Source organism: Dipteris shenzhenensis, chromosome 18, assembly GCF_047967505.1.
Source record: "Dipteris shenzhenensis isolate YYH24624 ecotype China chromosome 18, Dip_SZ_1.0, whole genome shotgun sequence".
Taxonomy (NCBI): domain Eukaryota; kingdom Viridiplantae; phylum Streptophyta; class Polypodiopsida; order Gleicheniales; family Dipteridaceae; genus Dipteris; species Dipteris shenzhenensis.
Genome location: NC_141613.1, coordinates 30969694 through 31041782, shown reverse-complemented (window position 1 = coordinate 31041782; position 72089 = coordinate 30969694). Strand labels below are relative to the sequence as shown.

Below are 72089 nucleotides of genomic sequence, written 5' to 3'. Positions count from 1 at the left end.
AAACCCCCCCTCAAGGAGATGCCTCAGGCTATGTCAAGGATACATCTAGTCTCATAGTTTCTCATGCCATCTCATGGTGGTCAAGGATAAATCTATGGCTAGGTTCTCATGCTAGCAAGGGTTTCCTTGGGTGTAAGGTAAACAGAAAGGGATACAAACAGACCTTCCAATGGTTATCTCTCCTACATGTACATGCACACAATGTCTGTAGGAGGTACCATGGAACAAACATACACATGGCCTACATCATAAGGTGACCAGAGGTGTTCACAAAACACAACACACAATAATTTATTTTCATTCATTTTGGAGGACTATCCAGGCTGAGTACCTTGACATAAAAAGAGTGATCTGGAGCATACATAGAGATAATTTAAAATGCATAATCTTCAAAGGATGCCTCATCTTGTGGAGGCTCATTAACTGTAAGTAGATTTGCATTTTCTGTCTTTGCTTTGGCTCTGCAGAACTTCTCACTATGGTTGTTTTTGCCACAGTGCTTACATGGATTAACTTTGAAGCAGTGAAAGGTGATTTGTCTTTCCACAGTGATTGCAAGGAGAGTACTTGCCCTTCTGGAATTTCATAACATAAGCAGTGTCATTGCCTTTCCTTAACTCCATGTGTCTTTCTTCTTCTTGGAGAGCTGAGATAATGCCTTCAAGGTTTGGATTGGGAAGATTCTTCAAAGTGCTTACAATGTGATCAAAGCTTTCAGGCATACTCTTAAGTAGTACTGCCATAGCATCATCAGGGGTGATAGGAGAGTTGATAGAAGCTAACTGAGTCATAAGACTCCGCATATAGTTGACATGGGCACCTAAAGTAGTATCACTTGCCATCTTTAATTCAAAGAAAGAGATTTTAAGTGATAGTTTAGAAATATGAGAGCTTGCACCAAAAATCAAATCTAGCTTCTGCCATGCTTCCGATGGAGACTCCAAGTCAGATATATGATGTATGTAATCATCACCCAAAGCTAAAGCAATTATACCATATGCTTTTTCTTCTCTTGCTGGATCCCTTGCCGGTCGTGTCGGAGCTGAAGATTCCCCAGCATTTGAGGCCGTAGAAGAAGCGGTAGGAGTAGATTTGACAAGTCCCCATAAGTTCTCCCGCATTAATGCAAATTTTACCTTCATTTGCCATGTATGGAACCCCTTTCCATTGAACTTCTCAAGATTATATATGGTAGCCATGAGAGGGTCTAACCCAGATATTGGGCAGTGTCTATCTCTCTTACAAGGCAAAAATAACTGAAAGACTTCCAAAATATGAGCACTTAATGTAGCAAATAGTAGTGACTAGATTTCAAACAATGATGCTTCTTCTTACATGCTTCATAGAAGTGGATGAAATAAACATTTTCCAATCAAAACCAGGTCTAGCAAGTCAAAACAAAACTGAATCCACACTTGTACTGATTGAAAGCTTCAAAAAACCAGAAATGCTAGAGTAGCATTTTATGTAGCATCATCTTCAAAAACTTGTCCAAAACTGTCAAAACTGAAAAGCTGAACTTGGAGGGCTTGTAGCTCACTCTTCAAAGCAAGGAAAAGAGGGCTTTCTGAAGCAAAAGAAAGCTCATATACCAGAGAAGGTCCAGCACAGAGGTTGGATGAAATGGTGCGCACTTTTGCCCGGGAGAGTTGCTATAGGCTGAAACTGAGTTTTGACGATTTCTCCCTCGTTACTGAACCAAATGACCTGAAAAATGGCTCAAAATCTTCGTCTTGAGGTCGCCCATCTACTCCTAAGAGGGCTCAGGCAATGGCGGAGTATGCAGGGAGTATTGAGCCACAGAAGAAATTCGCTGTTTGGAGAATGGCAGCCACCACAGACGTTTTTTCTTCAATTGCTTGCAGGTGGAAGTTCGCCCATACTAGAGGAGTTTCCAGCTCAGAGGGTTTGGGCAATGGCTGTTTGTAGATGGAGAACCAAGCTCTCAAAGATTTTGGGAAGAAAGAGGAAAATGGAGAAGAAGAAGATGAAGAAGAAGATGATGATGTGGCAGAAATGGGCTCAAGGGGGATCAAAGGGCTCTGATACCATGTTGGAATACTGAAAAGAAAGAGTAGAGTGGACACAAACTCAGAATAATTGCTTATAGAATGAAGAAGAAAGAGGTCCTTAAGTAGGCACCTCATACAAGGTCACTGACATCACTGATGACCTCAAAGCTCCTCAATCATCTCCTCAATCTGCTCCTAGATTCACTCAATCATCCTATGTGGCTTTTCCACCACCTAACTGTGCTTGTGGGCACCTAACTGTGCCTCTAGCACTCACACATAGAAACATAATGTGTGCCTGAGGCTGAGGCATACACCTTGAGATATCCCAACATAGGTGATGCCATAATCAAGTGTGCCTTTGATGTATTTCAGCAACCGCATCCTTGCCCTCCAATGGTTCTTCCGAGGCTTATTGGAAAACCTGCTTAGTACACTAGGCGCAAAGTTGATGTCCGGCCGTGTGTTGCACAAGTAAATCAAACTATCCACAAGCTTTTTGTACTTCACTTCATCCACCAGTGGTGATGAATCCTCAATTGAGAGCTTCACGTCAACCTCCATAGGGGTGCCAACTATCTTGCACTCAGCCATGCCAAATGCCTTCAGTATCTCTCCTGCATACTTCAGCTATGAGATGAAGATTTGTTTTCGCTCTTACCAAACTTCAATCCCCAAACAAAAATGCATCAGTCTGAGGTCTGTCATTTCAAACTCTCTTCCTAGCAAATGCTTTGTCTACAAGATCTTTCTTCATGGTTCCCTATTATGACAAGGTCGTCCACATAAAGGACCACGATCATACACCTACCTTCTTCTCTGAAGATATACAAATTTACATCAAATGGGCTCCTCCTGAACATGTTTTGCAGAAAGTAGGCATCAATCCACTGGTACCATGCTCGTGGGGCCTGTTTCAGCTCGTAAAGTGCCTTCTTTAGGTTACAAACTTTACCTTCTGAACTGAGGATCTCAAAACCTGGTGGTTGTTCCAGGTATACCTCCTCCTTGAGATCTCCATTCAGAAAGGTGTATTTTACATCCATCTGAAACACAGGCCAACTTCCCTAGGCTGCTAAAGCCAAAACACTACAAATTGTGGTTAGTCGTGATCTGTGGGAGCAAAAGTATCCTGATAATCAAAACCATGTACTTGTGCAAATCCTTTTGCCACGAGCCGAGCCTTGTACTTATCCAATGTGCCATCAAACTTATACTTGGTCTTGTATACCCACTTGATGCCGATTACCTTGCGTTTTGGTAGTCGATCCACAAGGTCCCAAGTGTTGTTCTTCATTATGGAGCCATACTCTGACTGCTTAGTCTCCATCCACCTATCATCACCCTGTGCCTCTTCAAGACACTTGGGTTCATCAACATGGATCACCTCTGTCATCAAAGCATAGTTGACCAAGTGTTCCCGCGCCTTTCTTTGCTCCTCTAATCTCTTGGACCGGTCGTGTTTGGATGGTTCCTCCTCAATGGATAGAGGTTCTCTGCCATCCAAAAGCTGCTTTACCCACTTCGAGAATGGCCATTGCCATTGTGGTTCTACAAGCTCTTCTTCATCTTGAATCCTCCCAAGCACCATTGGGGGAGTTCGGTCTACTGTTGGTCATTGTACTGGATGGATATCCTGGTCCTGGTTGTCTGGGAAGGAAGCATCCTCCTCCAATTGATGCAGCTATTCTGAGAAGACCACATCGCGACTTACTATACCTTCTTGGTAACAGGATTATAGAGATGGTAACCCTTCGCCTCTTCACTGCAGCCCAAGAAAATACACTTTCGGCTCTTCGGTTACCATTTGGTCCTATTAGCATCAGGGACATGCACAAAACAATCACATCCAAAAACTCTGAAATGTGCAGCTAAAGGTTTCTTACCAAAAAAGGCCTATAGTGGAGTCATCCCATTCACAGCATTCGTGTAGCTACGATTCAGAATGTAAACTACCGTGTTACATGCTTCAGCCCAGAAAGTCTTTGGCAAATCTTTCCCTTTCATCATACTCCTACCCATTTTGCAGATGACGCGCATCTTGCATTCTACTACTCTATTTTTCCGTGATGTATGTGGTGGGGGTTTCTGCCTCTTGATCCCATGACTTTTGCAGTAACTTTCGAATTCACTTGATGTGAACTCTCCACCTCTGTCTGATCTCAACTTCTTCACCTTCCTCTCTGATTATTTCTCGATCATTACATGCCATTCTTTGAACTTACTAAAAGCCTCATCTTTAGTTTTAATGAAGTATATCCATATCCTTCTACTTTAGTCATCGATCATCGTCATGAAGTAGTAGGAACCACCCAAAGCTTCCATCTCCATCTTTCCACAGAGGTCCATGTGAACGAGCTTTAGAGGAGCCTTTGCCTTGCTGGCCTCTTTAGGAAAGGGTTGCCGATGCTACCTGCCCATCATGCAAACTTCACATACATCGAGCAGATCTGTAATTTTTGGTAGGTCTGCAATCATTCCACTTTTATGCATCTCCTTCAAAGAACTAAGGTTAAGATGACCAAACCTCTCATGCCACCTTAGTGTTCTTTCGCATCGGCTCAAGCACTGAAAGCTAAGAGTTTGTAAATGTTGTTGTGCCATGTACCTTTACCAACAACCTTCCCTTGAAGATCCAAAATCTGTGTGCCATTCTTATCGAACTTTGAGGTCCCGATCCGTGATCGCAGAAACGAAGAACAAGTTCCTCTTGATATTTGGCACATAAAGAACATCAAACAATTGTTTTACAACTCCATCTGACTTGAGAGCAATCGTACCTTTTCCTTTTGCTAGACATTTTGCATCATTACTGACTGCTACCAGGATGTCATTCCCTACCGGCTGTAGAGAGGTATACCAATCCTTCCAACTGGTCATGTGGCGTGATGCACCACTATCAATAATCCAAGGTTCATTTGTAGGTGCATGAACTACCTCCGTGCAAATCTCCTCAATTGCTACGAATAGCTCTACTGGTACTGCCTGTGCGTTGTTGCTGGACTCTTTCTTTACTCCGTTCTTCTCATCTGCAATCTTCTTTCAGCACTCATTCTGCTTGTTCCCTAACTTGTTGCAATAGAAGCACTTGATCTTCTTCTTTCTCTTTTTATCATCAGAAGAAGATGGGTTACCAGAGTCCCTACCATTACCTTTCTTTGATCCAGCATAGAAAGCCGAATCTTCTCCAGTCCTCATCTTTTGATGCATCTCCTCCTCCAAAAGCATTGCACTGAAATCCTCAAAGTTGAGGGGCAGATTTTTGTTCTACGTATTCAATGCTGTAACAAGACCGTCATACTTTGGTGGGAGAATCTGTATGCACCTTCGTGCTAGATTCTCGCTGGTGATGGTGATGCCAATCGCAGTCATCTGATCGCGCAGATTCTTCACCCTGGTGATGAACTTCTCTGCCGCTTCAGACTCCAACAATTTCTCATTCGCGAGTTGAGTCTCCAGATTCTGAATCCACATCTGATTCATGGTCTTGTACTAATTTTCAAGACCGTCCATGCCTCCTCCACTGTGGTGACATGTTGAATTAACACCATGATAGAATCCCTTACACTGCGGACAATAGAACATAGTGCATCTACATTTCTTCTTGTCCACACGAAAATCTCATCCGCAATTGGTACTATCTGTTGTGCTGCATTGGCCGAATTGGCCGAATTCGGTCTCGGAACCAGCTTCAGGTCCACCCCAGTAGCAGTATACCAAAGCTCATATGCGCTTAGGATGGTCTTCATCTTGAACTTCCAGAGTGGATAGTTAGTGCCGTCTAACTTTTCGCTTTCGCCGAACGATGGGATTCGTAGTCTTACGGGCTGGGCCATCTCTCACAATCTGCTCGCAAACAAAAACACACTACCAAATCTTCTTGCTAGAGCCCAAGCTCTAATACCATGTAAGAAAACAATACATCTGTGCTCAACAGATAACAGGATCTCGTATGCAAGAGAGAAAAGCAAATAGTATGGAGAATCAAAATTTTGATTACTATAAAACTGATACAATAGATGGCGCTGCCTCCCAACCGTGCACTCCTATGAGAGAAGCTTCGATGGCATGCTGGAAACAGTAGAGGATGGGGGCTGAAGGCTAAGGAATTAGGGTTGTTGTAGCCAGTGATGAAATGGGCTTCACGGGCTTGCTCTTATATAGCCACCACTCATAGTCGATTAGACCCAATTGGGTTACCAACCCAGTCTGCCCAAAGTAGCCGACTGGGGGTCGGTCCTGAAATAGGCCACCGACCACACGATAGAACCATGGTGCAAAATAGAACCGTTCAGCCCAGAGCCATCCGGGATCATTTGGGGCTCCAAACGAGCCCCACAACTCGAAGTGGGCTGCCCCAGGAAATGCTCCATCTACCCTCAGTACGGTCAGTAATGGGATGCCTTCCCACACTTGCATGTAGCCTAGTTGGCAGTGTGCCAACTCTATCTGAAGCCGTCCAGCCATTAGGCCACACATGGCCCCCATCTGGTGTCCAAACCAGGACCTACCGGATAAGCGAGCTACTCAAATGCCTTCTCCTCATATGGGGGGGCTTACAAGTAGAATTAGCTAGTTCCCACATAGTTACACGAGAGTGGAGCATTGATATCTAATAGTATCTACCCATAGTGCTGCCCTACGTGCACCCATGGTGCCAAGAGTCCATGGTGCCTCTCGTATTCCACCTGACATGCTCATTCACTTGCCTATGGCTACTCCACCTCCCACCTAGACACTTCTCCATGCCCCTAACATGGCATATCTTCCCCCAATGGTACCCTCAAATCCCCCCCATCTACAACTCCCACTGGTGCCCTCGCAGCCTCCTACGCCCTCCGTCGTCCTCTCTCCATACGCTCCCTCCCCCCTCACCACCCCCTCTCTACCCCTTTACCCCATAACCCCCTCACCACCCCCGCCCTAGACACTCCCCTTCCCCCCCATTGGTGGCGGCAATCGCCACTCCCCCAAACCCTAAACCCTTTTTTTTAAGACCTAACTCTAACCATAACCCCACCTACTAACTCTAATTATTTAGATTAGGTTAGGTTAGGGTAGTTGATTTAGGTTAGGGTAACTCTAGTTAGTGGTAAGTTAGATTAATCTAACCAACAATATGTTAGACTAACTAATAGTTAGTTAGACTAGGGTGGTTGCAAACTAACTAGGTAGTTAAGGTAACCAAGTAGGCTAGGTTAACTCAATAGTTAGCTCAATTAAGTTAACTGGACAAACAGTTAGTTAGATTAACTAAACTTGGTTTATTTTCTTAAAGTTGCACCCATCCTCAAGGCCCAAAGACCCCCCAAAAGGCTGAATTTTGGCAAGAATTTAACCCTCTGTGACTTGACCATTTTGGACCCAAATTGAACCCATTTTGAACACAAATTTCACACACAAAAACACCACGCTATGAGGTATCTTTCCAAAACATTACACACCATTTTGGCATCCCTAGCAGTCGTTAATTTGTGCCCCTGTGTGGAATAATTTTCACGGTAATTCGCCTATAACTTTCCTTTGTGGCCTCCGATTGACAATCTGTTTGCACCAACACATTCACTTGCAAGGGGAACAATCCTAGGCATATTTTGTAGCATGAAATTTCCCAAATTCCTAACATAACTCTAACCCCCATAATGCACACAATTCAACCTCTGGGGCTAAAGGAGGATGCACTCAATCAAAGACTCAGCAAGCATGCATGCAATTACAATCTGGTCAGCATCTATGATAGCCCTCCTCACTGAATCCACCTCCTCCACAACTATGAAAAACCCTCATCCTCATCATGGTAGATCGTCATCTTGATGAGGATGACCTTGACTTAGACAACGATGACAACAACTTCTTCAGCCACCCAATCTTCAACAACAATAAAAGGAGACCCTTGGGAAATCTTGAACTTCCTAGCACAATGGCTGGGGTGAACCAGAGTGGTTCCTTCAAATCTTTGATGCCACTTGTAGAGCAAACGGTGATCAATCTAACTATACCAAAGCCACATGGGACCCTATGGCGATGAAGAATTCAAATGGTACTTAGATCTTCTGATCAAGGAATGCACCACATGGGCCCTCCTTTCATGCCAAATTAAGTGGCAATTCCAAATGAAATGCCTTCAAGATGACCCAGCTCTCTAACTAGGCAAGATCGAACAAGGCTGTTGAGAAGAAGCATGCACATATCACGGCCAAATGAAGCACTTGATTGCCAAATGTGAACCATGCCCAAATGACAAGTACCTAACAGTCTGGTTCATTACAAGCCTTAAAAAAAGATTCATAAAGAAATGAAGAAGATAAGCACTTACAAGACATTGAGTGTTGCTCATGTGGCAGCGGTGAATATTCAAGATGGCATGATGGATTTTGACTTAGACAGTTGACGACGGTAAGGATAGATGATCCAAAAAAGGCAAATCTCAATAAACTATAGAAACGTATAATGAAGGTCACTTCTCGGCCATGACCATGAAGCTAAAAGATGAAATGATGCAAGCAATGGAGCAAAAGCTCCATGTATCTCAACCGCCACCTCCAACATATCCAAGGCACAAAAATGTATGGTGTCCGCATTGTATGGCAAACCATACGGCAATTGAATGCCCCATATTGAGGTCTAAAATCAATGCACAATCAAATTCACCTCTAAGTATATGCTATCATATTTATGCAGTCGATGTGGGCATGATGAGATTAAGTGCATGTTCAACATGCATAACAACCCACCTCAACTTCAACAATATCAACTGGCAACCATTCCAACATATATGCAACCCACATTTTCGCAAGCATTGCCAGCTAACTTCAAGTCAAGGATGTGGATCCACAATTTGAATATGAAGCTGAGCATCTAGTATACTATGTGGAAGGAGAAGAAGGACTAATACTAGTCTCTATCAATCAAGTTTGACCAAATACGTATCGAGTGCTACTATTGTGGAGAGAATCACTGAATTGCTGAGTGCCCCCATCATGGTAGCCCCACCACTCTACAGAGACTGTGGCACTAACCATGCTTGCATGGATTGTCCTCTCAAGTCCAAACCCCCACAATAAAATAAGGCTAAGCCTGATGTTCCAATAGGCATCATTGGGGTTGATCAACCAAGTGTAGGGACCAAAAGCACCTTGTCACTCACCACCAGTAAATATCATCATGTAGAGACAAAAAGATGCAACAAAGGAATTATCTCCTATTCAGTAAAAGGGCTACTCCAAAAGAAAGCACAAGTGCCATTTCCTTCACCAAATGAAGAGGCATCAAGTACTTCAGCCTCCAATTCAGCTCCACTTGTCAAACATGCTCCATACCCTAATGTTGAATTGCACATGGCGGGGGGTCAAGAACAATGGACTATATGATGGTCCCTAGCCTTTGCATCATGGATACATGACTTTATAGTCCCTCCTCCCCTCCTTGGCAGTGACAAATCTTCCTTGGCTTTAGCATCTCAACTATTACACCATCCATAAGGAGAGATCCTCCCACACGCACCTGTATCTAGATACATTTTGATCGTGCTCTCTTGATCCAATTTATGTGAGTCATTTGGCCAGTGAGCTTTTGATTTCAATTGGAGATGATGTACCTTGCCCATGCCTTAGATGCCTTTGTCTCAATGGGACAGAATGCTGCTACTAGATCTTTCCCAAGACTCGATTTGCACATGTCACTTGAGAAGATGCTCAAAACTCTTGGTTGGATGATGAGTGCAGAGAGATGAGATCTCACATCACACGTGAGCGAGCCTTGGGCCATCTAAAGGCATGGTGGCTGTGACACATCATAAAAGGCAGTTTTTCCTCACACACAAGATGGATGAGGTGATCCGATCTTTTTAAGGGGGAGATCCCACCATTGGATGGGGATTTTTATCTAAGGGAAAGCTTTCCATTCCCATCATAGATCCAAATGTCTAGCACATATGTGAGCTCACTGATGATGACATGATACAGGCACCATCTGATATGTCCTCTATGCCCATGCCCACTCCTTGTCACTTGCTCAATGCACAAAATTTATAGGCTGCAGGGAGCCTAGGATCACAAGGGGCTATGAACTAATCATTTATGAATGGATAGGAGGTCCTGGCTCCAATTTTGGTGAAAATGTTCAGCCACACTATATGCCAATGCTTCCCACCCACTTGGAGTACTACCACCATTGTGCCGATAAACAAAGTAGGGGATCCCACGGATATTGGAAACTACCACTCTTATTATTGGACACACTTTGGCCAAGATTTATGGGTTGATATTAAGAGTTAGATCAGTGGCTACATAGAAGCACATGGGTAGCAATCTATAGAATAGGTAGGAATTTAAAGACATCACTCCACCCTAGATCACATACTTGCCCTGTGGGCTATCATTGAGAAGGCAAAATTGTGATCCCGAAATTCTATGCCTAGCTTGTAGACTTTTAAAATTCCTTTGACATTGTCCCATATGCTTCTATAATCAAGGGAGTTCAAGGATGTAGATTCCAAAGGTCATGATCTAGGGCAGGTCCATCAAAGGGAGAGTGTGTTCCCCAAGAGGCCTATCAGGTTGGGCTGATAGCATGATCAAAGTGAAAAAAGGATGCCCCCTTTCATTGACTCTCTTTGGGATCTACGTTGATGAGATCACATTCCTTATTGACCACCTAGAGGCAAGAGATCACTGCTATCTAATTTGATGATATAAATACTACTATATGCAAATGACATTGTCCTCATATCACCTCCAACAGAGGGACATAGATACATTTGGATGACCTAGAGTCGTTTTGCTAAGAGAGACTTAATAGTTAACCCAATACTATGATATTCAACACCTCATGTGTAGTACTCCACTGACATAGATTCACTTACCATCAAGTGAGCCAATGGACATAGTGCAATCACACACATATTTGGAGGTAGTCTTCACGTAGCCAATTTTCATGATGATCCATGTAGCCAGGACACAACTCACACAAGGATAGGGAGCTTTGGCCTAACTAGAGAGGCAGTTCTTTCAAGAACACTTTTAGGATTCACCATGACCAAGGGTTGGCTTTTCAACACTCTAGCGAGGCCGATTGCCATGTCTATAGCACCTTTTTGGGGAGTGACTTCTGAGCAATAGAGGGGGTAGCCTAAATTAGTCCCTCATAGCAATGTCCATGGACACTGCTTTTTGGTCCACTCAATCATGCTTACACCCCTACAAAGATCCAGTTCTATCACGACCACTTCTTGAGAATACTAGAGGATGGACTCATTATTAGACCCCAATACTTAGAGGTAAAATGAGGAGTCTCACATGCACTAAGAATTGCAATTGGTAAGATGTGGGTGCAGGCACACCTAGAGAATAAAAAATTTCTAGATTATACATGCTACAAGAGGTCAAGATTGAGGAGAACTTCTTTTTGTGTTTGCTCAACCTACTATCTCTTTCATGAGGGTCATGGCTCTGGTCCACTCTCATAGTTAATCCACTTCCATGATCATGCTTGCATTGAGCTCTATTTGATTGAGATGTAATGGCACAGAGAGACACTATTGAGATAGATTAGATAGTAGCAAGAGGGGACCACACCGTAGGAGGCTGAGGTAGATTGACCACAATGACATGTCACAGAATTCTATACATTTGAGTTAGCTCTAAAGCATAGTGGTGTAGAGGAGGAAGAGCTAGTTGATATGAGGGTAGTGTGGTTCAATGGGGTGAGATGATGTGATGCTACCAAGCCAAAGACACAAAGACCAAACATGACATAGAGAGTGACTAGAGCATGCACCGTCGGTCCATCTAAGCTCTCCTTGGTCCATCTAAGCTCTTCTCAGAGGAGACTATTAGAGACGAGACATCACTTTTGGCATATAAAGAGGTGGAGGAGACCATGACTCTTGGCATAGCCTATCAGATACAGAGGTGGAGGAGACCACATCCTCCACTACAGTGAGAGACAGCTTGATAGATGTAGATTCAGGACATCTTTGCATCCCACTAAAGAGCCACCACGGCACCAGGTTTTAAATTTTGAGCTTTGAGTTTCAAGTTTACGTTTTTGAGTTAGCTTAGTGTAGCACTTAGCAAGGTCCCTATATTTCCCTTTGCTTCATCCCATAGAGGCTTGTATGAGTTTCTTCTTTTGATGTATTTTGTCCCCATAGGCCCATGAGGTCTTTCAAGGATCTCTCTCTCTCTCTCTCTCTCTCTCTCTCTCTCTCTCTCTCTCTCTCTCTCTCTCTTTCACTCTCTACACACACACACAATAATTTTGATTAGTAAATGTATCTTAGACACACACACTTATTTCTTTACACACACACATGCACATGTATACTTCCCAAACTATGAATTATTCTTTTATGCACACCCCATGAAATATCCCCTTTACACTCTCTTTTTAACAACCCCATACACACCAAGCACACTAATCACCCCATACCTACACTAACCCCTTCTTAACCCATGCACTCATTCTCTCCTTACTCCACTTATGACTTAAACTTCACTTGTGACTTAAACTCTTTTTTTTTCTTTTTAAATCTAACAATCCATATGGTTGTCTATATTCCTAGGTTAAGCAATAACAAACTGAGAAAAAGAGGTATTACTTGTTTACCCAAACATAATTATGATGTTCTAACACCTAATTTGTTTGGATGGTGGGCAAGTAAGTGGACTCTTACCTCGAAACCTTAGATTGCCTAATGATTTGACATTTTTTTTCAATATTGTGTTTGTCAAACTCAATATTATTAAAACTTCTTAATTTGGTGAAATTTTTTACAAACTCTAGTTGCTGTATTTTCCAACTTAGATGTCTCAAACATTTTATATGTTCCCCTTTTTTTTACTCTTTATCCAATTGATGGAATTAATTGTACGCCTCAAGTATTGATGGGACTTTTTAATCCAAGCATACACACACACACACACATGCATGCGTGCATGCACATGCATGTTTGTTAATTAATTACTTATTTATATATATTATTACATATAAGTAATACTAATTTTTGTTTGCATGAAGTAAAAATTGTTGGGTGAAATCCCTCATGCTAGGGTGCTTTGAACCTTTAAACGTTGAATGATCTTTAGTTGGGGCACATATGATAATATGTGGCCTTGATTAATTAGCTCATTGGGCATGGTTTTGGAGGCAGTTCCAAAGCACAAAGGGTCGACCATTTGGAAAATACATGTATTCAATTGTTGACTCTGTGCCAACATGAACTTATGAAGAAAGAGAAGGTGTTACAACTTTGTGTTACAACTTCTAGACACAACTTTATGTTACGACTTTGTGTAACAACTTTGTGTTGCAAGTTTGTGTTACAAGTTTATGTTACGACTTTGTGTAACAACTTTGTGTAACAACTTTGTGTTACATCTTCTACATGAAGAGAGAGAATGTGTTACGACTTTGTGACACAACTTTGTGTTACAACTTTGTGATACGACTTTGTGTTACATGCAGAGAGGGAAGCTCTCCAACTTGTATAAATACCCCATAATGGAATGAAGCCCAGACTCTTGGGGCATTGTGTTGAGTCTACATTGGTATTCCAAGCATTTGTCTCAAGTGTCCATGCTTCCTTGCACTGCACGTCCAAAAGCATGTCCTAACCTTGCAACCCATCTCCCCTCTCCTCCAACCCTGCAACCCATCCTCTCCCTCTCCTCCTCCCTTCTCCCTCCTCCTCCTCCTCCTCCTCCTCCCTCCTCCTCCCTCCTCCTCCTCCTCCTCCTCCTTCCTCCTCCTCCTCCTCCTCTCTCCTCCCTCTCCCACCTCCTCTTCCCACCTCCTCCTTCCTCCTCTCTCTTTTACTTCACCCATGCTCTTACACCTTCTTCCTCTCCCACTCCTATGCTTTCCTAAACCCTTAAACTCAATGACCTATGAGGGAGACGAGTTCTCCACCATGTACTATACTCTGAACCTTGGATCCTCCTCCTAACCCTGAACTCTTCCTAAACCCTGGAACCTCCTTCTGAACCCTTAAACTCCTCCTAAACCCTACAACCCCCAATGAAGGCGAAAGCCTTCATTACCCCAACAACAATGGTTTACGTGCCTTTTACACATGCTTGCATTATGTTTACTCACCACACTTAAGCCTACGTCTCTCACCGGAACACGACTCGAGGTCCTAAGCTACATATATACTACAACGACAATCTCAATATATCTGTAGGTGACAAAAAGCCTCGGAACCCTGCAACATAGAATACCCAGCTCTTCCTACGAAAGCGGTAGGAAAGAGTAAACAACTTATGAAGAAAGAGAAGGTGTTACAACTTTGTGTTACAACTTCTAGACACAACTTTATGTTACGACTTTGTGTAACAACTTTGTGTTGCAAGTTTGTGTTACAAGTTTATGTTACGACTTTGTGTAACAACTTTCTGTTACATCTTCTACATGAAGAGAGAGAATGTGTTACGACTTTGTGACACAACTTTGTGTTACAACTTTGTGATACGACTTTGTGTTACATGCAGAGAGGGAAGCTCTCCAACTTGTATAAATACCCCATAATGGAATGAAGCCCAGACTCTTGGGGCATTGTGTTGAGTCTACATTGGTATTCCAAGCATTTGTCTCAAGTGTCCATGCTTCCTTGCACTGCACGTCCAAAAGCATGTCCTAACCTTGCAACCCTTCTTCCCTCTCCTCCAACCCTGCAACCCATCCTCTCCCTCTCCTCCTCCCTTCTCCCTCCTCCTCCTCCTCCTCCTCCTCCCTCCTCCTCCCTCCTCCTCCTCCTCCTCTCTCCTCCCTCTCCCTCCTCCTCTTCCCTCCTCCTCCTTCCTCCTCTCCCTCTTACTTCACCCATGCTCTTACACCTTCTTCCTCTCCCACTCCTATACTTTCCTAAACCCTCTAAACTCAATGATCTACGAGGGAGACGAGTTCTCCACCATGTACTCTACTCTAAACCTTGGTACCTCCTTCTGAACCCTGGAACTCTTTCTAACCCTGAACTCTTTCTAAACCTTGGAACCTCCTTCTGAACCCTTAAACTCCTCCTAAACCCTACAACCCCCAATGAAGGCGAAAGCCTTCATTACCCCAACAACAATGGTATACGTGCCTTTTACACATGCTTGCATTATGTTTACTCACCACACTTAAGCCTACGTCTCTCACCGGAACACGACTCGAGGTCCTAAGCTACATATATACTACAACGACAATCCCAATATATCTGTAGGTGACAAAAAGCCTCGGAACCCTGCAACATAGAAACCCAGCTCTTTCTACGAAAGCGGTAGGAAAGAGCCAACATTTGGCGCCGCTGCCGGGGAGACTAGCGTCTCAAGTAGCGAGTAAACATGCATAGGTAGGTGTAAAACAAGTCACTACTTCAAACTTTCACGCACATACCACTCAAGGGCAAGGTGAGTAAAAATTTTTCCAAATCTAGCCAAACATATCAACCCCAAACATCCACTTTGGGTTACTACCTTAAGAGATTTTCTTAATTTCTTAAATAAAAGCCACATGATGTACAATTAGGCTAGGTAGTGGACACGGTTGCGTAGAGCTTTCAATTACGATCATTTTACCTTTTTACAGAAAGGCAAACCGAGCTCTCCATAAAGAGTTATGGCTCGGGAAGAGTTTAGGGTTAAACCCTAAACCTAAACCCTAAACCTAAAATCCAAACCTATAAAAACCTACTCCACCCCCCCTCATTCTTCATCTCACACTTTTTGCCTCCATTCTCTTCCTCCTTCCGAGCCCCACGCAAGACACTCCTCCCTCTCCATCGACTGCCCCCTTACTCCTATCCTCGCCATGTGACATCGAGCCCTTCTCGCAGCGATGACCTAGCCTTCCACCCACCGTCCATTGTTCCGCGACAATCCCGTTCCATCGAGAAAGACTTGGAGAGCGTCAGGTAACCACTTCGCCTTGCTTTTCAATTTCCGTCTTTCAGTTTTTTTTGTTGCTCTTTTACCCCTCCCCCATCATCACCACCTCGCCCACCTTCCCCCCTCCACCACCACCTCCCCCTCTCCACCACCACCTCCCCCTCTCCCCCTCCCCCTTCATCTCCCCCTCCCCCCCACCACCATCTCCCCCTACCACCTCCCCTCTCCCCCTCCACTACCACCTCCCCCCTCCCCCTCTTTCCCCCCCCCTCCACTACCACCTCCCCCTCACCTTCCCCTCTCCCCCTCCCCCTCCACCTCCTCCCCCCACTCTCCTCTCATCTCCCCCTCCCCCTCACTATTCATCCCCCCCTCCACCACCCCCCTCCCTAACCCCCCCTCACCTCCCCCTCTTCCCCCTCCCCCTCACTACCATTTCCCCCTCCCCTCCACTACCACCTCCCCCCTCCCCCTCTTTCCCCCCCCCTCCACTACCACCTCCCCCCTCCCACTCTTTCCCCCCCCTCCACCACCACCTCCCCCCTCCACCATCCCCCTCTCCCCCACTACCATTCCACTCTTTCCCCCCCCTCCACCACCACCTCCCCCCTCCACCATCCCCCTCTCCCCCACTACCATTCCCTCACCCCCTCCACCACCATCTTTCCCCCCCCTCGCCCTCTCCCCTTCCACCACCATCTTTCCCCCTCACCTCCCCCTCCCCCCTCCCCCTCCATCTCCACCACCATTTTCCCCTTCCCCCTCCATCTCCACCACCATCTTTCCCCCTCCCCCTCCATCTCCACCACCATCTTCCCCCCTCCCCCTCCCCCTCTCCCCCTCCCCCTCCACTACCACCTCTCCCTCACCTCCCCCTCTTCCCCCTCCCCCTCCACTACCACCTCCCCCACCCCCCCACCTCCCCCCTCCCCCTCTCCCTACAACCTCCCCTCTCCCCCTCCACTATCACCTCCCCCTCTCCCCCTCCACCACCATCTTTTCCCCCCCCTCCCCCTCCCCCATCCCCCTCTCTCCCCTTCATTCTCTCTCCAACCCCCTCTCTCTCTCACTCTCTCCTCTCTCCCCCTCATTCCCTCCCCCACCCCCCTCTCTCCCCCTTACCCCCCTCGTTCCCCCATCCCCCTCTCTCCCCCTTACCCCCCTCGCCCCCCCATCCCCCTCTCTCCCCCTTACCCCCCTCGTCCCCCCATCCCCCTCTCTCCTCTCTCACCCCCCTGCGACCCCCCACCCCCCGTGGCGGCGCACAGCGTCGCCCCCGCCTGCCGCCCCGCAGCGGCGCACTACGTCGCCCCCGCCCGCAACCCAGCGGCGCACAACGCCGCCCCCGCCCTCCCCGCACGCCGCCCTCGCCCGCGGCGGCGCCCTCGCTCCTCGCCCGCCGCCCCGCGACGGCGCACCGCGCCGCCCCCCGCCCGCAACCCAGCGGCGCATAGCGTCGCCCCCGCCCTCCCCGCGCGCCGCCCTCGCCCGCGGCGGCGCCCCCGCTCCCCACCCGCCGCCCTGCGGCGGCAACCCCGCGCCGCCCCCGCCCACGTCACCCGCCGCCCTGCGGCGGCGCCCCCGCCGCCAAACCCCGCCGCTCCCCGCCGCCCAACCCCGCCCCTCTCCCCCTCGTTGCACACCCCGCCCCCCTGCGCACCCCGCTCCCCTGCGCACCCCGCCCCCCGTCGCCCAACCCCGCCCCTCTCCCCCTCGCTACGCACCCCGCCCCTCTCCCCCTCGCTGCCCAACCCCGCCCCCTCTCTCCCCTCACCCTCTACCATCACCCCCTGCCCCTCACCCCCCGTCCCCCCTCGCCCCTCACCCCCGTTTTCCCCCGCCCTTCACCCCCCGCGCACACCCCTCCCCCCTGCGCGCAACCCCCCCGCGCGAACCTCCCCCCCTGCGAAAACTCCCCCCCCGCGCCGCCGTCGGAACGCCCCCCCCACAGGCACCAGCAAAAAAAAAAAAAAAAAAAACCCTAAAACTAACCCTAGGTTACATTTAATCTTAGTTAGGTTAGTCTTAACTACAGCTAGGTTAGGTTAGTTAGGTTAGGATAACTAGGTTAGTTAGTTAACTTACATTAGTTAGTGTAATTAGGTTAGGTTAGTTTAACGTCGGTTAGTTATTAACAGTTAGGTTAGCCCAACTACCCTTTAGTCAGAAACTAACTGTAGTTAGTCAAATTAGTTAGTTACAAAAACTGGACAAATCTAGGTTAGTTACCCCAACTAGATCAACTTGGTTTCAACCCCTCGGTTGGACTTAAAGTCCATTCACACCACCCCTAGGACCCCCCAAAATGCCAAATTTACCCCTCCTTTAACCCCTCGAAACTCATCCGTTTGGGACCCACATTGAACCCCGTTTGAACCCAGATTTCACACACGGAAACACCACGTTACGGGGTATTTTTCCAGCCCATTGCACACCATTTCGGCATCCCTAGCACACGTTCGTTCGTGCCCCCGTGTGGGCCCCATTTTGCATTAATTCACTCGTATTTTCACGCCGCGACCTCCGATTAACGATCCGTCAGCAGCGGCATATTTCCCTACACACGTAGGACAATCCTAGGCACATTATTAACACGACGATCCCTACACAAACTAACATCACTCTAACTCTCCTAACGCCACCACCTCCACGCCCGCCCTTGGGGTAGCGATCCCCTTGGCAAATCACGCACCATCTGCATGCAGTTACGTTCCGGCCAACGACTTCGACTCCAACGCTCGCCCAATCCGCAACTAACTCCATTGCAACAACCGCCCCCGCCAATCCTCTACCCCGAATTCCCCCCTGAGATTCAACAACTTCCTTTAACTCCTCCACGCCCCAACATGGCTGGACGTCGTCCTGAGCATGATGGGGACATTGAGCTCGATGCCGAGGCTGACAACTTCTTCAATCGACGAAATCACAACAATCACGGCCAACGCCCCTTGGGAAAACTGGAACTTCCCAAATATAATGGTAGGGGAGACCCTGCTCGCTTCCTCCAACATTTTGATGCCGCATGTCGAGCAGGTGGTGATCAATCCCATGAAACTAAGGTGGCTTGGTTTCCAATGGCCTTAACTGATGAGGCGTCAGAATGGTACCTCGACCTTCTTGTGGAAGAACGTGCCACATGGGACCTACTTCAAACCGAATTCAAACGTCGCTTTCAAACGGAAAGGCTACAAGATGATCCCGCTCTCCAACTCAGCAAGATCGAACAAGGCCGGAGGGAAGATGTACGCACATACCTGGGAAAGATGAAGAGATTGATCGCCAAATGTGACCCACGCCCAGATGCAAAGCACCTCACGGCATGGTTCATAGCAGGCCTCAGAAAGAAAATCCGCAAGGAGATGAAAAAGATAAGTAGCTATGAAACATTCAGTGCTGCTCATGCGGCAGCCATTGACATCGAAGATGGTATGACAGATTCAGACACTAGCAGTGATGATGCCAGATCAAATACACGAGATAAACGCTCAAAAAAAGGTAAATCAAAGGACACTGCCGAAACATCCAATGAAGATCGCCTAGAGGCCATGACCTTGAAATTGAAAGAAGATATGATGCAGGCCATGGATCAAAAACTCCACTTGTCTCAGCCGCCAACTCAAACATATCCACGGCGAGAAAATGTCTGGTGCCCACACTGCTTGGCAAATCATACAGCAAATGAATGCCCAGTCCTCAGAGCAAGAATCACTGCACAAGCAAATCCACCGCCACGGTTGTGGTGCCATATCTGTGTCGTCGGCGGCCATGATGAGACCAGTTGCATCTTCAACATGCGCAACAATCCGCCTCGACCACCACAATACCAAGCGGCACCCATGCCAGTATACAGGCAACCGGCACTTGCACAAGCGCCCCCAGCTCCGAGGCTAAATCCTGTTCCCGTTCGGACACAAGTCCCACAACTACTCAGGAATCCAAATCCACGACCGTATCCAAGAGCACCAAATCCAGCTCCTCCGGCAGTTCCCATACATCAATTACAAGCCGAGGAAGTCGACTCGCTATTTGAGTATGAAGCAGAGTACCCAGTGTACTACGTCGAAGGTGCAGAGGGTTTAATACCAGCCTATGCAAATCAAGTGCGACCCAACACATTTCGCGCACCAATCAAGTGTTACGGTTGTGGAGAAAATCATAGAATCGCAGAATGCCCTCATCGCGGTAGCCCAGCCACTTTCCAACCACTCTGCAGAGATTGTGGCATAGGACATGCCTGTATGGATTGTCCCATGAAAAATAAGGTCCCAGAACAAACAGAGGTTAAGCCCGACGTCCCCATCGGCATCATTGGGGTGGACCATCAAAGTCTGGGACCGCCGGCAAGTCTAAGGTCACAACCTATCAATGTAATTACACGCCAACAGAAAGCGGCTACGAAGGACCCTATCATTCCGATCCAACCGAAGCGACTTCTGAGAAAGAAAGCACAAGTTCCTCCACCTCCGCCAAGCAATGAGCAGCCGAGTTCATCTACATCAACTCCCGAGCCTCGAATAAAAGAAGCTCCATTCCCGAATGCAGAGGTGGAGAAGGCTCGTTTTCAGGCACTTCAGCAATGGGTCCAAAATGAACAAGCTCAATTTGAGGCTCAGAAACAAGCTCAAGACCCACTCCATGACTTGGCCCAACAAAGTATTGATACTGTACTCGAGCCTTTGTTCCAACAACAGACTCCACAACAGAATGTACCACCCCGTCAACTTGAAGGAGCTGCACTCTCTAGCATCCTGAGTTGCCCTGTGTCCATTCCCATCGAAATCCTCTTACGAAATTGTCCCAATCTCTGGGAGAGTTTCAAAGGATGGATTGAACTCGCAAATCCCTCTCCACCTATGAACGACATTGATGATATCCCTGTGCGGATGGGTGAGAAAGATGACATACGCAACATCACTGTGCCTTTGATCCACAAGGCATATAATGAAATCCAAGCCATAGTGGATGGTGGCGCAGGTGTCAATGTCCTATCAAAGGAGCTCTACGAAGAATGGGGTCTCCCACCAATGCAAAAGGCTAATTTCAACATACGCCTTGCCGATGATTCACGGGCTAAACCCTTGGGAGTAGTGAATGGCGTGTCCACAAAGATCGCAGGAGTCCGCTTTTCCCTTCAATTCACAATCCTGGATCTCCCCAAAAAATCCTATCAAATCTTGCTGGGACGTCCTTGGTTACGGGAAGCATCAGTCCTCCATGACTGGGGAACTAATAGATTGACAATCCAGAATCGAGACACTGCAGTCAGGGTGAATGTGGAGACAGGAGCTATTAAACCAATTGTTCCTAGAGCATTGGATGACACATCTTCCACGACAATCTCGAGCAAATCAGAACCCTTGCAACAACATGCCATAGCAGGTGACTCACAAAGCAATGTCAATAACTGGATACAAACATTGGCAACCATCGACAACTGCCATTCATTAGACCCCATCTTCTCACAGATAGATGTTAACGCACTACAGGTCAATCCTCCACCGACACATGAAGAACCAATCGATCTAGAGATGCCATTCTTTATGGCTGACCTCGAATGGGATAATGAACCTGAAGAAGGTACCCATACCAATGATGATTCAGATTTTCCTTGGGACCTTGAAACAGAGGCTGCGAATGCTGAAATTGAAGATCAAATCTTTGATAATGACCTAGCCATTCTCCATGCCCTAATGGCAGTTGAGCTCCCAAAAATTGAACCTCCACAGTTGAATAACGGCAGAAGATCCCGCAAGAAAGCTGAAGGAGGAAATCGCAGAAGAGCCAAGGCCGAGCACTTCAATGAATTCGAACGAGTCCAAACACGGATTGTGGAATTGTATCTTGCAAAGGCAGTCCCCTCAAAGTCAAAACCACCACCTCTTGAATGGTCCCCTGAAGGACTGGAAGGAGTATGTGCAGCACATGAACCCTTACTTGGAAACACCTTACCAGTGGAAAAGTTACCCCACAGTTCCCAACGTAAGAAGTTTCGGAAATATAAGCCACATGTGCGGATGAAGCTCGATCAAGAGACTTCAGAAAAAGAAAGGAAAGAAGAGCCTAACAAATTACTTAATGCAACTATGCCACCCAGTACTCATGACACATCTCAGGCTAGTTCAACCCCATCAGAGGCCGATCTTCGAGCAGTGCCAGAATACTTTAAGAATTATACAAGTGGAAGTGCACCAATAGCAATGCCAAGACCAATCAGAGAATCTGAAGTTCAAGAAACCGATAGCATTGGAGAAACTCCAATCTATGAGGGACCGGCAAAAACACGCACAATAAACCTCGCCCTTGAAGGGGAGGAAGAAAAGTTGGTTTTCATTGGGAAACAGCTCCGTCAAGAAGATGAAATCAAACTCAAAGACCTCCTAATGGAATACCGTGACTGCCTCGCATGGTCATACAAAGAGATGAAAGGAATTTCACCAGAAGTGGCAGTTCACACGATCCCTATAAGGGAAGGTGCTCGCCCTAAGGTATGTGGACCTTATCGCACAAATCCTAAATATGGCACCATGGTTTATGATGAGCTGGAAAAACTCCTAGATGCCGGATTCATCTACGAGATAGAGCACACTGATTGGGTTTCACCCATTGTCATTGTACCTAAACGCAACAAGAAGCTCAGAATACGCGTAAACTTGAAAAATGTGAATGCCGCCACAATTAGGGATCACTACCCCCTACCCTTAACAGAAACAGTGTTGGAAAAGGTGGCAGGATCCGAAATATATAGCTTCTTGGATGGATTCAGTGGCTATAACCAAGTACAAATTGCTCCTCAAGACCAATCAAAAACAGCATTTGCTACAGAATGGGGTATTTTTGCATATAGAGTCATGCCATTCGGCCTTTGTAATGCCCCAGCCACATTCCAGCGAGTCATGTTCACAGCTTTCAAGTCATTTTTGAATAAGTTTTTACAGGTCTTCTTGGATGATTTGTGCATCCATTCAACCAAACAAGACCACTTCAAATGTCTGGAAGAAGTACTAATCAAATGCAGGGAGTATGGCATCTCCCTAAATCCAACAAAATGCCAGTTCATGGTCACCCACGGAGTTGTTTTGGGACACATCGTCTCTCAACATGGGATTGCAACTGACATGGACAAAATCAAAATCATCATGGAATTGCCTCCTCCTACAAATTCCAAAGGTGTACAGGTCTTTATGGGACATGCCGGCTATTATAGAAGATTTATATTGCGGTATGCCATGATAGCTAGACCACTTTACAAATTATTAGTGGAGTTCTTATGGACCGAAGAGTGCGACCAAGCCTTTGAGCTTTTAAAGTGGCGCCTAATCACAGCACCCATCCTTCTATCTCCCAATTGGGATATTGATTTTCATGTTCATACTGATGGATCCAAGTATGCAATTGGGAGTGTGCTTTGTCAACCTGGTGAACATAAGAAAGACTACCCAGTCTACTTCGCCAGTCGACAACTCAATGATGCAGAGATCAACTATACAACCACAGAAAGAGAAGCCCTAGCAATGGTGTACAGTGTAAAGAAATTTCGGCACTATCTCCTTGCAAATGATTTTGTCTTCTACACCGACCATCAAGCATTGCTTTATCTTGTGAACCGTCCGTGTACCACAGGAAGAATAACCAGATGGCTCCTCTTGCTACAAGAATTCAACTTCAAAATTGTGGTCCGCAAAGGTGCCCAACACTACATTGCCGATCACATGTCTCGAGTAAAGACAGGAGAAGAAGCCACTGGAGTAGAAGATGACTTACCAGATGCCACACTATTTCAAATAGATGCTGTTCCAGAATGGTGTGGAGATATCATTGGGTACTTGATGGCAGGAAGACCACCCTCTGACATGAAAGCAGTAGATGCCAGAAAATTGATTCTCAAGGCTGCACCATATCAACTCATTGCAGGACAACTATACAAGATGGGCAAGGACCAGATATTAAGAAGATGTGTAATGCCTCATGAGATCCTGCCAATCCTGAGTGAAGTTCATGAAGGCATTGCAGGAGGACACTTCCAAGGGGAAGCCACAGCAAGAAAAGTTCTCCTCGCAGGCTACTGGTGGCCAACACTGTGGGCAGATGCCTATGAATATGTAAAAGGCTGTGATGTATGCCAACGAACTATTAAACCACAACACAAAGACTTCAATCCCCTAACAACAATTGTTGCACAACAGCCATTTGAAAAATGGGGGATTGATTATGTGGGTCCCATACATCCAGCAGCAAAAGGAACACAGGCACGCTACATCATTGTGGCCACTGATTACTTTACAAAATGGGCTGAAGCTAAAGCAGTCAGAAAGGCAGATGCCAAAAGCACAGCAAGATTCTTGTACGAACATGTGATCACCCGATTCGGATGCCCCCTTGAAATTGTGTCGGATAGAGGCACACATTTTGTCAATGAGGTAATCCAAGAACTCTTGTCTGGCTTCATGGTCATTCATAGAAAAAGCACACCCTACTACCCCCAAGGGAATGGATTAGCAGAATCCACAAACAAAATCATATGCAATATCCTCACCAAGGTAGTAGAACCGCAGCGCTCTGATTGGGCAGAGAAACTGAATGCAGCCTTATGGGCATACAGAACCACATTCAAGGTCAGTACAGGGAACACACCTTTTCAATTGGTATACGGCCTTGAAGCCGTGGTCCCACTTGAATTTATAATACCAAGTCTGTGCATCGCAATACAAGAACGCATGGGTGATCATGAGTCCTTGAAAGAAAGGCTCTGTCAGTTGGAAAAGCATACAGAGACCAGACTAGTCGCTTATCATGCCATGACAACAGAAAAACGTCGAAGAAAGGCATGGTTTGACAGGAATCTGAAAGCTAAAGACATCAAGGAAGGCGACTTAGTCCTGTTATACAATGCCAAAGTACACAAGGGCAAATTGAAGTATCTGGGTCAAGGACCCTACCGAGTACGCAAGATGAATCCCATTGGAGCTGTGCTACTTGAAACACTTGATGGAGTCCAATTCAACACAACAATAAACGGGAGCCGACTGAAGCGCTACTACATCAACACGCGAGCCATCCCCGACAAAAACGAAGATTTGGGAAACCAAGTCTTCCTTAGTTAGGATTAGATTGTATCACGAGCACTCACTTGCATATGTACGTCTTCGCACATATAGGAAGCCTCAATCGATTTTACCTAGAGCTCAGGATTGGTGAATGAGTTCTAGCTGCCCTATGAAAATCCCAGCAAAAAAAAGCATATAGTTAGTCCTACTTAGCTACTAGGTCACGTGCACTCACACGCTTTCGCTTAGACACATAGATGATTGCATGAATAATTGTACAACACACTTTCATTCCACCCTCTCAAAAGATGTATTAAAAAATTAAAAAAAAAAAGATCTCTCTCCCACACCCACACAGAAAGGTCATACAGGCATGCCAATCAATGTAATGATCAATGGTACACTACATGTACATGGATGCAGGTTCAGAAAAGATGCCACCACTAAAGAGGATGCGCAGAAAGAGCCCACCACCTCAACCACGAGACCCCCTCCCGAGTTCGCAGCCATCTACATCCTCTCAACCACGGAGACCACAGGCGTTCGTGGTCCAAAGCGATAGTTCCGAAGAAGATTCAGTGCATGCCCAAGCAGAACAAATGCCACCCCAGTCACAGCCGGCGTGCACAACTGTTAACAAGGCCCAATCATTGGAACTTGTCTGGCCACCCACCTCGACTTATGCTCTTTCCCAGGAAGCAACATCTTACTTAGAGCAACGGGGTCTAGGCAATTTGCATGAGAGCCTCAAATCCTTGGAGGATAGTCCTATCATGACCACCTACATCAAGGACTTTCTCCACTCTTACTACTCCAGCAATGCAACAGATGGCAAGTACGGTACAATCACTGGTACAATCACTGTACAGCAGAGCCCACTGAACATTATCCTCGACAGTACAGTCATTCAAAGGGCTTTCTCTCTGCCAAGGCAAGGTGGCGCATACCCTAAAAGGTCTGCGGATGCAAAGTTTATTGAAGTACAGTCTCTCCTCACCAAGGGTACCCTGATCCATAGAGATGGCATCTTGCTTCGCACAATCCTTGACCCTCATCTCAAGGAAGCAGCACAATTTCTATCCACCATCCTGGGAATAAAGAACGGCAAGGAACGCTCCCTTCCACTCCGCACATTTGTTTTGCTGAGTAGGAAGCTCAAACAAGACTGGGTCCAACACTTTGTCATTTTCTTTACCAAAAAACTCGATGGTTCTTCAGGCCAGAAATGTAAAATTCCGCACTTATTGGCTATCATCATCAAAAAGGAACTACAACAAAGAGAAATGACTCTGCCCCAATCTCCAAAGCCAATTGAGGAGTTGGACATACCCTTCTCACCAGTATGGGAGCCATCATCAACTGCTCCAGCTATCACATTGATAAGTACAGATGCCTTAACAGAAGTACCTATTTTGGAAAGCAGGATTGCAGAATTGCCTCAGGAAATGCTTCAGCTCGGTGCACAATTGCAACCACTAAGTCTCCCCCAACAGCACCCACCCGAGCTCGAGACAAGGTTGGCACCCGAACCTGAGGAACGATCAGCACCAGAGCTTGAGACCACATCGGCACTCGAACCGTCCATCGACGTCATGCCAGTCGATGAGCCTCAAGGAGAGCTCGTGCCAGAACAGCAGTATGACTATTGTCCACAAGGGAGTGAAATGCCATTGGAACAACCTCCCCCAAGTACTACAGAACCCTCGGGATGGCTCCATGGGCACCACTTGTATCAGCAATATCGCCAGACCTCATCACCATCTGTCATTCTCCAGCATCAAGCTAGCCAAATGATTCAAATGTCCGAACTCTTCACTAGCTTGGCTAAGGAAGCATATGCAAGAGAATTGGAAAGGCAGATGGCATCAGAAATCGAAGACCAATTCCAGGCAATCGCCATCGAGGTCAAGGCTCTTCGGGCACAGATAGATGAGAAGGAGGTAGAAGAAGTGCGCATGAACCAGGCTCTCCAAGCTCAAGAAAAGGCCGTAAAGGATGTGACCTCCAATCTCCATCAAAGTCAAACACAGCTGACTGCGGCAGTAGAAGCAATGGCAATCCTACAGACCTCCTATAACTCCCTGACAACTGCACATGCGCAACAAATAGAGGAAGTGGCACAAGCTCGACTCACTCTCATTCACAAAGAAGACGAGCTCCAGGAATGCAAGGACAAGCTAGAAGACATGCAACAATCTTTGGCAGTACGTGCCTTTAGCATTGATGAGCTTACAAGGGAATGCCGACTCTTAAAAGACCAACTTGCTACTGTTCAAGAGGCCAGCACTTTACAAGCCCAGTTCTTGGACCAATGGTCCAATACCACTGAAGACATCCCTCAACAGGCAAAGGTCACCTTGCAAATGAAAAAACTTAAAGAGGCATACACAAGCATCTACCATCAGTACAAAGAAAAGATGAATGAGATGCACTCCCAAAAAATAGCCATCTCCAAGCTTGAACTCCAATTGCTAGTGCATAACAATGAGGCATTGGAAGACAACACCAATGATGGCCCACTACAATGCACAATCGTGGTGTATGAAGAGCTTGTGACTGCTCTCCAAATGGAAGATCACCTCCACGCACGCGTGCTGATCCAATGGAAGCAACTCCAACTCAAGATCATAGCTGCTCATCCAACAATCGACTGGAAACGATTCATCGGGATTAAAACCCTGCGCATCATTTGCCAAGACTTGTCTGAAGATGAGAAGAATATCTTCTGCCTGTCTACACATGCTGGGTTTATCACTCTCAGGCCAGATGCTTTCATTGCATATGCCTGCCTCATGGGTAGTCCTCCCCTCAGGGTTATTGCAGGTTTGTTGCCGTTGCTGCAAAGGCCATCCCTATTATTTGCACGGCATGACATAACGGGCATCCAACCCATGCAGCTGATCATCCCATCGCACCAGCAAAAAGAAGTGTCGGACGATGACAAGGCCTATCTCACATCCAACTTCCCATATCTCACCACTCTTTCTGCCAACATCATAACCTCACTTCCCCTTGCTGCTGCCACCCTCTTAACCTTCCCCGAGCTCCATCCTAACATCTATTCCCTCCATCGTCTCTTTGCTCATGCCTCTCACCATTTTCAACTCACCCAACAGTCCCAAACTTACGAGCCCCTCACACCTAGCTTTTTCCCCTCCCTTGCTAATCCTACCCTTGAGGATTACCAAGCTGCTCAAACCATTTGCCCATTTCTTCCCCCCCTCCCCTCTGCTCCCCCTTCCGCCACTATCACTCAGCCATATTTCTCCCCCATGTCCCCTGCTTCTCTCCCGGCCCCGTCATCACCTCCGACACTTCTGGTGCTGCCATCAGCAGAAAATGATGCAGTATTTGATTTTGAATATCAGGATCCGGATAATCCAATTCGTACACCCATGCCAAGTTCCAATGATGAGTATGATTTTGATGCGATACCACTTCCCAGTAACCCCATCAAGGAATTTTGGAGCAAATATCCTGATATGAAAACTCGCGGTGGATGGACCCTGGGTAACTTTCCTACCAATCTTCGTCAGCACCAAATAAGTGAAGCTTGGATTAGCAAATTGGATCCACAACCTGATTGGCGCCGTCCCAAGCTCTTTGATGTAAGCTTCTTAAAGGAGTACTTACGGGCACCTCCATGTCTCAGAACCCATCCCAAGCTCTATGCAGTTCCACGGCGTAAAAGATGGGAAGCCAACATACACACTTTGGCTGAAGATCGAGTCATTAATTGGCCAATGATCGAATCCTACTCTGGTGTAGAATGGACTATCCAAGGCGCCATGATCCGAGCACTTCAGCAGCATGAACAAACAATGCACGGCAACATTGATCGCTTCCTTCGCCAAAGTGCCATCTTCTGCAAAACATTAGCATTAATTCTGGAAGTCCCATGCTACCTTGATTCCCATTTGCCTCCACTCAGCTTTAATCCCAATGAACGGATTGATGCTCAGATTACAAGCAGACTATACCAAAGAGTGATCTTCTTGGAGGCACGCCACATATCTCTGTTCGAGCAAATGGTGGATACAGGCTACCTGGAAACTGCGCAAAAATTGTATGGTGCTAAGGCTCTACAGCAGGACCGTCTGGCATGACACAAGTTCCACAGCCACTGGACTAAAAACATGGCAACCCAGGTACGTGATCGCAATAAGCCATAACCCGAGGACGGGTAATAAAATGGATCCGGGGGTATGTTGACTCTGTGCCAACATGAACTTATGAAGAAAGAGAAGGTGTTACAACTTTGTGTTACAACTTCTAGACACAACTTTATGTTACGACTTTGTGTAACAACTTTGTGTTGCAAGTTTGTGTTACAAGTTTATGTTACGACTTTGTGTAACAACTTTGTGTAACAACTTTGTGTTACATCTTCTACATGAAGAGAGAGAATGTGTTACGACTTTGTGACACAACTTTGTGTTACAACTTTGTGATACGACTTTGTGTTACATGCAGAGAGGGAAGCTCTCCAACTTGTATAAATACCCCATAATGGAATGAAGCCCAGACTCTTGGGGCATTGTGTTGAGTCTACATTGGTATTCCAAGCATTTGTCTCAAGTGTCCATGCTTCCTTGCACTGCACGTCCAAAAGCATGTCCTAACCTTGCAACCCTTCTTCCCTCTCCTCCAACCCTGCAACCCATCCTCTCCCTCTCCTCCTCCCTTCTCCCTCCTCCTCCTCCTCCTCCTCCTCCCTCCTCCTCCCTCCTCCTCCTCCTCCTCTCTCCTCCCTCTCCCTCCTCCTCTTCCCTCCTCCTCCTTCCTCCTCTCCCTCTTACTTCACCCATGCTCTTACACCTTCTTCCTCTCCCACTCCTATACTTTCCTAAACCCTCTAAACTCAATGATCTACGAGGGAGACGAGTTCTCCACCATGTACTCTACTCTAAACCTTGGTACCTCCTTCTGAACCCTGGAACTCTTTCTAACCCTGAACTCTTTCTAAACCTTGGAACCTCCTTCTGAACCCTTAAACTCCTCCTAAACCCTACAACCCCCAATGAAGGCGAAAGCCTTCATTACCCCAACAACAATGGTATACGTGCCTTTTACACATGCTTGCATTATGTTTACTCACCACACTTAAGCCTACGTCTCTCACCGGAACACGACTCGAGGTCCTAAGCTACATATATACTACAACGACAATCCCAATATATCTGTAGGTGACAAAAAGCCTCGGAACCCTGCAACATAGAAACCCAGCTCTTTCTACGAAAGCGGTAGGAAAGAGCCAACATCAATCTGGTAAAAGACTATTGTGGTTGACCAATTGCTATACTTTGAGCTTCATGGTCTCTCTCTTTGTCCAAGCCACAAGGCTATGCGATCTCTGTTCCAATGACTCATAGCTAGGTGGTCCTTTTTTTGTTACCAAATAGCATAGAGCAACTACTCTTAGAGTTGTTAGTAGACATGTGCCTTGTGTCCTTGTAAGAAGCATTAAAAAGCTTGATAGAGATGAGTTGATTCTAGTTGTGTCATTTGATATTTTGAGAGGTCGATTGTCCCCAACTCGATCATCATATCCTATCAAGTCTTTCATATTCTCTTACATATTGCTTCGATTGGACTGCTATCTCCTTATTTATTTTATATGATTGATCATTTGGTTTTGAGTGCCAAAAATATAGCATGCCATCAATAGAATAGAAGTGTGTGTGTGTGTGTGTGTGTGTGTGTCTGCGCGCACGCACGTGCATGCATGCATGCATGCATGTGCATGTGTGTGTGTGTGCATGTGCATGTGCATGTGCATGTGCATGTGCATGTGCATGTGCGTGTGCATGTGCATGTGTAGGTATCTCTTGTTTCCATAATTGAGCATGGAACATAGAAATAATTCATAGATCCAAGTGAGTGAAGTTTAGGAGCACAAAAGACCAATGGATATAGAGATGGATGCCCTATATCATCTCTTAAGTAAAATTGTTCTAGAATAGATAGGAATCCCTCTGCACTAAAGATTGTAGCCATGTTGCTGATAGTGCATTGTCTTGCATCTAAACTTCTAGAAGCTCTAGTTGAAACCAATTGAGTCCTTGTACTTTTTATTGGAGTGTTTTTTGCACTTATAATAGCTTGTTTTTTTTTTTGTCTAGCAAATTGATATTTTGACAATGTATTCTGGGTGTATTCTCTACACTATCTATAATGACATCCTGCATTCTGTATATAAGTTGTGCATTGCACTTGGAGTTTTTGTTAGTCTGGAATACTTTTGCGGATTCTAGATGAACCCAAAACATTGGCAATCCTACTGTTCATGTACCCTGCCAACTCAAGGCTTTAGTTGCGAGTTCACTTTTGAAGCATTAGATATTACAAACTTATTCAATCAAGACAGACAAAAAGATCCGATAAGCCAGCTCTTTTCACCAACATTGTTTAGTTCGACAGATCCAGTAACCTCAGTGAGTCAAGAAAACCTAGTGCTCCATGGAATATAAAAGCCTATATAAACTCAAAAATACAAGTTAATCCAATCATCCAACCAGCAATGCAAGTAGTGCTAGTAGTGCCAATAGTGCCAGTAGTACTAGGAATGCCATAAGTGCTAGTAGTGTCGGTAGTACCACAAGTGCTAGTAGTGCCAGTAATGCTAGTAGTGCCACAAGTGCTAGCAGTGCTAGCAGTGCCAGTAGTGCCATCAGTGCAACAAGTGCCAATAGTACCATCAGCACCATCAATTCCATCGGCTAACCCAATTAATCGGAACACAGCAAGTTTGAAGTGCAAGTTTGCTGAGTTCTAACTTTTATTGAGAGACCATGCTCGATTACATGTGAATAGCACTAACACTTATAGAGTGCTATGAAAGAAAGGGTTAGATGCCCTAACCCTAACCCTAAATGGGTTTGTATATATTCTACATTTTCAACTAAATCTAGTGTATAGTTAGTCATTTGTGGTGTGCTCTCTAGCTACGCCCTCTCTCCTTATCTCCACTCTTCTTCTCTCCCCTCTTCATATTTTGTCATGATATCAGATTTCCCTTGTCTTCCGCTGAGGTATTGAGATCCTTGTGAGAGAGATTGAGTGATTGAGAGATTGAGCGATCTAGTATTTCCATCCTTTCATTCCAATGATGAAAGATTTCCTTTGAGAGAAATTTTCATCCATTGTCCTTAAGAGATTTTTATTCATCTCTTTGTGAGAGAGAGAGTTCTTTGATTGAAAGAAAGAGAGAGTTTGTTCAAGAGTTTGTGAGACGGATAGGGATAGTTTTTCATTGAGAGACATTCATTCCGTGTGAGAGAGAGTGAGATTTTGTGTGTATGTTCATTTCATGAGAAAGGTAAGAGAACTTCAGGAGTTCTCTATAAGGTTCATTTCGAGGTTTAGTTCGAGTGTTTTCTTCATTAAGACAGAGATCCTAAGGACCTGTTTTCCTACAAGAGAGAGAACTCTAGTCTAAGGAGTTCTAGCCTACAATCAACTCAACAAGCACCGTCGACTTGTCCACACAACAACAGCACCACGAACAAACTAGCTCTAGGCAAGCTTGTATGCAACAGCTCTAGACAAACTAGCTCTAGGCAAGCTTGTATGCAACAGCAGCCTCTACAGCCTTCTTTAGTGCAAGCCAACATGTCCCACGCCATCTACAAGCTCTCAATGGCCTCCTAAAGCGAGGCGACTCCTTATAATAGTGGCTTTCATTGTCTAAAGCCTCAGTATTTCTCCTCCACAGCTCAGCCTATCAATAGACTGCAATAGCAAGCTCGCTTTTCCCTCGACGGCCAGCACTTCCATCAAACAAGCATCAACAAAGGCATTCTCAATGCTTGCTCTACTATAATCACATAACAATGGCTTCACAATCACCGGCTCAACGACCAACCTACCGAATGGGAGCTTCACCTTCTGCAACTACATCTTCACTGTTGGCAACATGGTGCCTCCACCAGGAGCTGCAGCCCAGCACAGCTCCACTTCTCTACATCTCATCGGATCTACACCATTGCGACCACAAGGAGCGCCTCGATGAAACGCACATGAAGCAACGAGCTCCCATGCACAGCAACTTCACATAAAGCAGCTCCTTTGTGGCTAGCGAGCGGATTTGCGAGACGGACCTCCAAGCCTCTCTAAAGCTAGTCCGATGACCGGCACAGCGGAGGCCAGACTTATCTACTAGAGAGACGAGGGGCCGGGAGAGTTCCACCTGAGAGACCAATGACGACGGTAGAGGCCGCAGCAACATGCAGCTCTGACCCACTCCAAGCTCGCTCACGATCTCCTACTCCAAACATCGACCTACAAATAAACGTGACTCTGCATGCACGAACAGAATCTCCAAAGATTTTGTCAGCATATTCAAAATTATGGCCTCTAAAAGAATGACACATGGCAGATAAGGGGGTTATCCTTATCCCTTGGTGGACCACACAGTGGTTAGAATGTTGCCACATGGCAACCTTATCTACCACGTCACCTAGGGTTACCTACTAACCTGGGTACATTTTACTGTACCTCGACTGCCATGTCAGGAGCTGCCACATCATGTGCCACATGTCACCCTGATACCTCAATAAGTGTCACATCATCAATGCCATGTCATCTACCACATCAGCATCCACATCACCAGCCATGCTAGCATTGACCAATCAAACCCTAGTTAGGTCATCTTGACTCTAATTAGGTCAACCTAACCCTAGGTTAGTTAATCTAACCATGGTTGGGTCAATATGACCCTAGGTTAATTCAATCAGTGCCACCTCAACACTGCCACATGGCAATCCCTTGTCAGGCACAGTTACCTCCTACAAGGCACACATAGTCACTACATGTGCACCCAGTTGCCACATCATCATTACTCCTTTGGCACATCCCACACCCTTGCATGTGACACTAAGTGCCACATCATCATTGAGCACTTTGCCCCTCCACCTAGATCAAGCCATATCTCTTGATCCAAGAAGAATTTGAGGGTGCTCCAAAAAGGAAATCGCTCAATTTTTTATGCTCTACACGCTTGTCACATCATGCACACATTTCGACACAAGTATCACTCACTTTTGAGGAAAGTTCAATAATCCTGAATTAAGAATGATCATAAGTCCATCTTTAGGGCTAGTTGTGGGGCTAAAAGATGCCACCCAGTCGAGCTGAGGAGCTACAGAACATGCTTGTATGTGTCCTGCTTATGCTTATATAAGCAGCAGAGGCTGCCTTGGTCGATAGCCTCACAGACTTCCTTCAGTAGTCTGTGGAGGGCATTTGCAAGAGCTGAGTCCGCCTTGTTCTGGTAGGTTGGGAGATAGAGACTGACTAGGTTAGCTAGTCTATAAGGTCTCGTTGGCCAGACAAGGGGTTCCCTAGCTCTATCAAAGGCATCCATTTAACAAAAGTCTTCGTACTGAGTTTCGATCAGCACTCCAGAGGCTTTCCTCTACCAAGTACTTTCTTCTTTTATCTACTTCCCACATGGCAGCCCATGTGGTAGCCCCATGACCCAATCTCTTGTCCTATGGTCCACCCCCCCAATGCACACCTCATTTGAGGGCTCACAAGAGGGAGGTGACCAACCCTAATCCAACACAATCTAGTAAAAACTAAGGTTATCAACAAACAAAGGCAAACAAGGGAATGTCCTAAACACATGGCATAGGCTAGGGTAATGGGCAAACAAAGGTAAATAGGGGCAATGTCCTAAACACATTACATTACCCCTCCCTCTATAGAAAAGTAAATTTGTTGGTCAATGCCCACCTATGAGACCTTAAATGAGGACCGTAATGGGGCTTGACACCTCTAGGATGTTGGGAGTTTACTGTGCCACATGGGCACATTTATCGGGATTGAGAGAGGCTGCCATGTGGGATAGAAATCACACATCCTTCTTTTTTTAGTTTCAAGGCAACCACACAGGTCATCAAACCCACCTCCCTGGAAGGCCAGTACCACTCTCCTAGATCCTGCTAGACCTCCCTCAAAGGTGTACCCTCCCATAGCCAAAGGCGCCATCTAGGGGCATCTTGCTCTAAGATGCTGGGAGGCTCAATTTGCCACGCCTTCCCCAAACGTCCCACCACTTTGATCATCTGCCAATGAATCCCATCAAGACTCCCATCCATCTCAGGGTCTCTCTCAATGAGTGGCTGAAGTAGGCCTCCATGTCCTACACAGAGGAAGCTGAGGTGTATGTTGCCTTGCTGCATCAACATCCTCAAGGGGACACCAGTACAAGAAAATTGCCCCAACCATCTGCTGTCTCTCCATGCGTATAGTCCCTCCCACCAGGGCTCAGGAATGGCTAAGTCAATCTCACACATCAGCCTCTGCATCGACGCATCTCACCCAGCACATAAAAAGAACCAAAGAAAAGAAATTATTTATTATTCTTTCATTGATCAACGGCTGGTACAGATCTAGATCAAAGTAGAGTAGATCGCCATAGAGGAGATGATTTGAATTTCTACAAGTTGCCAATCTAAGCCATGCCCAAAATTCTTGACTAGTTCCTACTCGAAGTCAGTGCCTACGCTCACATATGGTTTCACATCATCACATTACCTAAAACATGTTGTTCATAAGTTCAGTGAACAGACTTCAAAGTGTTTAGAGGCATTGTCTGATTGATCAATGGGCAGATAGCACATGATTTGATTTCACACACACATGCCATCATTGTAAAGCCTATTTGGCTATTTCATGGCATTGTGCACTTTATTTCAGCCTTGTAAAGCCTCTTGGCTATTCCCATTATCATTTGCCACAAGCCTTGTAATTTAGATCGGATTATATATTACAGTTCTACCTTCACTGATAGTTTAGATTCCACTTGATACAGTCAGTGTTTTGCAGTTGATTCAGACAGTGATTTTCACGACACTTTGAGTGCATTTCTTGCACCATGTCTATGACTAGCAACCTTAATCTGGAGGCATCTGCTAAGCTAGACAACTCCAATTATGGAACATGAAATACCAAATGGAGACCATTCTTGTACTTCAGGACAAATGGAAGTATGTCGATGGATCTACACCTAGACCATTGGACGATCCAGCCTAGCAGTAGCTCTAATCCACCTGTTGTCACAACACCAACAGTGGGACCTCCAGCTACACAAACAGTTTTTGCACTTATAGAAGATCCTACCATTGCCCGAGCATAGGTAGAATGGGATAAGAAAGATAAGTATGCATATCATTTGATTAAGGAGAATGTGCAAGATGTTATGCTAGGATAGCTCAACACTGTCAAGACATTAAACGAAGCATGGGATATGTTCGCAGCTCTCTATGAGTCAAAGAACATTTCCAGGATTCTCACACTCAGAAACCAAATCAACCAGAGTTTCTACAATAGCAGCAAAACCAGTCATGCTTACGTACTCAGGAACAAAGACTACAACCATTAACTCACAGCAATAGGAGAGACCATGAATCCAATAGAAATGGCAGTATGACCAAGGTGGGCAATCCAGTAGCACTCGAGGGAATTTCCACAGAAGAGGAAATCATCGTGGTGGACATTCTAGTCACAGTCATTATGCAAATTAACATGGAAATATGTTTCTTGCAAATGAGGAAATGTAGAAGACTGATACAGTGTATCTAGACAGTGTATCTAGACACTGATTTCAATACAAAATAGGATTTCATCTATCAAGTTGACCAAGCAAATCACGATCCTTGGTACATCGACAGTGGTGCATCATCTCATATGACAAATCATCAAGAATGGTTCATAGAGATGAAACCATTAGAAGGGCAAAAGAATGTCATCTACATGGCAGAAATACATTGAATCTAGTTCAAGGGACAAGCATTATCCCTATGTACAATTTCCCTAGTACAAAAGGATTGGTGAAAGACGTACTCTATGTTCCAAAGCTCAACAAGAACCTCTTGTCAGGAGGTCAAATGATGGAACACAACTACCAAGTCATCTTTGACAGACATGAATGCCCTATCAGAGACAAATCCATAAGATTTGAACTAGTATGAAAAGGAGTCAAGGAAGGATGCTTATATAGAATGCTAGCTACAATGCCAAATTTGATTGCCATGTCAACTCACTCGCAACAAATACCACTATCTGTAAAATGGCACAAGAGATATGGACATGTCAATTTCAAGAGCTTACTAGATCTCAGGAATCAGAATATGGAAATTGGCATTACAAAGCTACAATTAAAAGTTTGCAAAGCATGCTACTTTAGCAAAAAAAGCGAACCAACTTTGGTAGAAGCACCTTTCAAGTAAGAGGTATTCTTGAAGAAGACTATGCCCAGAAGTTTTGAAATCTGAACCAGAGGCTAGCCACCGTCGACTGAGGAACAATTGGGGGATTACTTCTGCAAAGGAATTGAGAAGTGTTGTGGCAGGAAGGGACACGTTGGCAGGAGCCGACGACTTCGAAGACATGGTCATAGCAGCACAATGTGCAGAACAGATATTTGGTATGACCAAAAGCAAATCAAAGAAGGGGAAAAAGAAGGAGGCAGAGTTCTAGTATTACCCTATGGCAGATATGGTGTTCGCGATGTTCTTTTGTCCTTGGGGGTCATTTATGCACGGAGGCTGACACTCTTGCTTTCATTTGGGCGAAGACTATCTTCACTCTCAGGAGTCGGTGGGAGCGGTGTACAGGCACCTCTTTGGCAACTCGTGGGAGACTTTTATCCTTCATGAGAACATGGGACTACTCATTATTTTTTCATTTGACCCCTTTTGGGATGTCGTGGCATTTTAGACCACCTCCATGGCTTTTTAGCCACATTGTTGAGGCTAGGGTTTACATGGCAATGCTTTCTTTCCATGTGGCAAAGAGACCAAGTCCCACGTCTTATTCTTCATAAGTGAACTCATCTCTGATTGCATAGCATACTCTCACTTGCGTTGATCCTCACGCATCATAGCCTCTTTGTAACAAGAAGGCTCCCCGCAATCAGTAAGCATCACATAGTCTACCCCTGGAACAAACCTATCAGGTTGTCTAGACACTCTAGATAATCTTCTCAAGGGCATTTCAGCTTGCTGTCCCACTTGCATATCAGCCACATTTGGCTCATCATTTCCACCAATAGATGATCCATCATCTACCCTTGATTGTATACTTGTGGGAGTACTTTGTGGTACCATTTCTTGCACATTTGGTGCATGGACAGCTTGCTGTCTATCAACATATGCAGGTGGATTCACGTCCTGGAAAGTGATTCTCCTCATTTCCACATCCCTCATGGGTGCCTTATGCATCTTCTTCTCATTGAAGGCTACATCATGGCTACGTATGATCTTCTTTGCTTCTGGATCCTAGAGACGATTAGGATCTAGCTTCTTTCGAAGCTCTTTTGGCACATGTGCATATGCCTCATACCCAAATATATGCAAATGAGAGTAAAATGACTTCTTGCCACTCCATGCCTCTTCAAGAATACAACCATCCAAACTCTTACTAGGTGATCTATTGATCACATGCATTGTAGTCTTCATTGCCTTAGCGCAAAAACCACCCGAAAGACTTGCATTGGAAAGCACGCATTGCAACCTTTCTTAAATGGTACGGTTCATCTTTTCTACAACTATGATTTTGCTCTGGAGTACGAGGGGATGTGAGCTCCCTTTTAATCCCACTTGTATCACAGAAATGCTAAAAGTCATGAGAGATACTCTCCACCATTGTCAGTCCATAGGCATTTAAGTGTTCTACCTAACTGATTCTCAACCAAGGCTAGACATTTCTGAAATACCTGGAACACATCACTCTTCCAAGCTAAAGCATAAGCCCACACTTTCCTAGTGGCATCATTAATGAAAGTCACATAGTATTCAGCCCCGCCTAATGACCGTGTAGGCATGGGACCACATACATCTGAATGCACCAAATCAAGCTTTTCAAACTCTTTCTTTCCCCTTCTTTTATGGGCTGATTTAGTCTTCTTCCCATAGAGATAGTGCTTACAAAATTCAAAATCAGAAAAACTCAAATGCGGTACATAACCCAAACAGCATAAGAGTTTCATCCCATTTTCGCTCATATGGCCCAACCAGTAATGCCATAAAGAAGTGCTTGGCTGCTCGGTTATTGCAACAACATGATCAAATACCCCTGATACATGTAAGGGATACAAAGTCCCACACTTGGCACCCCTAGCCAAAAGCATAGAGCCCTTCTCAATTTTCCAACTCCCAAAACCAAAGTTGGTCTGAAAACCAGCATCATCTAGCTGACCCATTGGAATGAGACTCTTGGTCAGCTTAGGCACATGTCTCACATTTTTCAAAATAAATGCAGACCCATTTGCAAAAGAAAACTTTATGTCACCTACTCCCACTATGTCACATGCATAGTCATTTCCAAGATGCACACAACCTGTCTTTCCACTGTCATAAGTGGAGAACCATTCCCTATGGGGAGTAACATGGAATGAAGCACTAGAGTCCAAAATCCAATCCTAGGAATATGCATCATCTGAAGTGGTAAGCAACTCTACAGATAAACTAGACATGAAGAGAATGTCATTGTCAATATCATGTGTGACTGCATTGATCTCCTCGATCTTCACTTTTCCTTTGTCCTCCCTTGGACTCTCTTCTTTTTCTTGTTTTTTTGCTCTCTTTTCAGCTTGTAGCAATCCTTTTTCATATGGCCCTTCTTGCCACAGTGGTAACACTCAATGTTCCGTGCCCTGGATTTGCTATGAGACTTCCCTCTTTCTTGGGACTTCCCCCTGAACAGTGATCTGCCCCTTTGCACATTTAAGGCTGCATCCTGCTTGTTGCTGTCCATAGACTTCCATCTAATCTCCTTGGCCAACAAGCTACCCACAACATCATCAAATTTCAGTACTCCACCAGGTGCAGAGTTACTGATAGATGTACGGAAGGTATCCCATGAGGATGGCAATGAACATAAGAGAAATATTGCCTCAGTCTCCGCATCAAAATTCATCTTCTGAGCCTGAAGTTGGCTGAAAATAATATTGAATTCATTCAAGTGAGAAGCAATGGAGACCCCTTCCTTCATCTGCAGCTCAAACAACCTCTTCATGAGGTAAACTTTATTAGAGGCAGTTTCCTTCTCATAAGTGGCACACAGTTTCTTCCACAAATCTTCTGTAGTCTGCTCATTTACTACTGTGAAATAAAGTGACTCTGCAAGATGAAGTCTAATAGTAGACTTTGCTAATGTATCCAACTCATTCCAATCATCCTCAGACATATCCATAAGCTTAGCTTCAATACCTGCCAAGGGTTTAATCTGCTTCTTTTGAATAAGCACATCCCTTATCTGTTCTTTCCACAAAGAAAAGTTTGTCCCATCAAACTTTTTAATGCTAAAAAACTCCATTTCAGACATGGAAGAGGATGCCATGATGCAAATGAAACAAAATCCCAAATGCTAGTGCCTACAAGAGAGAATCACACCAAATACTAGGTGCACCAAATGTGTATGCCACAATAGAGTGAAATATCACCAAAACTCAAAGCTCAAAGCATCAAAAGATGCAGCTGACTCATGTGCATGTACTATGCATCCATATGAGCAAATCTGGCCCAAAAGAAAATGCCAACTGCAATGGCAATCCAAAATGCCAATAAGTGCCAAATGGCTCAAGCATAAACACCATCCATGGGCATATGCATCAACAATATCTCATCCAAGAGAGCATAACACTATCAGTGCATCACTTGCAATGTGTCAAAGCTGTCCCTCAGCATAAAATAGCATCCATAAAAATAGCATCCCACAAGGCAATCTAGGCCAATCAGCGCATCCAATAAGGATCGCAATGCATCTAAATGGCCTATAAATCATCCACTGCAACCCAATGCATACCACGAATGAGTGCACATTGCTCAAACTGCAACTAGAGTGATCTGCATAAGGTATGCTCAAGAAATCATGGTCCCATGATAATGACCGCTACTGAAAATAGAACCTGAGATGCCTCAAAACATGGGTGCCATTGCATAATCGGACTCAATTAAGATATAATACGCTTGAATTAAAGAAGTGCAAGAACTCTTAAAGAAAACATGTCTACTTTGCGGTTACATATACATAGAAGGCTTGAAAACATTTACTTTCAAGTCCTTCCAAGAAGTGGTTAAATTTGGTAGAGATCTAGGCTTTTTCCCTACCCTTTGACAAGAAACGTATGTTCCATCAGCCTAGCAAAACAATTTGTCAAAGGATTTGCTCCATATAAAGAAAATGCTTACACTCGCATTCCAATAATAAGCTATTGCTACAACATTCATAAAAACTGATGAGTGAGAAATGGGAATCGACACTTATCCAGTACCATGTGGCATAAATCTAAGGTTTTAAAACCTTAGAATGAAAAATGCATGACAGAGAGATGAAATCCAATACACAGAGATCTATAACTCTGAAAATACTCCACCGAATCATGCAAGAACTGACAGATAGGGGTTTTAAGGCATCCGAAACGCAATGGGACATATGGTTTTGGAAACCGTGGTCCCAATCATTGGGTCCAACACACAGACTGAAAAACGTTTTTGGAAACTGAACTGTTTGTAAACTCCACCGGAGTGCAAATGATGAGCAACATAGAAGTTTTAGGAGCTCCTGAGTCCACCAGGACTAACAGATCTGCAAATGGTTGCTCCACACTTGAGTTCCAACACCCGGGCAAAAAAACGTAGAAACTGACACAGTGAGTCAGAAATCCAATGAAATGATCCCAAATTCAAGAATGAAGGTGTTTCCAAGCTCTTGAAGTGAAATGGACACCAAAGCAAGCAATAGTTGCCTCTACGAGTCAATACGGAGTCTCTGTCCTCGAACGAAACAGGGAAGAGCTTTAAAAACGACTTTTTCTTTGAAAACACTTAATAGGCTCTCAAAATCACTTCGCAAAACCAAAGTGACTTTTCCAAAGGTTCCTTCAAGATCTTTGCGCACTCGGATGCAAGTAAAATCACCCACAAAGCTTCTCCTTTCTCCCACAGAGCTGCTGAGCTTCCAGGCATTCACGCACGCTCAGGTAGATCACTTGGGCTTTAATACCGATTGAGAGTGCTCTCAACGGAAGCAAGAACGGAAGAGGGAGAGAGAGAAACAAAGAGCCACACAAGTTATGTGGAGAGACTTTTGGAAATTTTTGATTTTGTTGGAGAACAAATGTTATGTGAGATTTGAGTCCCACCAAGAGAGGGAGGAGAATTGGAAGGACTAACCAAAAGGCAAGTGGGTACCTACCAAGTTAGTAAATGTCCCAGGTGGTGGTGGAGACAAGAGGGGGGCTAGTGGGAGGTACTAGGGACAAAGGAGGCTAAGAGAGGCCAATATGGTTTTCTCCATGCTTTTAATTTCCAAGCCTTCCTATTGGCTAGCTCCCTAATCTTGAGATTAGTGGGTTTCTTAAATTCCTAATCCAAGAGGCCCTTATTGATTCCAAATCTCCCCTAATGTCATACTTTGATCATCCCATTATTGTTTTATTACCAACATCATCAATATTGATCTTTTATAAATTTATTTTACATACAAATCTGGAGCAATTTCAAAAAGTATTCAATCTATATGACTACACAAGGTAAAGCAAGAGAAAAAATGCAAGAAATTTTGAATACTACAACAACCATAGGCATCACTAACATCCCAAAATCTTCCAATGCATAATTAAATAGATCACTTAGAGAAAAGAAAGAGCCATAGAGATGGACATACAAAAACAACTTGACTTTCATGGCCAAATTCATGTAGTAGTGATTAAATCAAATAGAGAAATTGATAAATACAAAGTCAGATTGGTTGCTACAGGATATGAACAAGAATACGGAATAGATTCTTTGCACTAATTGCAAAGATAACCATTGTCAAACTAGTGATTGCCCTTGCTTCACATTTTGACTAGCCTATCCATCAAATGGATGCTAAAAATGCTTTTCTTAATGGAGACTTGAATAAAGAAATATACATGACATAACTTAAAGGTTATGTTGTCAGTGTTATGAAAAATAATTTTACGAATTGCAAAATCCTCTTTTATAACTACCACGTGTTGCAAAGATTAAAATCTTTTCTTTTGATAGATTTCAACAATCGTACTCAGATCTGGCACTAGAGATAACAAAGATAACAAAAGAAGTTATTCTTGTTGCATTTTATTTTAATGATCTAACTATTATCAACTCTAGTGGACACCCTATGTCAAGTCAAAGGTTAATTCAATTAGAGTTTATCATGAAGGGTATTTGAGAACCCCATTATTCTCTCAATATAGAAATATAGAAAGATGACAATGGCATCATGTTCACACAAGGACAATATACCAAGAAAGTTCTTCGATAGTTTTCATGTCAATGATTGCAAGCAACTCCCAACTCCTATGGAATGCAACATCAAATTGTTGGCACATAAGAAGTTTAATGGAAGTTTGATTTATTTGTCTATCATAAAGGTCAAACATCTCTTATTTACTTGATTTGGTGAACTAATCAATTCTTAGAAATCCTCATCTCCTAGCAACTAAAAGAGTTCTAAGATACTTGAAAGGTACATAAGATTATGGACTAAAATGCAAAAAGATAATAGATCTCAATTGTCATAGGTACACTAATGTTGATTGGGAAGATAATGTAGATGACATAAGATGTATAATAAAATTTGAGCCTTTGTTCTATATCTTTGTCTTGCAAAACAAGAGGCAACTAACAATTTCCTTATCATTATTAACAAAAGCAAAATACAAAGAATGCTACATGTGAAGCTATTTGATTCAAAACACTTTCTTTCAAAAATGCAAAAAGGAAAAGGGAGATTTCATGGCCATGAGGTTGCCCCCTAGTGAAGGATGGAGTTTTTATGGCCATGAGGTTGTCAAGCAGTGAAGGGATAGCATCAATGGAAGATCATTCTAGTTTTCATCCATTTGGTGGAAATAAAAATTACATGTTATGAGGGTCTTCATTTTAGCTCAATCAACCAACAAGCACAATATACGTGGCTTGGGTGAAATTGACCAACTAACTACTACATGCATTCACAAAGGGATAAGCACCACTGATTTTGTATATGAAAAGGCATTAAATAAATGAAAGCACTGCCTATAATCTCTAGTTTACTACAATAAATGTAGATTTTAGCTCTAGTCCACATTTACAAGTATATAACTATCTCAATATAGTAAATAGCAAATCGATGACATCTATGAGATGGCAAAGCATGTTAAGAAAGTAGCTCTAATCCATAAAGCGAATAAATCCCATATCTCAATTCCAAGAAAGCAATTCAAGACACTATTTTTTTATTGTATCTTATGAGCTATTCATACATTCATTGATAGAGCTCTCCATACATTCTTAGGGTTGTCCATACATTCATGTCTTAGCCTTCTTATGCTTCCATGTCAAGTGATACCTCATAGTGGAAAAACTTACTTTGATCCAACCATTGGAGAATGAAAGAAAGTATTGAATCTCAGCATTCAATGTTTGGAATTATGTACAATTTGAGATCACCATAAGATTTAACTAATGGCCTTACTAAATCACTTCCTTTTTAGCCACATAAGCAAATTAAGGTTATAGAATAACCAGGAAGTTTACAGTTCTTAGTGCTATGACAAACCACTTGAGATTCTACCCATGACCATACGAACAAGCTCACTAATGGCCTAAAAAGAAAAGAACTCATTGATGCAAACTTATTGATTTGGACATAAACTAATATGCACACATTGAGATGTGTACCAAAACCAACTCATGTTGTAGCTTTCAAGCCGTATGCAATTCTAGTAATGACAAAGAAAATCAAGGCAATAAGAAGATGAGTTTCTAGTTGTTACAATCCAACCCATGGCCCACAAGCAATTAACCTACACTAGTAGAATTCATTGAACACAAAATCATTGATTTGAAGGTTATCATTTTGTTAAAGTTTGATCCCTCTAAGGGAGCATGCCTACCCATATTAAAAGGATCCAATAATACATACAGAAATAGAGATAAAAGATCAATGTTACATATCACAAGAAAAGATATTTTCACATATGGACAACGTATATTGTGCAATGTATGAGTTGAATGCAAAATGATAACATGGTGTTTTGTTTTCCAGGTGTCCTAGATTTTATACCATTACGATAGAGCAAGTAAACCTTAAAGTGCAATATCTTTGCAGCCCCAACATCCCAATGTTGGAGCAATCAAAAAGCTCTACACCAACCCAATGCAATGCGTTGTCCTCTCCCCATTGTCTCCATGAATGGACTTGCCCTTTGGATGGATAAGCCAAACCCAACCTCCATGACTTGCAAGATAATAGATTAATGACTTGTCATGTGAACCACAAGACCCTTCAATTGAGCCAATGAGACAATGGAATACGAAAGACCAATGCCATGCTAGTATTGGTCTCTAATCGTAGTGAAGGGACTAGCTATAGTCCCATTGTACTAGGAGTCTACAAAATAATTCTCAACTCTTACTTTAATGTGCCACTTTCTCTCTCAAGAACAAAAATAAAATGGGGCAAGATTTGCTATGAAGGCTACACATACAGATAGTTACAACTTATGAACATCTTTCAATGTGTATCATTAAAGGAGGAGGAAGTAAACAACTAGAAGCCAATGTAGTAAGCTTTAATAAAAAAGATTATCAAACCATTAGATTATTTACAGATATGTGAACTCACAAGTACATAGACGTAAACTTTACACAAAGAACAACTCAAAGCTAAGATCTACAATTCTCGAATATGCAAATGTAAGTTTTTAATACAAAATTTACACACAAAATAAGGCAGAATTCACAAACAAGCGTGGACATGAAGAAAAGAGGAACATCAACCAATCAGATTTTAGAGCCCATTTGCAAGTGTTTCACATATGTCTGCATGTGGCTGAGGGCATCCTATGTGGATCGTGAAAACTATAGTTTTCTTGGGTAAGCTCCCAAGGCCACCCATGAGGCTTTCCGCCCGCAAAAAGAAAAAAGATATGCTCTAAATAGGATTCAAACCCATTACCTTGTACCCACATTCCAAAGACCCTACCACCAAGCCAACTATATTTAGTGCACATGTAAAGGATTAAGGGGTGGACACTTTAAGCTCCAATCTGAAAGCTTAAGAAAGAGCAACACATGAATAAACACAAACTAATGTGAGACTAACAAAAGACATTTCACAATATCTTTGCTTTGTAAACACACTCACTAAGGGGCTTATGTCATGGAGGGGGAAAAGAAAGGAAATAATGATGGCTGTTTTGAATGCTTTTCCTTTGTTGGAAGAGCCTAATTTGGATGTTTTCCTCTGATCCATGACATAATGATCCGAGGGAAAATGAGATATGCTATAAAAGAAAATGTCACATCAATGGTTCTCAAGAGTGTGGGAAATAGCACCTTGAGGTCTAGAGCATGGAGTGCTATTCCCCATGGTCCCACCCTATTTCCCACCTTTTCCCCTTCTATTTCCCATGATGCATTTGCACAACATGACACAAATAGCTATTTCTTAAGTATTTCCCTTCCATGACATAAGGCCCTAAGTCAAGTGAGGTTGACTCGACGTGTCTCTTTAAGGCTTCAACCAAAAGCTGTGCTCTTTAAACAAGCTTAGCTAAAAAATGGCATCGATATTGTTGCTAGCTGCATTTAGTAGCGCTTATCCCATGAATTCAAGAGCTGAGCATGCGATTCGGGTTTTTGGGTGTAATGTGCATGCATCCAACTTGGACGAATGTTAGCAATTCAAATTCTATAAGATCCAAGGTGGCCAGGATGGCATCGTCTTTCCACGTAGACATGCGGATAAGAATCGCTGGAGAGGGAGTGTGAGCTTTGATTCTGTCTCAAAATCAAACTCGATGTAAGAGACCTACCTCCAACAAGACTTTATTAGGCTATCGGTTGTCCATCACAGCAGACTACAATAACTATGGGTTGCAAGTGGCTAGGCAAAAAAGGAAAAAGAGCGGTGATCTGCATCTGTTTGGGTGCAAGCTTACTCCTCCAACTAATCCGGTGCAACACTCTTGCCGCTCATCCATCAACCTCCTATTCCTATTGTCGAACAAGCGCACAATGACAACACTTCAAATTGAATTATGAGGTTTCTCAAATGCTAATTGGGCAAGAGATATCGACTCCTTCAACAGTACTTTGGTAATGGTTTCACTCTTATCAAACAAGTGGTTAAACATTGTTGTAAGGCCTACTTATATGACATTGCCTTTTGACTTACACAACCATTTTTAGCCTCTTTCTACTCATAGAGTCGTGCATAAGACAACATAAGGGGTCTCTACATATACCACAAGGTGCTATCAAACAACTAGGCTACGTCGAATCACCTCAAAGTTTGTTAGTAAAAATCTAAATGATCAATAATGGCAACCGGAAGAAATCCAATGCTTTTACACCAAAATCTCACCTTGGGGTGATATTGGTAAAAATCACATTGATAATTGAAAGAATGTCCAATCTTTTCCAATGAGAGAACACAATAAAGATGTAATGGCATTATTTTGTAACCCCATCACTTAGTATTGCACTTGCCCTTCCCCTTCATTGCTCTTTACATTTGCTACAAATTCTCAAACTTTGGGGATGAGCACACCACACTTTGTGTGAGCTCCAAGGCTATTCTATCAATCTTCCGCTGAGTGCAATTTCGAAGAGACTTTTGACCCCCACAATTGTGCACAAATTCTGCAAATTCTTCCTCCAATTCCCAATGCAATTACTAAAAATTACACACCTTTGAGGTCCCACCGCTTTTTGTCTTACGCTCTTAATTCAACTAGTTCAATTACATGTGATTTGATTGTTCTATATTGGGTCTACAAAATATTATCGTTTGGGAAAGTTCCACAAGATGTGTGGGCTTACTTTGCTTGAATATTTCATATATCACCAATGTATTCTAATGCATCACGACTGACATTCTTGTAGTCCTTGGAATTTAAGAATCTTGCAACAATGAGGGGGAGCATTGTGTGCATTGGGCTGTAATGCTCTACACAGAAAGAATACCATAGGCAAGTGACTGGTGTTTCTATAATAGGGTTTTGGATGAGAAAGTGCCCTGTTGTTCTGTTCATTGCTTTTTAAAGCTATTTTACTGACTAGAAAAAATAGTAAAGGCTTTCCAACTCAATGAATTTTAGATAACTTAAAGATTTCTAGAGCTGAAAATGAAGCCTAGGATAGTGGCTAAGCCAAATTTTCCCAATACAAACAGATGATTAATATTAGTGTTCAATTCAATTTCCCTGTCTATCTGAAATCACAAATTATACATCGTCCTATGAAATGCCATCGAATCATGTTTTAACAATCACGTTCAAGTACCACTTTCTCACACAGCAAGCTGGCCTCCACTTGAATAAAGCTGTGCATCATCATACTACCCACATTCGTCATTAACACCATAGGATAATAGCAACTTGCAACTTGGACTATATCAATAAATGGTGTGTCAACAACTCTAGACTCCCTAAATGACCCTCCCGTCTATCTCTATGGCATGATCAAAAGTTCAGGCAATATACATCTGCTTGTTTATACCAACCCACCACTATCAACATTGCTTCTACAAATCAAGTGACACTTTTCCACTATATGAATAAAATAACAGAGTATTATTAAAGACATTTAAACATCATCCTCAAATCGCCGACCAACTACAAGTCAAGGACAGACGAGCCAGGCTGGATTGATGGGAGAGAATGAAGCCATTTACTGCAGCTTGTTTACTTCTGTCTTTAGACTTGCATCAGCGGAATGGAAAGTAGGATACCAAAGTTCTTACCTCGAGGGACACCAGTGTTTCATCCTCTGCACACCTTGTATCCGTCTCATCTACCCTCAACTTGAGAACTGATGTTCAAAAGATAGTCTCGCCAAGCATACCCTACCCTGCCCAGTAAGTCTGTCCTTTAATCAACTTTTCATAGCAGAAGCTTCAACATTCTTCCTTTCGTCACTTCCATATGCACATAAATAAAATTGAAGAGACACAACGAAACTATCACCAAATAAACATCAGGACCAACGTTCCTTCTAACCAAAGAAATACACACAAATGTGTATCATTAGGAAAATGCATAATACCGCAAGTCAGAATCCCAGATAAAAGGAGTTAAGCACACGTTACAACTTAACCTATACAAACACCTCACACATTACATGGAACCAAAAGTTCCAGGAAGAAATATACAACAAATCCCTGAGAGAACTTGTCACTTAAAGGGCCACACTTTACGTATCCAGAGAAAAAACCAGTCATCCAAATAACTGCAGATGGTTCAGAAGTTAACGCTGCAGATCCAGTGTTTTGCAAGGCTTTCAACATGCATAGCTTCACTGATGGGCTACATTCACCAAAGGCAACAATAGTAGCACTTGATTTGATATCAGTCCATGAATACCTGTATCACCCTGACAAAAAAAATAGAGCCATCAAGGCAAAAAGACGAGAACTGTTACAAACCAAACATATTAACAAAATCAAAAGCAATATATACCAGGATCACAGCGATGACAAACCCAGAAGCACTCCACGTATATATTCAGTGAGACAAACATGAAACTGCTTAAAAGCTTGAACACACACATACACACACATGAAGTGAGCGGCAAATCTAAGAATAAACAAAAACTTGCACTAGAAAAAAACAGGGTTTGCAACGGCAATGGCTCTCACCTTTGACAACTCTTTACTTGGTTCTCATGGGCCAAAGAAAGGAGAGGAGATTGCCCTCACTGTGAACAGACCAAAGCCCACGGGTATAACTACCACATGTTTACCCATTCTATGATCCTTGCAATGACTTAGCCTGGATTCGAATTGTGATTTCGTGCACAACCATCGGTTCCAGCCACACTGTCTGCTCAGCCCTTCATGCCTGCTCCAAAATGGATTGCACGGATGTCTGGGCATAAGACAAGGTTTATTCAACCTTCTAGCCCTGACCGTACATGCTCCTTCCAACCCTCAAAAGAAAAGAGGCCCTAATTGAATCTAAGACACTGATTTGGAATAGCAGCTACCCAATATAGACAGTCCATAATCAGCAATTTAAAAATCGCAAATCATAAGAAAAGAAATTTGACCTGGAAGCTGAGTCACATAGGAAAGGTGCAGAATTCAACAAAATTTTCACCTATAGAGAACAACATCAGCACATCACCAAGGAAATACTTGGTTATAGTGCGATTTTACTTGATTTTACTTGTAAGATAAGTTGCAATGCCTAAACCAACCAACAGTAACCCATCCATGAGAACTCAACACGAGTTGCGCCATTTCAGGACCTTCATGGTACATCAAAAATCCACTGCATGTTTTCTGTGGACTGTCACACTAATGTTTCCAAATTTCACAGTCAAAGGCAAGGTATGCAAAAATAAGTGCTACTTCCACTTGACTCATTTTGAGTACAAGTGTTACACAAACCATTTGTGTTGTGCCCTAACAGCTTCAGCAGGTCTTTTACCTGACAATATCAAGTGGACATGCACATTTTAAATGGATCTAGTGCTCAGGGATGACTCAAATGTAGGGTCCACAGACATAAGAGTCGATTCCCAAGTTTTGGAGAGGAACTGGCATTTCCTTGGATTCTGAAACAAAATGTGGCTTCAATGCCTCATTTTTGTTTCTAGAAAAGCTGCAAACAGTGCGGACAACTTCATTAGAATTTCTTTCAGTAAAGAAAAGTCTGTTTCTCGCAAAACTTCAAGTGAACAATAACAGAGGCTTGGATGAGCAATTAAAGTTGAAAAACACAACATCAAACTAGGCCATCTACTGATTAACAGAGAGCTCAAACTACCAGCACCACAGCTTTACCTTATAGTTTCCTCCATCAGAAGGGCGATGAAAACCACCACTCTCGATATATGGAGAAGAAAACAACTTTGATGTTGGACTATTGGCATTTGAACTAGCCTCTTTCCTCCAAGATATAGCAGACTTGGAACGCAAAGTTTTTTGCTCTTGATTGAATTTGTTTTCAATTACACCTAGGCCAAAGTCCTGCTCCAAAGAGAGCCCCTCCCCAGCACCCCTAAATGTCCAGGAGGAGGAAGAAGATGCTGATGAAGGTCTGGTCATCTTTGACGATAAGTCCTCTTCTTTCCATCCTACTCCAATGTTCCTCTCAAACAGAGTCCCTTTTCCTTCCTTTTCAAATTCCAGATTGAATGACGCTTCCCCGAGCTCCTCTTGTCTTGAAGCAATTGCATTCATATTAGTAACATCATCAAGGAGATGCTCCTCGATCTTTCCCTTCTCAACTTCTTCCTTGGTCCTCTCTTCAGCTTCCCTACGGGCAATCCGCTGCTCTAATTCCAGCAATTTCCGTCTTGCTGCTTCTTTCCTTCTTTCCTCCTCTGATAAAAGCTGTTTCTTCTCATCTTTCCATGACCTCCTTTCTTCGTCAAGCTTCTTACCAGGGTCAGCTTGTTCTCCTCTAGCAGCAAGTCCCTCTGTCTCAACCCCCCTGTGCATAGACTTTCTGCCACTGTAATCTGACCCTTCCTCGCTTGTTACCTTGACTTCCATGTCCTTGTCTTCGAATTTATTTTTATGTTCCTCCTCCAACATATTTTTAGTTCTCTCAAGCTCTGTTTCGTAAACTTCCCTCTCAGGCTCGTAAGAGCTTACCCCAAGGGTTGGAGCCCTACTTCTCCTGAATCCAAATCCTTCTGGAGGTTGATGTGCAACAGATGGCTCTGCATAGCGACCATGTGGTATTCTAGAATCTGAAGCAGGCCGTGTCTCTTTTGAAAACAAATGGTCTCCTCCACTTGCATGAAAACCATATCGCCGGCTGTGGCGTGCATCATGCCCAAATCCTGGATTATGGCTCACTGCACCTCCACCGGCATAAAAAGTTCCCCTGCTGTGAATAAACCCAGTATCATTGATATCAGGTCGCCGAAAATTGCCACCATCATTGTGAAAATTCCCATATCCTACCTGTCTATTCACATGCAGATCCTGATTGTAGACCTCCCGGGTATCTCTGGCATCCCTGTTGAATGTCTCCCTGATATCTCTGTTATGATATGTCTCCTTAAAGTCCCTGTTGTAGGGCTCCCTCGAATCTCTACTGTATGGCTCCCTGCCATCTCTGTTGTTATTTGCATCCCTTCCTAACCATTCTCTACCGTGCAACCCTTCTCTCCCTTCAACAGCTTCACGCACAGGGCCCACTGCCCTTCTGAACAAACCAGGACCTGATCCCTCCTTGTTAAAGCCATTTTGCTGAACATGACTTTGCGATGCTTCACGGAGAGGGCCGACAACCCTCCCAAAGGTGCCAGAACCTGACCCCTCCTTGCCAGAGTCTTCCTGCTGAGCATAGCCATCCCCCTTTCCGAATCCAGCCAAAAGCCCATCCTTAAAAGCTGAATTATTCGTGCTAAAATTGCTCTCTCTTTTAGATGACAAGCTTCTAAGGTCCGACCCATCAATGGGCGCACTTTCACCCAGGTAATCATCTATTCCATTTTTTGTTATGTCACCATTCCTGGAAGGTAAAATATCCTTGTGTACTGAGGTCCATGGCAATTCCATCTCAGTGTTGTAACCTGACTGCCGTACGTCTATGTCAGTGCTCTCCTGACCCACTTGAAGACGCCCATCTTGAGGTCTCAGATTTTGTCCCTTTTCCCTTTCATCATCAGTCCAGTTGCCACTGACATGATTCAACTTCACCAAAGGTGGGGGCCTTAAAAGAGTGCCATCTCCATATCCACCATTTGGTCCAAAACTTTGGTTAGTCGATGCACCCAGATTCTTTGCATTATATGTGGCCTCTTTCTGGATCTGTTCTTGCTTCACCTGCAGTCGCATAGGCTGGGCTGGTTGAAGTTGAAGACCACCACTCCCAGTTTGGGAAGAATCACTTATGATCTGCTTCTGTGCATTTGCCTGTTGCTGATGAGATAGTTGCTGTAATTTTAGTTGTTGTTCCTTTATCTCCAGCTGCTTCTCCCGCTGCTTATGTTGAATTTCTTTTTGTCGCTGCTGTTGAGGAGGAGTAGGAGGTCGTACAACAGAAGCTTGTAGAGTTGGAAATTCTTCACCACGGATTATGGCAGCCTTGTCTGCCGGAGGAGGAGGATTACGAGGTGTTAATTCACTACTGGCCTGCATGGCACGGCGAGAGGGAGGTGCATAGACACTAGGCTTCCCAATAGCAGCAGCAGTAGGCGGTGAATGAGAAAGCGGCTTCAGATCTTCTGGCAAGTTATCCTGTGATCTTCCAGGTACTAGTTTTCCAGCAGTAGCACCAGTCAGGTTTCCAGAATCAGGTGCCAGAATTTCACCCTGAGTACCCTTCAACCACCCTGGCACAGGTGGGCTGGTGGCTACTGACACAGGAGTATCACCGCCAGAGGTTTCACGCTTCAGAGAAGGAAGATTCACAGGGCTGGGGATACCAAGTCGTCCAGGCTTTGGTGCTGTAGACTGCCCTCGACCAGGTCTTGTGAGCACAAGCATACCACCTTGCGTGGGAAGGCGAGATTTACCAGAGCTAGAGGAATTGGCACTGGCATTTGCAGATCCAGATTGATCGGGCTTGCCATAGGATTCATTCAGATTGACAGAGGCAAACTTGTTCAAGCGAGCCATCAGCAGTGGATAAAAATCCAACCAAACTGCATCAGCTGCACACACAAATAGAAGATTGCATGGACTGAAAATCTGATTGAATTAATCTTCCTGTAAATCATCGAGACCCAAAGACTGACTGGTGTCAAAAAGAGAGAACGTGAGCAATTCAACAAGAACAAAACCAAGATCCAACACAGAGGTGATTTGATTGTTGTACAACAATCCAAAACTATATAACCGCTATAATCAATGCTTACACCTGCTTCGAGATGCTCAAAACTAACTCCGAACCCTGTCAAAGACATCAAAGTTCAAACTGATCATCAATTGCCGACGTGAAGCTGTGAAGCAGCTCTAAGCTAAGGGAAAACAGATGCTTACAGAGATCAACAGAGATATTGGACGAAAGAGCACCAAAGAAGTGCGGTCCTGCGGCTATGAAATAAGGGTACGGCTTTTTCTTTTTAGCATTAAAAGTTCAAACGTCCAAAAAGAGCATATGTCAATGTAATGTTACGGCCAAGCTGTGATAATGGAATCGATACATACGAAAACGCAAACTTAGCATATTGTATCCTAGCAGGGAGAGGAAAGCATGTACAAATGGGAAGGAAGGTCCAGTAGCAGAGAGTGGTACAAGCACGGATGCACAAGGAGAAAATGAGATGTGACCCAATCTGAACCCAAACACATACGGAGGTATCGCAGATGTCCAGGTCCATCGTGAGAGGGAGAGGAGTGGAAAAGCTGGCTAATGAACGAAGGAAACGGCATGATCAGGGAGCAAAGGAGGAGCAGCAAGGTGGATGAGGAAGGAGGAAGAGGCCGGAGGGGGAAAGAGCCGGGGGGAGGGGGCGATGGGGGAAGGAGTGATGTACCTTAGAACGCGGGCGGCTTCTCTGCAGTGAATGGAGACGGTGATGGAGGCGATCGTCGATCTTGGTTGGAGGAGCTGAAGGCGATTTTCCGCGGAGCTGCGGGTAGAACTGGTGGGCAGCAACGGGATGGGAAAAGGTGCAGAGCTGTGCAGCAGAGCGGAGAGGGGAGCTGGAAGAAGGTGGGGATGGTGGAGGAGGAGGAAGATGGTAAGGGAGGGAGGAGGAAAGGGGGGAGATTGATGGGTGGGGGGGGGGGGGGGGGAGATGGGTGGGTGGAGATGGGCGATGGGAGATGGGAGAAGGGAGGATGAGAGGAAGATGGTGGAGAGAGATGAGGGTGGATGGAGAAGCAGAGAAGAAGCAGAAGAAGAAGAAGAAGAGGCAGCAGCAGCAGAAGCAGAGCAGAGCAGAGCTTGCAAGCTCAGACACAGACACAGAATAGCAGAGTAGTAGAAGAAGAAGAAGAACTAACCGCAACAACAATGACTCCAGCCTGAGTCGATGAAGAAGACGATGACTCATCAGCCCACACACAAATTATTATTCATGAATTTTTTCTCTCTCTTCCCTTTTCTCTCTCTCCCTCCCTCCCTCCCTCTCTCTTTTTAAATTTTTTTTTCATCTCTCTTTTTTTTCTCTCTCTTTTTTTCATTTAACGGAACTGACGCCCGCCGGCACCCCGCCGTCTCCCCCCGTTACCCCCCTCCCCCCCCCCTTTGCTCCCTCATTACCATATTTACCCCCCCCCCCCCTTTGTCGCCTCACATTAACAAAATTCTTCTTTTACCTCTCTCTATATATTGTCTCACCTCGATCGACATTTATGCCGCCCTCAGTCAGCAAACTCACTCGTGTAGGGAAAGGCCGTGGGGAGCCCCTTTCCGGGAAAGAAGCTCGCAGGATTCTGGCAACCGGCCAAAGGCCATGAGTCGAAATCCGACCGGATTCCGACCGGACGGAATAAGACACGTGGCCCTTTCCGACTGTCAAGGGAAGCGAGAAAGGATGGGTCATCGCCACATGGCTACTAGCCCGTTGTCTAGTCCGCCGATTTTGGGGAGGCAAATTATGCACTTTAGGGTGCTTTGATCGGACAGTGGAGATTTGATATCCACCAACCAGCAACCTTGACGTTTATGAGAGTGACTCTTATTGTTGTTGAGTGTGCTGAGTTCCATCTCCAAGATCAATGTCTAACGACCCCCATGAGGGCCCTGCCTTCTGGTTTTGACATTTTAAAAAAAATTTCTCTTCTTCTTCTTCTTCTTCCATCTGTAAACATGCTCAACAGTAACGTAATTCATGCATCAATTTCAACCTTCTATTGCCGAATATCATCGAAGAGGCTACACTATTAACATCTTGAGATAGAAGCTAACATGGAGGGGATATGTAAGACTCACTCTCCCCAACCCTTTGACGGCAACACAAGCAGCGAGGTCAACTCTCCCCTCATAAAAATGGCTCATCCCAAACTCACCCTAAACTCAACGCACATGTGCTCATCCTCATTGAAACTAAACTTTATTGCTTTTTTAGCCCACAAAAACTGGCTGAGATTTTCTTTACCCTTCATTTCAGCAATACATGCATTTTACTTGCATGTTGAAAGGTGTTGAAACCAATTTCCCACATGAGTAAAACATATTTTAGGTTACAAAAAATGTTGTTTTCTAGCTATAGACTTAGGATGGGTTCGCCATGGAAATAGCCACTTTTCTAGAAAACAAAAAAATGTTGCTAGAAAACAAAAAATGTTGTTTTCTAGCTTTTCGACTTAGGATGGGTTGGCCACCATCCACTTCTCTTCTACTATTTCATAAATCCACATTCTACCTTGGAACCTTTATTCACAATGGGCATACTTAACCTCATCATAGCTTAACAACCACAATCTTTGGCCCCACATCATATGTACAACACCTCATCCTATAGGGTTTCCAATCGAATGGGGTGGCTTGCAATGTCCAAATCATTATCCTTGGACCTATGGGAGTTGCAATGACCATTTTCTCGCTAGAACCCCATCCTCAATGCCAACAATCCATGGGCATTTAACTCTCCCATTGTTAGACCACGAGTACCCAAGAAAGAACCCTAGTTTGTAAACTTTTCATGTTACAACTCTGAAAATCTGATTGCTCATGCCAATTCAATAATGTTTATTCTCAAGAGATCACTTGTCTCATATTCTCAAATGAAGGCAATAATCTATCAAAATGCAAACACTTGCATCATAACCAAGCCAAGCTTATCCATAAGGCTAAAGACAATCACTGTTAAGGATCTAACGTTTGGTTAGATGCATGACAAATTGTCCACTCTAATAAATCGTGACTTCAATGTCAATGAATACTTGACCATTTGACTACTTCCAAGCCCAAGGTGTGGTCCATTTACGAATAGGAGGGAGTTCTAAAAATGCATATCTAATCTAACTATGGTATGTGCATGTAAGGAGGGGACTTCCAAGTTCAAAATTACAACATGTATATGTATGGAAGAGGGCTAAACAATTGTGCAAAAGGATGTAGAATTTTATTATAGGGCTATTGTAAATATGTGCTCTCTCTCACCTGTTTTATGGTTTGTTACATAATGAACGCCCTAGGCTTCCAAGTATTTAGATCCCAACCATACGTGGCTATGCTAATAACACTGAAAGCATGTGTGTGTGTGTGTGTGTGTGTGTGTGTGTGTGTATTCACCCAAAAAAAAGTGTGTGTGTGTGTGTGTGTGCACGTGGATGTGTGTGTGTCCACATGCATGCATGTCCATACAACTATGCATGTGTACGGATACACCTATGCATGCACATGGGTGTGTGCGTCCACACATGCATGCGTGCATGTGTGTGTGTGTGTGTGCACACACACACACACACAGAGAATCCTCATGCAAGCCCTAACCAAATTTACAGTCAAAATGTGTACCAACTATTGCAACATGTCAACATGCATCATCTTTAACTACAACACCTCTCAAGGCATCTAATGTAGCTTCCTTTGTCTTTAAAGTAGGATACAAAAGTTATAAATAGAATAACTAAATGTGCCAAAATGTGCACATGGGCTCCTGCGCATTGTCAAAAGTGAATGACTATAGGGTCAAATCATTTCACGTATGCTAGCTCGAAGCTAATGATTTCCACCAAAACTTGCAAATTGGACAACCCAAGTGGCCTTTGCCTAGTGCATGATACTTTGTCACTAGCAAAGCCATACCATACAAAAAACACTCAAGTGTGCCTTGTTTTGCCTATACACTTTCTACTACCTACACACATGAAGTGCCCCTTTGTAATGGAAGGGGGCACTTGCATGCCTATCCCTTGTCCCTTCCACTTGCTCCAACTAAAGTTTGACCATTCTCTTCTCTTAATACTATATTCCACGTCGGTGTTTGACAATAACAAACCCCCCCTCCCTCCATCCCTCCCCCCCCCCTCACACACACACACACACACACACACACACACGCACACGCACACACACACACACATGCACATGCATGCACATGTGCATCCGCGCATGCGCACACACACACACACACTCACTCAATCACATGTGGCGTGCCTTATTTTTATCAATTCAATTGCACATCAAACATAGCAAAAGACACATAACAACACTTGATGTGTCAATCCAGCTCATGCGGAGTTGGCTGTCACTATATTGTGGTCTGCCATCTATATGTTATTTTGGGGGCTTATTGGTTGATGTCAAATTAATAAATGTGAAACCTTCTAACTTAATCAACTAAGGATATATGTTTCGCTCTATGATGCATTAACTAGAAACCACTATTCAAATCTCACTTGCATGCACCACATAGCCTTGTTAGGACAACCCAAGAACCTACTGCTAAAGAGCCATAACTTATTCCAGAAGTATGACTCTTTTGATACTCTTTTTTTTGTACAAAAAAGCAGGACTTTTTTATGTACGTTTAAAGAAATAGTAGATTAGATTCAACATATGCAAGTGATTCAATCTGACATCACTAAAGAGAAATCGATTTAAAAAAAATAGTATGCTCATTCCAAGAAAAATGATTTTAGTCTTATCATACAAAATAATGTAAAATGTACACAAATGGATGCACATGACATTGCAACACGTTTGCAAGGAAATAAGTCCCATTATTTTGCTACTTCATTGGAATCTTAGCTTAACGTAATGAGAGACCAAATTCAACAATACCAACATTGATTAATGCAAGTTAGAGTTAGTCTGTTTTTATAGTTGAAATATTGCATTATGCATGTTTACATGGCATCCTTTGTATACATCATTTACATTTTTCCTTTTTGTACGAAGGAAGACAACCATTTTACAAACATCACTAGTATAATGTGCTATTGTCATAATGGTATTTGGTAATTCTTTATAAACATGCGACCTTCTTTAAAGAAATTCCCTTTCAACATCCTTATCGTTAAGTTGAAATGTGAAGCTTTAAGAAAGTTGTGTCAAGAGACAAAGAAGAGAGAGAGAGAGAGAGAGAGAGAGAGATTTTACCACCTTCTTTCTTTATGTCAATGTGTGATTTGGATGTGAGTGAGAGAGAGAGAGAGAGAGAGAGAGAGAGAGAGAGAGAGAGAGAGAGAGATTTTACCACCTTCTTTCTTTATGTCAATGTGTGATTTGGACTACATATCTTAGCAATACTTAGCAATACATTACAATATATTTATTTCAATTGCAAGTTAATTACCTTTTGATTTATACTCTTTGGTATGCCCCCCATGCATATGGGTACGTAATCTATAATTTCCGAGGATCATCCCATACTATGTATAGGCATTAAAAGGTCTCCACCATAGCTATCTATACTTCCACTTTTGTGAGATTATTTACACAAACAATTTGGCAACAACTCAGTGGCTTTGCATTTTGAATAGCAATATACTAGCTAAAATAATGAATCATCACCATACTATCCTATGACAGGCACTTGCAAGAATACATATAGGGCCAAAATTTATCCCAGATATTTAAGACATGCAAAATGAGTTGCTTGTGCACTTGGTTGGACTAAAACAATCTCTCTCTCTCTCTCTCTCTCTCTCTCTCTCTCTCTCTCTCTCTTCTTGACAAACAGGTGCATCATATTCCATTGGGTAGGCACCATGGATAATGAGTTACACCCTCTCTTCTTGAGAAGCCTATAGTCATTATTTGTAATTTACAACCTCTTGTTAATCTATAATTCTCGTGGAGATAAGTATCTGATGCACATTCATACCTTGTTGGTCGAGTAGGCCATCCAAATACTTTGAAATGATGATACAAGATTCCATTGGAACTTATGTCATTACTTGTAATTTACAACCTCTTATTAATGTATAATTCTTGTGTTGTCTAGTTGGTTTGTTAGCACCCTCATTTATGTCATAAAGTCATACACCAATACACCAATGCCAATTTTATTCTATTGAGATTTAGGATGATGTATTTCTTGCTAAACTCATGATGAAACCTCATCAAGAAGGTGCCTTTGATTTGTCCCATGGGGTGGTGCTGCTTATTTGGATACTGATCAAACCAACTAATGGATTTGTCTACGAACATGGTCAAAAAGTACATCAATTACTCTTCCTCTGTATTGACTTACATCAATGTTGTCATTTGCAAAAAAACTTTGCACATGGGATCAAGGATTCTCACCCTCCGATCCCATGTATTTTTGAAAATTTATCCTTATGGTACTTCTGCTAAACTTGGACTTCTTTGTGCTGCTAAGGATCGCGGCTTCCCACTAATTGCTGGAATTTGCTTGATTCCTGAGTCAGACTCTCGACTCCCATTAGTTTCTCTTTTCTCTGCTCAATTTGCCCACTTTCCTCCTTGGTTTGAGTCTTCCCTTCAGTCACAATTCAAATTCTACTTAGCTTGAGCTTCAAATCCCTCTATCATGTCATCTCTCACTATTGATATCTTTGTTGGCAATGGGAATTTGTATCCTTTGATCCTATCATTCAATGTGCATCAATTTGGATTGTTTGTTTCCATCACTCCATTGGATTTTCTAGCATAGACCACTTCACCCCCCAAAATAGAATTGCCAAAGGTCAACACCAAATCATGATCGACGTGTGGATTCCTTCATTTGGATTTATCTACGAACTGACAAAATATGAAGAGGGGAGAGGAGAAGAGTGGAGATGAGGAGAGAGGGCACAGCTAGAGAGCACACCACAAATGACTAACTATACACTAGATTTAGTTGAAAATGTAGAATATATACAAATCCATTTAGGGTTAGGGTTAGGGCATCTAACCCTTTACTTTGTAGCACTCTATATGTGTTAGTGCTATGCACATGTAATCACATGATGTTGAGCATGGTATCTCAACACCTTCCATCAAGATCAACATCATGAAGTAGGCCTTCCCTCAAGATGATGATTATGGGGAATTGAAGAAGGATTGAGCATTACATTCCATCACACCCCTTTAATGGAATGTCCTTCCTTTGCATCAAACCAAGAGCTTGTTGGTGTTTCTCGAAAATCTCTTTACGGAGTGGTTTGGTAAAGATGTCTGTGACATTCTCTTTGCTATCACAATGTTGCAGTGTGATGTCACCAAGTAACACTCTTTCTCTAATGAAGTGCTCTCTGACATCAATGTGTTTTGTCCTGGAGTGATATACTGGATTCTTGGCCAATGCTTGAGCTGATTGATTATCACAATATATTGTTGTTGGCTTTGATTCATTGGCTTTAATTCATCAAAGTAATCTATTTCTAACAATAGTCTTCTGAGCCATATAGCCTCACACCTGTAGTGAGTGCCCTATATTCTGCTTTAGTCGAAGACAAAGAAATAGTTGGCTGTTTGTTTGACAACCATAATATAGCATCTTAACCAAGGAAAAATGCATATCCCTGTTTTGATCTCCTGGTCTCATGATCTCCGGCATAGTCACTGTCATAGTATCCATGCAACCTTGGATGACTTCCTCTGTATTCTATTCCAAACTATCTTATACCTATGATGTGTCTCTTTTGGCTACATTCTAGTGAGACTGTTTTGGATTTTCCATAAACTGTGCAAGTGAACTTACTACATAACAAATATCTGGTCGTGTGATAGTCAGATATATAAGAAAGCCGATGAGCTGCCTGTAGTACCTGTCATTGACTGTAGGCGTTTTTGAATCTTTTGTAAGTTTCAAACTCTATTCATGAGAGTGGCTGCAATCTTACAATCTGCCATATGAAACTTCTTCAGGAGACTATCAACATATTTCAACTGGCTCATAAAGGTGCTGTCTGGAACTCAATTTCAAGACAATAGTGCATAAGTCCAAAATTTTTCATGTCAAACTCTGCAAATAAGTCTTGTTTCATTTTCTTGATGAAGATATCCTTGCTTCCGGTCACACTTAGATCATCTATGTATAAAAATGCAATAGTAATGTCTTCCCCTTGAACTTTGTAGTAGAAAGTATGAATTGCATTGGATTCCATGTATACCAGATCAGCAAAATACTAGTCGATTCTATTGTACCAACTTCTGGGTGCTTGCTTTAAGCTGTAGAGACTCTTCTTGAGATGGCAAACTTGATTCTCCTTTCCTGGTTCAACGTAATCTGTTGTTTGTTGCATGTAGACTTCCTCATTTAGGTAATCATTGAGAAATGCATTCTTGACATCAAGTTGGTACACATTCCATCTGCTGAGTGTCGCTAGTTAATTTTGTTGCTGATGATGACCAATTTGCTGGAATGATCTACCTTTGCCTCTTCCTCTATCTAAAGTTGTGAATGCTTTATCATTGGAATGACCTTTGCATGCATGAATGGCCTGAGTCCTAAGTTCTTCACCAAGTAAAACCCGCTACTGAGGCACATCTGCAAGTTAGCAAAAGCAACTACCTTATGTACTTAGTTAGTCGTTCAACTCATGGATCTGTCACGCAGTATTCCGAATGCGGATATGGTATTGTTGATTGGACTTTGTTTTGCCTAGTTCTATGCCTACTTTATATGCTATTGTTATAGAAGCATTTGCAATATAAGAAATATGTAGTTGTTTACTTCAATTGATCATCTCTATTGCACTCAATCTTGAGTTGGTGTATTCTCATTCAGAAGCTCTAAATGCATTCATGAAGATACCGTATGTTTACTAATAGGTAGATTTTAGGATCTAATCTCTACCTATTACACTGGCGCTCCTGCAAATAAATTGGGCATTTCGGTCGAATGCGGAAAAGGAGTTGAAAGTCAAAGTCGATTGTCAACATGTCGAAGCCATAGGTGTTCTACCCCTAAGGGGATGGACAATCAGAACAACTAAATCGATTAAGTCAACACAATCTGCACCTACAAGCAATTCAACACTGCAAAGCAATTAGCCATTGTTCAATTGCAAGCATGAGAAGAGAGAGCATATGGCTCCTTCATGCAAATGCTGTGGAAGCAGAGCGCATGTGGTAGAAAAAGCACACATAGAGTCTAGTCGGTGGAACGAGAACCTTCAACGCTTGCAGGGAGAAATCTATATTCTCTACCATGCTCTCCAGTCGTTAAGGAAACTCAAACAAACAAGTGTTGACGGTGGGTATTGTGAAGCACTTCAGGAGATTATCAACAATGTGTGGGAAGTAACCCGCGATTTGCAGCAGAAGAGGTGAGAATTCTTCGCTGGGGAATCAGGGAGCATTGAGCTGGGCACTGATAATTTAACCTGAAGACCGAAGGGAGAAAGAGCCGAGCATCTTACAGAATGTTCATGGAGAGAGTGGTAGCGGATGTCAGACACGGAGGAAACAGAGTCATCTCCTCGACGTATCAGTCGTCTCTACTTTATAAATAAGGGCTCGAGCAAGGGGTTGTCTTGATTCAAATGAGGAAGGATCCAGTGAGACAGTTGTAAAACAGGGGGAGGTAGGAGAACCATTCGTAATCCAGCCAGAATTAGAGGCAATCGTTCCGAGTTTGTAAGATGAAGACTCGGTTCTTGGGAACACAGCATCTGGCAAGGATCCCTCCACGAGTTCGGGAGGAAGTTCAGAATACCAAGATGTAGTTAACATAGAAAATTTCACATGGTCTCCATCATAAACCTTCATTCGGGCAACTCTTGGATACCATGTAGCAGTTGTGATGTATGTAGGAGCGCTCACAAAGGCAATTGTTTGATCCACTCTCGGGCAAACCCCGCCCAAGGAGAGCAAAACCAGTAGTTCCAATCATTCCAACAGTCAATATGCAGAACCCTAGAGTCCGCTCTACTAAATTCAGTGGCAAGACAAAAGAAGACCCTGATAGTCACATTGGGCAATTTGAGACTCAATGGGTAGCAAGTGATTTTGAAGGTCAGCTTGGCGATGTGGTCAACGAGGAACAATTGGCAGCAACCTTGGTAGGCAAGGCCATGAGTTGGTTCATTCAATATGGTATGAATCACTTTCGGAACCATGATGCTTTGAAACAAGCTTTTCTTGTCAAGATTCCGACAGGAGAAAACACGAGAAGCAATCCTCAAGAAACTTTAGAAGGATCTATTGGTAGAAGACTATGCCCAGAAGTTTCAAAATCTGAACTAGAGGCTAGCGACCGTGTAGAGACTGACTAAGGAACAATTGGGGGATTACTTCTGCAAAGGGTTAAAAAAGGAATTGAGAAGTGTTGTGGCAGGAAGGGACACATTGGCAGGAGCCAACGACTTCGACAACATGGTCGCAATAGCACAACTTGCAGAACGAAGACTTGGTATGACCAAAAGCAAATCAAAGAAGGGGAAAAAGAAGGAGGCAGAGGATTCATATTCGGACACAGATTTGGATGAAGACTCTGACACCGAGAGCGAGGATGATGATGTAGAATCCGAGTCTGAGGAAGATGATTCTGATGCTTCAGATGATGAGGACATGAAGTCTAAGAGAAAAAGGAGAAAGGAATCCAAGAAGGGAAAGTCCAAGGGGAGCTCCAAGTCAAAGAAAAAGGCAAATGCTTCCTCAGGGGATGAAAAGCTAGAGAAAAATATAAAAAATAATTTGAAAAGTATGGGGCTATCAGAAGTCGGTTCATCTGAGAAAGCTCAATGTGAGTTTTGCCTCAAACAGAATCATGACAATGCCAATTGCTAGTACAATCTGAATTATACGAGGCGGTTGCCTCCTCACATGCAAGCTGCTATAGTAGCGGCACAACCATCTGCAGCCAATCAAGTAGGGGTAAATGATAATGCTAACTAGATGAGAAGACCAGCATATCAAAATTGGGGAAATAATCCTCAACAAGCCAATACAAGTACTGATGCACAGAATTGCACATATTGTGGAAAAGCTGGGCACAGACAAGGTCCAGGATGTGAATTCTGGTGTAGATATCGCAATGAGAGGGGCATCCCAATTGTTCAATAGTAAACACGATCACAAACGCAAAATGCACCTCATCCACCGCCAGCCCAGGCCAATGCTATGATAATACAGCTCGAGCAGAATGGGGTAGAGGCAGGACTGGGAAAATTGGAGCAGACACAAGCACAAAAGAAGAAGGGTATGGAGCCAGTACTGGTTGTTTTATGTGATTGCTTAGGATGTCAGCAGGAAAGTGACATGTCGGAAGGACAAAATGATCCTACAGCACTGGTTGTAACAAGGTCGGGTGAAGGAGGAAATTGATAAGGTACTCAAGGGGGGTTCATTTATCCAGTTTATAAGTTAACTTGGCTTTCACCTATAGTCATAGTACCTAAGAAGAATGGTAACCTGAGAGTATGTGTTGATTACAGAAAATTGAATGCAACAACAATAACCAACCTTTTCCCCTTACCTTTTTGTGACACAATGCTTGATGATATAGCTGGTCATGAAATGTATAGTTTCTTGGATGATTTTAGTGGCTACAATCCGATAAGGATGGCTCCAGAGGATAGAGAGAAGATAGCTTTCATCACAGAGTGGGGAGTTTTTGCCAGTAATGTTATGACTTTTGGTCTTAAGAATGCACATTCCACATTTTAGAAATGGATCTAGGAAGTCTTTGCTCCTTACTTGACTACTTTCATCAGAGTTTTTCTGGATGATTTTTTTGTGTTCGAAAAAAAGAATGAGCACTTGCAGCTTTCGAGACTATGTCTAGAGAGATGTAGAATTGCACAACCGAGTTTAAACTCGGAGAAATATGCATTTGTTGTAAAAAGGGGTGTCTTGCTGGGACATAATTTCAGAAGGGATGACCATAGACCCACGAAAAGTGGAAGTCATTAAAAATGCCCCTCCTTAAAGTTGTTATCATGCTTTGTTGGGCAAATCAAGTGGCATAGTAGATTTTTACGATATCTATCTCATGTTTGTGTACCTTTGACAAAGCTTACCAAGAAGGGGGAATTGTTTACATGGGAAGAACCACAACAGAAGGCTTTCATTCTATTAAAGAAAATGTTAGTGGTAGCACCCATCCTCAAACCACCTAACTGGAAGTTGCCATTTCATATTTTTATGGATGCTTTAGATGTGGCTATTGGAGCAGTGGTGATGCAACAATTTGTTAAAGGTTGGTTTCAGCCTATATACTATGCAAGCAGGAGAATGACAAAAGTAGAACAAAATTAGAGTGTGACTCGGAGGAAAGCATTGGGGATGGTGTATGCTCTCCAAAAATTTCGACATTATTTGTTGGGAAATAAAGTGGTACTACATGTGGATCATCAGGCACTTATTTATTTGGTGAATAAACCACAATTGTCTGGCCGACTAGCTAGGTGGATACTTTTGCTTCAAAAATATGATTATGACATTATGCTTACACTAGGAAAACAACATGTTGTTGCAGATTATTTAAGCAGATTGCTGAGTGGTGAAGAATCTATGGGGGTACAAGATGATCTACCTAATGGGTTCTCTGGCTATAACTAGGTGTCCATTGTGCCTGAAGATTAGTACAAAATGGCTTTTGCCATGGAGGGGGGAGTTTTCACATCAAGGGTCATGATATTTGGCCTTACCAACACCCCCACTACCTTTCAAAGACTGATGATCACGGCTTTTGAAGCATATCTAAGGGACATTTTAGAGGTCTTCTTGGATGATCTATGTGTCCATTCTAAATGGAATGATCATCTATCATACTTAAAAAAGGTGTTTGAGAAGTGTAGACTTTATCGAATCTCACTGAACCCTCTCAAATGCCAGTTTTGGATAAAACATGGGATAATTCTAGGGCACGTTGTGTCCAAGAATGGGATCTCCACTGATTATAATAAGATCAAACTAATAATTGGAGTGGAAGATGATCTCCCATACACCATCTATTTGTGACTGACCTTATTCAAAACTAGGTGAAAGAGATCGAACACTTTCTGGCTAATGGTTTTTTGATAAATTGGCCCCTAGAAAAAGATAGGTCCTGTAAACTCATCCGAGACACCACACCATACCAATTAATTACCAACCAACTGTATAAGTTAGGCAAGGATGGTATCATGCACAGGTGTGTGTGCAAAGATGAATTTTTAGAGGTGCTTCAAGAAGCACACTCAAGAATAGCGGGCAGCCATTTTGCTCTACAGATATAATGAGACGCAATGTCCTACAAGTAGGACTATGGTGGCCCATCCCCTTTGTCGATGTCGCCGAATATGTAAAATGATGTGATCCATGCCAAAGCCAAAATACCACAAGAGGCTGATCACATGCCTCTTGTAAACATACTGGGTGAATAAACCCTTTGAGAAGTGGGGGCTTGATTTTATTGGCCCCATTAGTCCAACAACTCGAGGCATAGGAGCTCGATATATTATCGCCGCTAGGACTACTTCACAAAATGGGGTAGAAGCAAAAGCCACTAGGAGGGCTAATGCAAGATCAATGGCAAAGTTCTTGTATGAGAACATCATTACACAATTTGGGTGCCCCTTAGAATTGGTCAGTGTTCAGGGACACACTTCCTCAATGAAACCATCGCAATCTTGAGCAATGAATTTATGATAATTCATCGAAAGTCCTCAACATATCATCCGCATGCCAACGAACTACAAGAGAACACCAACAAGACCATAGAGTGGACATTGACAAAGACTATAGAAGCCAGCTGTACGAACTAGGAGCATAAGCTCACAGCAACCTTATGTGCTTATGGCACTGCATACAAAGTTGCTACAAACTGCACTCCCTTTAGCCTTGCATTTGGGGCAGAGGCAGTTATGCCCATGGAATTCGTGGTTCTGAGTCTTCAGATAGGAGTGCAAGATAGAACATCTGATGGGGCACAATCCGAGCATCTAGTTGATCTTGAAAAGCTTGACGAGACAAGGCTTAGTGCAACTTATCATATGCATGTAGAAAAAGCACGGAGCAAGAAGTGGTTTGACCACAACCTACAAAACAAAGATCTTAAGGAGGGAGATCTCACACTCTTGTATAGTGTGCGCAACACCAAACACAAACTCAAATATAGGGGCATGGGAACCTACAGAGTTGTGGAGATCACTCCTTAAAGTTCATGTAGAATCGCCACTCTTGATGGGGTAGAAATGGATAGGTACATCAACGATAGCAAGCTCAAATGCTACTATGGTCCCCTGACATTACAAACCCTCCAGGTGATTCATAAAGAGAAAGAGCTCAAAAAAGAGGTGGCTCATACAAAGAGGTAGGCCATCCTAGAGTCACACGAATGAAAGGCTAAACTCAAGCAAAAAGGGCTCCTCCAGGTATATAAAGGTACAATGGAACACCTAGAGCCCATAAATGAAACGAAAATCGATCTGGCTAGGGTAAGCCTCCTTGTAAATGATGTATGCACCTAAGTCACAACACTTATAGACCCAAGGGTGAGTCATAATTTCCTCTCCCTTGAGGTCAGCAAAATGCTAGAAGTAACCCTAAATTACACTAGTGCCACCCTTAGAGCCATTTTAGAGCAACGTTTAATGGTATTGGGTTATGTGGACTTGAAAGTAAGTGCAGGACACGAGTGGCAAAAAGGTCGCTATTACATTCTTCCCGATCGTGCCACAAAAGAGGGCACGATCCTGGGATGAACTTGGTGCCACGCAACTAACTGCCAGATCGACTAGAGAAAGTGCACCATGACCATAACACACGAAAATCATGCAACTATCATATCATTGTGCGAAGTGAGGAGAATAAAGCTCCATTGCCAGTACCTGTATCACGTAAGGAGTCAAGACAAAACAAGGTCCTAGACTTATCAGGTCCTCTCAAAACACCCTCTTCAACTCATTCCCCCATGCACACGTGCCCCATGGCACCAAAGAGCACAGTACCGCCAGTGCCTCTCAAGGAAAACAAGGGGCAAGCCTTGACTTCAATAGCCCCTAGCCACTTTATCCACCACCACCTCCCTATTCCAAGATCTCATGAGGCCAAGGTTGATGGATGCAGAAGAACACCCTTCAGGAGTAGCATAATAATGACCATGAACAACAAGCCAGTGTTCTGAAAGTGACAGCAGTAACAACCACAGCGCCTCGCCCAACCCCTAAAGGTCCAAGTGTGCCTCCCAAGAAGAGTTGGATCCAACGAAGATGGGCTCATCGAAGGCAAAAACAAGCGCCCCTGTGCAGAGTGCAATCAACACACTTACAATGGATTCCCATCTGGCTACTCAAGGCCCAAGGTTATTATGAGGGCAACCCATACATTTGGGTCCCAAAGCCTCGTCATCAGTGATGACCGCTCCTTCCAAGACCAACCCCCTTTGGAGACTAGAGCGAGGCCACTCTAAGCAAGGCCAGCAAGGGGAAGCAGTTCATAGCAACACAACAAGCCCCAGTCACACGTTACCACTATAGGAGGCTCCACAAGAACCCGTTGCTCGACCCTCAAAGGCCAAGATGCAAGAAGTATGGCACATGATACCCCAATCAATACAACTCCAAGATCATGCTAATCATTCATCCAAGGTAGTGCCACAAGAACCTGCCCCCAAAAAAGAGGCAGAACCATAAGAACCTACCAAGCCACAAGTGCCAATGCCCCAAATCTCAGGGGCATTGCCCACAACAATAGCTGGAGTACCACAAGAACCCACTCCTTCAGAATGGGTGGAAACACAAGAGGCACAGGATGACTTCCAAGTAACACTCATGCCGCTAGACCCATGGTCCGAGCTGAAAGCGTTGTACCTAGATGAGCAAGGGCAAACTTGCACCCAAGAGCTATTGGCAACCCAAGTCTTAAATCTCACCTCATGGTTTTTTATGAAATATGCCGCAGTTTGCCAATTTAACTCCCTGACATCTTTTAAAAACCCTCTCCCCCCACTAATAAGGGTAGGTCTAGGTAATGAATGCACTTGTGTCTGGGATGTGCATGTAAAAATGGGACAATCCTATTGAGGATAGTGTAAATTACACTATCTAGATAGGGTTCATGGAGCAACCGTAACCCTAACCCTAAGGGGTTCTCATGTATATATTCCCATCTCTTTGGAAGACAATGTAGTGTACTAGTGTACAATTAGCTACATGATGTGCACTCCTCTCTCTCACTCTCTCTCTCACACATTTCTGCTATCATGGTATCAGAGCTTAGGTTCTTCAAGAGAGAGTTTCCATTGTAAGAGAGAGTGCAAGCCCTTGCTCTGTCAAGGCACAGAAGCCCTTACTCCATCAAGGCAACAAGCCCTCCTTTTGAGGCACCTTTGTTCCATCTCTAGTTCTTCTCATAGAGCTTCCTCTACACTACGAGTTGAGTTAGAAAGCTCTCCATTCCGCTTCATGGAACTCAAGTTATAGCCATTTTTATCTTGAGATTTCTTGAGATGTCATTTCATGAATAGTTGGGAGACTTAAGGATTCTGTAAGGTCCATTGCTTGCAAGGTTTTTTTTATGAGAGAAAATGCATTTGGAGGTTCTAAATTGTTCAGCTCAGCCTCTCATTTTATGCAAAGGCCCAACTCTCAAGCGGATCTGCAACAGCTCGACTAAAGGACCAACATTAGACAGACTCTACACAACAACAAAGAAAGACCAACAGCTCAACGAGTTGCCCACAATAAGAGACACGTAGAGAGAGCTCGGTAGAAATAAAGAAGTAAGGGAGAGTCTCCATCTCCAACACTACTGGTAGAAGAAGCTGCAATAGCACACAACAATGAGTCAATTGGGTCACTCAGCAGCAACTGATAGTTGCATGCATCACCAACGAGTGCTGACAACAGAAGCGAGCTCCTAAGCGAACAGTGCATCCAACCTCTGTGAATCCCACAACGATGTAGTCAAGCGAGCAATGCACTCAAACGGCTCTAGCAACTCCAACAACCTGACTATCACAAGGCTTCAATGCTAGCAACAATGATTGACAGATCTTCACACGCCCACAACAACAAAGCAATGCCTCTCCACCTCACAGCACGATGGATCCATGCTGTAGTAGTTCACCTTCTTTTGAGTAGCAGTGCCCTTGTCTGTGTGACTACTACCTACCCTTCAGCTACCAGTGAATCCGGATACGAGAGCACACCTCTACATTTCGTAGCTCATGGAAGTTCAGTTGAATGTGTGAAAGAGCTTCTTACGTGGGGAGCAAACCAAAACCATAGGGATTCCAAAGGGCGCACTCCAACACGAGGCAACAATGACAATGCTCGCCAGCAAACGACCACAAAGTTGCAAGACAAGAAAGCAACAGCATGCTAACAATAACGAAGTAAGAGCAAACAAAATCAAGGTAGTTGTGAAGCAACCCATGAAGCAGCTCGCTCACACAAAGAAACACAAGCAGCAACCAGAAGCCAGCAGAATGACCACACTCCACAACATAGCAAAGCGACTCAATAATAGGACTCCATCAACACCCGCGGTGCCAACAAGCACTAACAATCGACGGCTCCATGTGCTACAATGCTCATCCATCCTTCTCCACCTCACCATCACTGCCTGCTCCATTGCAGCTACCCAGCACATAAAATAAATGAAGATAAAATTCATTTGTTGCATTTTTACGCTTCGACGTGTAGTCTAGATTTAGACTAGCACATACTTAGAGGATATTGAACTCCACAAAAGCCAAGTAAGCCTTTGCCATATTTCCTGATAAGTTCCCATTGGAGTCAATCCCATCGGATCTATCATCGGTGAATGTGAATCTATCATCGGTGATTCACATTCATACATCTAGTATACCACCTACTACCTTGTTTTTTGGTAGTTCAGCACATCAGTGTGACACTTGGCACAGTGATCTTTCTCGGATTCAAGATTATTGCATCCATCTTGCACACACATATGCCACCCATGTAAAGTCACACATTATTGAGTATTTTTGGCATTGGTTCCTACACACATACCATCAGCCTTGTACAGCCTCTTGGCTACTCCTGACACACAGTTGTCATTATCTTTTTACAGGCTTGATCCTTGGCACATGTTCTTTTATCACATGACTTGGTACACAGTTTGATAGTGCATCATAAGTCCCCCAGTGTGGCAGCTCACTCGTAGTGTTCTCATGGGTAGACACTCTCGTCGATACATGGATAAGCCTCTAACATATAGCACTAGACCGCTCCACATCACAGAATTGATGATATACCAGTCATGACTCCGGATGAGATCCGTTAGTGGAAAGAGAATCTACTTTGACAATTCATTGCCATAGGGTATGTACTAGTGTATGATGCCAACTTAGTCATTGGTCTTGAGAGATTGGATGCAGATACACCATTCATTAGCATGGATCAGCCCACTATTTTTTATCATGCACCTTCATCAGTAA

General features: G+C 43.7%; 1 protein-coding gene across 4 annotated transcripts; it reads right to left on the bottom strand.

The window, feature by feature from the left end:
• Positions 1 to 48391: 48391 nt before the first annotated feature.
• Positions 48392 to 54887, bottom strand: LOC147891103 (uncharacterized). Of its 4 annotated transcripts, none has more exons than XR_015542556.1 (4): positions 54387 to 54887; positions 50734 to 53561; positions 50378 to 50551; positions 48392 to 49319 (listed from the first exon to the last, which is right to left on the bottom strand). XR_015542556.1 is itself a non-coding variant. In XM_087389098.1 (4 exons), the coding sequence occupies exons 3-4, from the start codon at positions 53524 to 53526 to the stop codon at positions 50543 to 50545; spliced, it is 2802 nt and encodes a 933-aa protein (XP_087245224.1). In that variant the 5' UTR covers positions 53527 to 53561; positions 53768 to 53800; positions 54387 to 54887; the 3' UTR covers positions 50014 to 50542. The 4 variants fall into 4 exon arrangements, 2 of the variants coding, with proteins under 2 accessions (XP_087245224.1, XP_087245223.1); XR_015542555.1 differs by lacking the exon at positions 48392 to 49319 and adding an exon at positions 50014 to 50044; XM_087389098.1 differs by lacking the exon at positions 48392 to 49319 and adding an exon at positions 53768 to 53800 and having other exon boundaries at positions 50014 to 50551.
• Between the last annotated feature and the right edge of the window lie 17202 nt (positions 54888 to 72089).

What these genes read in the sequence shown, in the direction of transcription:
- LOC147891103 (XM_087389098.1), bottom strand. Translation starts at nt 53,526, where the DNA reads ATGGCTCGCTTGAACAAGTTTGCCTCTGTCAATCTGAATGAATCCTAT.